We start from the raw sequence: 72,089 nt of genomic DNA, 5'->3' as shown, positions 1-72,089 counted from the left end.
CTTTGTCTTCTTCCGCTGATGTTGCAATTTTCCATCCTTATCCTTAACTATGCGCTCTGATCTTGATCTGCTTATCTGGATACGGCTTCTTGGTGAAGGAACAACAGTTACTCTGTTTTGTCTTTTCCTTCAAAATGGTAGTTTTCCATTTCTTCTATTTCCTGCATGGAAAAAGACAATAATTAACTAATTTACAATAATCAATAACCCCCTAGTTTTTGCTATAATTCTTTGATATATTACCATCTTAGAATATAAAGGAGTTATGATTAAAGAAAAAGATAACGAAATAAATGGAAAATTTGTACCTTTTCGATAGCTCAACAAATGCCAAGACACATTACCACAAGAATCCCGCAAAAATAGCTGCAAACCCTGATTTATTTGCCAAACTATTGTAGTGTTGTACAATGACGCTCAAAGCATCCACAAGAGTCCAACCTTTACAAATGACTAAGAAATTACATAATATATGCATCAAACCACCTATGCTAGCCATCAGGGGTCGAATCCATGAGAAGAGGGGTGGTTTCAACCATATGTAAAGTAAGAACAGGAATATAGGCAGTGGAACAGCTTGCCTCTAAAACCAAGGAAACTAATTCATTAACCCCTAAACCACCTCAAAATGATATATCTACCATGTAGAGTCATTTTACAGTTACATTTACATAGCATAGCATATTTACATTCATGAATTCATCCATAATGAGAGTAAAAGTCAATTTGTGACAAGACTAGGTGAAAACTGGATTTTTGAGCAAAACTGGCAAAATTCATCCTATGCGCAGTGCCATTGTTCCTATGCGCAGCGCCACTTCAAACCCAATTTTGGAGGCCTTCCCTTTGACCAAATTGAGCCCAATATGGCTTGTTGGAAAGGTCTGCCCGTCTGGTTTCTGGAACATCTTGAATTTTTGAATTTGGAGGTTATTTTACCCCTAAAAAGTGAAATTTCCCAAGACTGCTTCATGTGTGTCTAAAAAGTGGGAGAGAGGTCATTTTTCTATGGTGTTTTGACCTTTAGGTGACCAAGATTTTCTCCCAATTTGCTGAAAATTTCAGGGATTAATGTTCTCATCATGCTGAATATGAATATGTAAGCCACTTCTCCAAAAAGTGTCCCAGTCAAAAGCGCAGTGCCATTGCAATTTCCTGTGTTGAAAATTTCAAAATTTCAAAATGACAAAATTTCACCAAAACTTGCCCAGATTTGGCACAAGGCTCCTTCATTAGTTGCTTTGATGGGCTAGTGAGGCCTCAACCAAGATCTTTAGCTTGTCATGCTCCTTTTTTCTTCTCAAAGCTTTCCTCAACCTTGCCTTTAGCTTCCTCATCCTTATATTGCATATTTTGTTCTAGGTCATATAGTGATAGGCCATGTGGCGAAGCATCTTCTTTTCTTTATTGGCCTTCTCAAGCAGATTTTCAAGGTGAGTGTTGACCCTTTCAAGCCAAGTTTCCCAGTCATTTTCAATTTCCTACTCAATGGAGGTCATCTTGGCCTTCGCCTTCTTTGCCTCTTGCCAGTTCTCCTTGATCATTTGCAACTCCATGAGGACTTGCTTGTCGGTCAATTGCTTGTTTTCTTGCTCAAGATAATTAATGATCCACTTTGCCCTCTCTAAATTGACTGATAAGGCTTGAATGTCAACCTATTGCTCCCTGATGATCATGTCTTTAGTTATCTTTGTACTTTGAGTTTCCACATCAATGACATCAATTCCCTATGTCTCCTCATGATCAACTAGGTCAAAGTCTCTCTCTTGCCCATCACTAGGATCCTCCTCATGCAATTTTCCCTTGCCCTTATCTTTTCCCTTACTGTGCTGCCCAACCTGTACTTGTTTAGCTGAAGATGAAGGAAAAACCCCTTCCAATCCTTGTGGAAATAGCATTTGCCTGTGGCTTGTAGATGAAGGCGAGACCCCTTCCACTCCTTGTGGAGATAATACTCGCCTAGCAGCAGCCAAAGTTTTCCTAGTGCCTCTTTCATAGGTCGCAAACACTAGCACTCCAACAGTTTCAGTTTCTTTGACTTGTTCATGTTCTGAAGGTCCACCTTCCTCCTGATGCACTGATGAAAAGAATTGTGGGCCCTTGAACATCTCATGGGAAATGAAAGTCTCCCATGGCAAGTTGATACGGTTCAACTGATGTAGGACAATGATTTTAATCAAAGAATAATTAAAGATGTTGTTTAACTGTTGGGGATATGGCTTCTTCTTGACATAAAGTGCCATCTTCTCAATATTCTACAACATGAAGTAAGGAATATCCATCATCCTCACTCTAGTAAAATGCATCAACAATATAATGTGATAGGCATACAACCGAGAAAACCTACCTTCAAAAGTAAAGTATTTGATGATAACAATGTAAATATTGAAACATGAACTGATACTGTTACCCATTCCATAGAGATAGCAAAAAATTGACCCAATTTTGAAAAGGGGCGATGCAGAACACACATATTCTTTTTAGAACATAGGTTTTGGCACTTTAAATAACCGATACGATTACCCATTTCGTAGGGGTAGTAAAAACGTGACCCGGTTTTGAAAAGTGGTGACGTAAGATACAACTCTTATTTTTTGGAGCATATTTTTGGCACTTTAAATTTTCTTATGTATCAAATATAAATATTTGTTTTTAAATGTTAGTGATTTTTATGCTAATTTTGAAACGTTTTGATGCAATGTGTTATACATCATACCTTTTTTTTAGAGGACATATTTTTCACACTTTAAAATTTATTATGTCCATTTTTTTTTTTAAATTATGATTACTTAACGAATTTTCAAATTGTTTTATTTTTGTTTTTTTAAATGTTGATTACTTCAAAAAACAAATATAAAAATATATATAAAAAAAGACAAAAAAAAAATGTTAATAAAAAAAATTATCTTATAAACCATAAAAGAATTTGGAAAAAAAACATAACTATATATATATATATATATATATATATATATATATATATATATATATATATATATATATATATTAAGTCAAAATAGAAAAATTAAAAAAAGAAAAAAACATTAACAAAAACAAGAAAATAAATAAATAAAAACAAACTAGATTAAAATAATAATAATAATAAATAAATAAATAATAGAAAATTAACCAAAAAAAAACTAGTAAAATTAATATTAAAAACATTTAAAAAAACCAAAAAAACAAAAATACATTGTATTAAAAAAAAAAAAACAAAACAAAAAAAAAAACAAAAAATAGAACATAAAAATAAAAAAACAAAAAACAAAACAGAAACCCAAAAAATTTAAAAATATATGTCTTTTAAAATAAAAATAAAAAACCAAAAAAAAAACAAAACAAAACAAAAAAAATTGAAAAACATTTAAAATTTTTAAAGAAACATGTCTTTTCCTATTTAAAAAATAAAAAACAAAATTTATTAAACTTAATGAAAAACCAAAAAAAAAAAAATGTTTAAATTTTTTTCTAAACAAATTGTTTGTTTTATATATATATATATATATGAAAAAAAAAAAGAAAAAGAGAGGACCATTTTGTTTTTTTTTTTATTTAAAAAAAATTAATTATTAGTTTTATTTTTTTAAAACAAGTTTTTTTATTTAGGACAATTTTTTTTAACATTTTTTATTTAAAAAAATTAAAATTAAATAAAAAAATTAAATTATTAAAAAAAAAAAAATCCCCCTCCTAGCAGCCCGTGGTGGCGCGGCCCCGGGCGGAGGGCCTACATGGAGGCCTCCGCCTGAGGCCATGCCACCACGGCCGGCTAGGAGGACGGAGAGGCAATTTCGACAATCGCCCCTCTTGTCACCCGTGGTGGCGCGGCCCTGGGCGGAGGCCTACGAGAATCGCCCCTCCGCCCTCCCGGCTGCCCGAAGCCATGCCACCACATGGGGCCGAGAGGGAGAAATTTTTTTTTTAAATAAAAAACGTTAAAAAAAAATGTTTTAAATAAAAAGAACTTGTTTACCAAAAAATAATAATAATAATTATTAAAAAAAAAGAAGAAAGAAACAAAGAAAGAAAGAAAGAAGAAGAAGACGACAAAAAAACAAAAAACAAAACAAAATGGTTCAAAAAAATAATAAATTTTTTTAATATATATATATATATATATATATATCTATATATATATATATATATATATTTAAATAAAAAAAAACAATTTGTTTAAAAAAAAATTAAAATCTTTTTTTTTTTTTTTGTATTTTAAATAAAAAAGGTAAGTTTAATAAAATTTGTTTTTTATTTTTTAAATAGAAAAATACATGTTTCTTTATAAACTTTAAATGTTTTTTAATTTTTCAGTTTTTTTTTTAATCTCAAAAGACATATATTTTTAAAATCTTTATATTTTTTTTTTGTTCTTTTCACTTTTATTTCAGTGTTTTTTTTTTTTTATAATATTAATTTTATTAGTTTTTTATTTATTTTTTTGTTAATTTTTTTTTTTTTAATTTAGTTTGTTTTTAATTTTTTTTAATATATTCTTTTATTTTTGTTTTTTTTCCTAATTCTTTTATAGTTTATGAGATAATTTTTTTTTAACATTTATTTTTTGTCTTTTTTTTTTTCTTTTAATATTAATTTTACTAGTTTTTTATTTTTATTTTTGTTAATTTTATTTTTTTTAATTTAGTTTGTTTTTAATTTTTTTTAATATATTCTTTTATTTTTGTGTTTTTTCCTAATTCTTTTATAGTTTATGAGATAATTTTTTTTTAACATTTTTTTTTTGTCTTTTTTTAAATATATATATATATATATATATATATATTTTTAAGTAATTAACATTTTAATCTTAATTTTAGTAATTTTTAGTTTTTTTTGTTAATTTTCTATTGTTTTATTAAATTTAGTTTATGTTTTTCTTTTTTCTTTTTTTTTGAGTTTTTTTATAATGTTTTTTAAATTTTTCTATTTTTACCTACTGAATTTTATAGTTTTTTTTAATTGTTTTTTTCTTTTCCATATTTTTTTTTTCTTTTATTTTCTTTTACGAATTTTTTTTATGGTTTACACGATTTTTTTTCTTTTCCATTTTTTTTAAATATGTTTTTTTTACTATTTATTTGTTTATAATTTTTAAGTTTTTTTTTGTTTTTTTTTGTCTTTTTTTTTTTTTTTTTACATTTTTATGATTTTTTTTTAGTATATACTTTAATTTATGTTTTGTTAATTTTTTTAACTTTCTTTTGTTTTGTGTTTTTTCATTGTTTTAATTTTTTATTTTTTATTTTATTTTGTGGTTTCATTATTTTTTTGAAATTTTAATTTTATTCAAGGTCATGATAAAATATTTTACGATATTATTTCGAAATGTTGAAATATTACCCTTGAAAAAAAAAGTGTTATCCCAACGTCAACACTCTTTGTTTTGAGGGTGTTTTTTGAACAATTTTTGCACAAAAAATTGGTTTTAATCGCCATTTTTAAAACATGTTCAAAATTTACCCAAAAAAAAAAAAGTGTTATTCCAACATCAAAACTTTTCGTTTTTAGCACTGTTTTTTATGTTTTTAAGGCGTTTTTTGGCCAGAGTTCCCGTTTTGAGTTTACAGCTCTCGTTTCAAAGTTTACATTATTTGATGGTTTTCATGAGTGGAGAAAACTTGTCCTCCAAGAATTTGAAGGGAAACACTCTCTTCAATTTGCCATGGTATTTAGCCTTGATGTAAGGCTCATAGTACTCCTTGTCAATGTATTGTACTTTGTTCCATTTTTCACCTATATTTGGAATGCCTATAGCCTCTGAAATAATAGCAGGTGACAAAATGAATGTAACTCCAGCAAGGCTTACTTCATTGTTGTCCAGGTGTGTTACAAATAACCTTTCTAATTCATGATGGAATTTGACCATCTCCACCATTTCACAAAAACCAAAACATGACTAATGTTTGAAACATGAGATGGCAAGTGGACAAGCAAGCAATTCCATCAAACTAATGGGCTCTTCCCTTATTATCTTTCCCCCTTTATGAGGCTTCTTCTGCTGCAAATTTCTTTCCCTAGAACTGTCACTAAGGGTATCCTCCTCCATTTCGTACTCACTGTCCCTCTCCATTTATTGTACTATTGTTAGTCTTTATGATCAATTAGGAGTGATGGATTTAATGAATGAGGGTATGATGAGTATGAAGAGATTTTAGATAGGAAAGTCAATGAGGATGCACAAGAATAAGATAAGGGTGTGGGAAATGAGTAGGTTAATGAATGATGTAGGGTTTGGGAGTATGATTGGGTTTAGGGCATATGAATATAGAGTTTGGGAGTATGATAAGGTTTAGGGAGTATGATAGGGTTTAGGGTATCTTTGTATGGGGAATAGGTTTTAGGGAACAACAATTAGATGAGGGAAAACAACAATAAAATAGTGGGCCTTTGAGTTTATGAGATATTATAGGTGACAACTAGGGTTTACTCTCTTAAGAAACAAAATCATCAAAAACTGATTGCAAAAATTCTTCTAAGCAAGAATGGCAATGATACTTACTTGAAATGGAGGAAATTTGGAGGTTTGAGGTGATTTAATGCACTTTGGAACAATTCGGCACTTTTGAGAGCTTAGCTACCAAGTGCACAATGCCCTCTCTCAGGTGCACAATGCCTTTTCTATGCGCAGAGCCTGTTATGTTTAATACTATGTGACTTCCCCAGGTGCGCAGCGCCCTTTGTATGCGTAGTGCCAGCTACCAGGTGCGCAACGCCTTCAATTTTCTCCAAAAACGCTATAAATCCCCTCCTTTGCTCAATGTCAACTTAAAATCGCATTTTTGGCTCTCTTTAGCACTTGACACTTTCAACAATGAGATGAAATTAGATATGGATGAACTTTAAATATATTTTCAACCTTTGATTTTTCATTTTTTAAAACCCACTTTATAATGTCTTTTTGCTTTTATGAAATACTCTGTTTTTCTGATATTTGACTTTTTTGCTTTTGACAGGTGGACTGATGCTTGATTGTTTGTCTATTTGCAGTGGCATGTACTTGGAAAATGTCACCAAGTGACCAGGAGCAACATAGAAATATTTATTACATATAGGATCAATAAAATTACATGAAAATTACAAATAAATACAAATGCTATGCTTTTTACCTCAAACTAGTTTTGAGGTGAAAAACTTATTCAATTTACAAATTATGATTTTAAAACTTTTATGATGGTTATTGTCATCCTCGTGTGTCTGTTGACCCTTATTGGTCAATGGTTACTGAAAATTTGACATGGTGAAACCCTAGTACCTAATGAAACTGAAACCCTAAGACCTAAGACCTATTTAATGAAATAGACTGAAATGAACCTGAACCTAACCATTGACTCGACTACATAGGAAAAGCGGTTCGCAGATAAGTATCATGAGGGAAAAAACTGGAATGTGATTACCATCAATTGATCCAATGACCTAATGGGATGCAACTCATTGAGAATGCGACTCCTAATATGAATGAAAAAGAGTGAATTTTGATCACTGATGGCAGTGTGAAGGCACTGACACTAACATGAGGGTCCATGGATTCTTCCAAAGGCCCAAAGGGGTTCGAATTTATAAGGGGTGGTGGAATAGAAATGGTTGGAGATTGTGTGGTGGTTTCTTTTGGTTCTTGTGGCTATGAAACATTTGATACGAGCTACTTGTTAGTGGATTTTTTCCTTTTTACTTACTCCCATGTATTTTCTTGATCTTAAAATTTTCACTTTATTTTTTTTTTACATCTATTTGAAAAATGACCATACTTGTGACATACCTTGCATTTGAATGGGATCTACTCATATTCCAGCTACTGTATGTGTGTTCATTTGTCGACTTTGATCTTTATTGCTTCTAGCAATCCTTTTCTTAGATCCACTTCTACGCATATTCTGGCATAGGCATGCATATTGTCTTTTAGTTCGCATCTGTCTATGTAGTTTCCTACTGCATTTCCTATGGCCTTAACGGATTCATCTCCCCAACAACGTAAAGGGAGATGGGGAAGTCTGACACAAATTCAAACTACACTAGGCACGTCCATTTCAGTATCGAAGTTCGGGGTCCAGTGATTTAAATATAGTCTTCTAGAGTCCATGAAATATGGACCATTTATGAATATCATATCTCTGTCTTCCTTAGTTTTGAAATGGAAGGCATAGTATCCCCTTCCGCAAAACCTTTAGCTATTTTCCCATTGATGGTTGAACTCTAGTTTCTTTCAACCCATCTTTGAACACATTTAGGAGACGGCCAAAGCCCTGTAAACTATCCCACTAGGCCGCGTTCTGCGAGAGATAAGGTTGCTTTACGGCGGAGAGCGGGAGGAAGAGAGATTTATGGAATATCCTCAATTTTCTTCTTGAATTTGTTTATTGTTGGCATGTTCCTTGGAGCTCCAGTCGTTGCAATAAGGGAGGCGAAAGCTTCTTCATTTTCTTCATTTCCTTTGTGACTATTTGATAGATGATCACCCTCCTCTAAGGGATCCATGGTCGATGAGAGCCCAACAGTAGGAGGCTGCTGAGAGAAGGCTGCAGAGTAGGAGGGAACCCGCTAGGTCAAGCAGTCACACGTGAAGCTCCTCCAGGAAAAAATATGGTCACCACCTTTATTACTTGAATAACTATATCTTTCTTATCCTTAATTTAATTTATATGAATATTGTTATAAGATATATGTTGATTTTTCGAAGAATAATGGATTTAAAAAATCACAATAATTGGAATATCACAGGCCGATGTTTCTAAAAATAAAAATAAAAAAATGTCTTACAAAATATTGATACGCCTATAACATAAACATGCATTGGTGTGTTATTTTATCTAAAAGCACCATTACTTCAATATATTTTCATGGTTGGTGAATTTTATGAAAAAAAACATCAGGGCATTATATTCTTCAAGCACTAGTGTTGTTTGCATTTAATGCCCTAGTGCACTATAATTCTTAAAGCACTAGTGTTTTCATAGAATCAATGACCTGGTGCTACATAATATTATTTCCATCCCTAGTGCATGACTCAAATTTACAACTCCAGTCCTGTTATATGAATAATACACTTGTGATTTTATTCAAATCTTACACATTGGAGCTATGAGTTTATATTAAAGCACTGGGTCTACAATATTTTTTGCATGCCCTGATGTCATTCTTGAAATGAACGCACTCGGGTGTTTTGTTAATGTATGCACACCAGGGTGGTATACATTTGAGGCACTAATATTCTTTACATTCAACACCTCAAGGATTTTTGTTAGGTATACAATCTAGTGATTTTATTTATTTATCGCACTGATTTTATTGTGTCCATGAAGCGCACCGATAAGAAAACATTTTCTAAAACCTTTGGCCGCCCAAATTTTTTCAGCTATCATGAAGTTTCGTTATCATATGTGCTAAAAAATCTGTTACCACAAACAAATGTTGTAGAAGAGGTTGTTTGGACAACTTTTGTTAATATTATAACACTAAAACCTTGTAGTGTAAACTCTACTAAAAGGTATTTTCCTTGTTGTGAGAGGTTCATTTCATTCATCATCATCATTTGGATTTTTATCTCTTCGGAGAAATACCTCAGACCTACTATTTTCGACAAATTAAAGATTATTCTAATGCATTTTGATATTTGGATAATTTCTATTTGTCTTGGAGATTCCTTCTTTTGCAAATGTGATGGATGGATATACTTATTCGATCATGTAAGTGTTATTTCATGCGAAATTTTGATGCTTAATTGTTATCATGAGAAAATGGTATGCTTCAAAAGTCACTCAGAGTCGGTGATCAGCGCATGCAAAGGTTACATTTTAAGTTGAAAGCATCATGAAGACCAAAAATAAAAATAAAAATATTTCTCGAGGTTCAAGTTAAAAAATTGAACTACGTGGGTGCACCACTACTAGAAATTAACAATCGCGTGGCCTTTTCTTCAATAGTCGCGCAATCGTGAAAACGTTGAGTCAGCACCTTGGGTTTCAAACTTTCTTGAAAAATACTCCAATTGTTGACATGATGGGTTGAATTTTTTTATCCTTGAGCCCTAAGAAGCCTTAAAACCAAGGAGATGGTATCTCTCATCTCATTTATGAGGCAAACAATCACATTGATGAGCTAGAGGAGGGAAGGAGTGCCAAAAAATTCTATAATTACAAGTTCACAGAGAACCAAAAACAAGAATAAGTAGTGCACTGTGTTCTTCAAAAATTGCTCCCAAGGAATCTAGCATACCATTGTGAGGATAATTTCATCATTTGAGAGTGCCTTCTATGCTTCTTTGAGAGAGAAAAAGCTTGCAAAAGAGATTGAGAAAGGGAAATCCTTATTGAGAATTTTTACCCACCATTGCTCAAAAGAATCTCTTCAAGTGTCTTTGATACTTTTATTGTAACTCTTCTACCACCAACAATCAATAAGGATGATCATTTTCCTATACATTTGTTGATTTGTTGAGCTTCATTAAGTTTGTTTAGTGTAGTTTTGATTTAGTTTTGTTCATGCATTGCTTCCATTACTTTCAATGTTTTGTTTATCCATGTTTCTCCACTAACAATATCCAATTTCTTGTATTTTTCTTATAGGTAACAACCAACTCCAAGGAAGGTGTTTTTGGTACTCATAGACAACAAACAAACTAATACAAAATGACAACTCCACTTGTTGCCCTTCTTTGATCTAAGTAGTTATTTTGTTGGACCTTTATCTCTCCATTTTCACTTAATTTTGATCCATTAATTTCGTTTAAATTTTGTAGGCCCCCTAGGACCTGTTCTCATCCTGAGAAGACTCTCTGTCTAAATTTTCATGTTGTTGTCGCGAATTTTATCACAGAAAGATGTGTGAGTAACGTGTATCTGTATTACATAACCCATGCGGTCCATAGAAATCTCAAAATTTCATTGTAATTTCTCTTTCATGGGTTTTGGGAAGTTTTTTGTGAACTACCTTCACTTTCGTATTTTTTTGCAGTTAGATAGCCTACTTAATTGCTTTGCTAACAACTATTAGTAACGAAATTGCTTAATTTTTACTTGGAAAAATTTTCAACCCACATAGCTTAACTAGGGGAAAGTATATATATATATATATATATATATATATATATATATATATATATATATATATATATATATATATATATTAAAGTGTATATATGTTAATATAAACAATATTGGTTAATCATATTTTATAAATTTTGGTGATGCCATTTAACAATACGATATTTTAATATTGCATTTTATTAGTTGTTTTATTTTTGTGATGAACAATTTGTCTTTATTATTTTTTAGTTTAATTAAGTTATATTTAAGCTAAGCTTCAAGTACTAGCTACTATGTAACTCTTGTTAATCTTTTATTTTCATAGTTTTAATTTCTTTCTATTTTATTTATTATCCGTTGACTTGTATTTAGTTTCTTTTACTACCTATAATTTTGATAATTTCTTTGAATTTTGAAATAATCTTTACCTTTTTTCTCTAGTTTTTATTTATATTTCTATTTATATTTTTTATTTTTTTTTATTCTTTAGTATTATTTCCTTGTTTTATGTTTCTTTGTATATTATTCTCTTTTTTAATTTTAACTTTAATTTTTTTTTAGTTTCTGTTTAAAGTTCATTTTAAATATAATGGCAGATTTATTTGAATGGTAAGAATCAAGGTTTATTGGTTTTTATCCATCTATGTCTTGAGGATGAACCATAGTAAATAGTTCTTTATATAATTTGTACGGAAAATATTTTATATAAATCATGAATCACAAAAATCTGCATTTTGAAATTATCAACGTTTTAATAGACCCTTAATTTAAAAAAGAAAAATATAATTAAAAAAAATTTATTCGTTTTATTAATTATTTGTTAATTATATCAGACTTTGAAATTCCTCCAAAACTCACCCTTGATATTTGTGATGCTGCATTTATGGCCTAGGGAAACCTCTCCTTCAAGACCTGGTCCAAATACTTAAAAAACAGTGTTTTACTCCCTATACGCAACATTGCCCTAAGCTAAACATGTGTACGCGGGTCTGTGTATACCCAACCTCCGTATATGTCTTAAAACACTTGAAAAAATTAAATCTCCTTAATCTCTGGCAGAGATCATGGGTTTTGCCTGTTGATTACCTATTAGTGCCCGTGGCCCAACTGTTCCCAACGAATTCCCAACTAAAAAACTACTTTGGGAGAAGTATAAAAAGGCTTCAATGGGAAGGCCTAAGGGAGGAGAGAATAGAGAGAATTACTCTGCTGAGATTATCCCTGATCAGGTCTGAAGCTCCCTGTGCTTCTAGCATTTCCCTCACTACAGGAAACCCTTGTTTCCTTGAGTTATGATGTCATTTCACTAGTTGAGATATATTTGTGCGAGTCATGGAAGGAACCTCTTGAAGACTTGGGATTGGACGGATCTAGAGGATGGTTCTGCTTGGAGCCAGAAAGAGGAAGATTCAGGTGATATCATTCATTGCTTTTTTTTAGTTATCTACAATAAAAAAACATTTGTCTTGTTCCTGAAATCAATCTTCTTCATACTTATGATGTTTTTGTTATGGTTTGCATATGAATAGTTATTTCAATATATAACTAACCACCTTTCAATAAGTTATGAAGTTGATTTCTATATGATACTTTGTCTATATATTGCAATGCTCCTTTGAATTGGTTTTTTTGTAGGTTCAAGGATCAAGAGGAACTCTAAGAGGGTTTGGGCCCTGGCTGCATCTACCTGAATGAAGGACCCCCAGGTGCACCTCTCTTCACATAGTTTTCTTATTTAAATATCATGGCTATCTGGAATGCTTGTTTTTTACTGTAGATAACCCCCGCTCTGCTAGGGTATTGACCCAAGACCCTAGGGGACTTTGTTCCTCAACAGAATTGGCGACTCCACTGGGGACAACAGTGTTTTTGTTCCTAGTTTGGGTTAATTTAAGCCAATTAGGGCTCAGCCATTGATTTTCTTGTTGTAACTGAGTTGTTTGTTCCTGTAGGAACTCAGGCTTTAAGTCTAAGAAGTTTATTTAGACCTTTTTTTACTTTTTCTTGTGAACTGTTATATACCTAGTTTTGTCAAGTTGTAGTAGCGTATGTACGCAAGTTTCCCCATATGAACCCGGGTATACGTAGGTTTCTTTGGGTTGAATCGCATGTACATGCAACTGTGTATTGACACAGTCGCGTATACCCTAATTTTCCAAGATTTTGTCAAGTCTTTCTGTTTTAGAAGATTTGTTTGCTAGTGTGAGTGTTTCTTGAGTAGTCAAGTTTGATTGTCAATCTTTGGTTTTGCAGCAAGTTTCTGGTTTCGAATTCTCTCCTGTTGTGGAAATTTTTGGCCTTGTTTTGTTTTGTTGCAAGTTTCGTCATTTGTGTTTGAGCACATGAGATTTCTTTCTGAGAATCTTGGTTGTTCTAGTCTTCCAGAGCAGAAAAATTGGTTTCAATCTTTATGACAAACTTTATCTTTGTGATCTTCTTGCTTTGTGTCAAAACTACATCTTGTGGCCATTTGCTTTTGTCACTTTTTGAAAGTCGTTGAGTGACGATTTTGAAAGTTGTCTTTCTTGGTCTTCTGATCATTGCCACCAAGCCCTTTTTGCTGCGTTTTGGTCGTTTAGGGCATCTTAAAACACCTATTTTGTTGAGTTTTCACCCATTTTGAGTTGATAACTTGCAAAGTGTTTTTGTTGCCTATTTTTCAATCTTAAAGTTTTCAATAGTATTTGGAGCACTTTTGAAAAGTTGTTTTTTGCTTTTGTGAAAAAGAAAACTCCTTAAAAAACTTGGTTTGCTTTCTTTTCCCTTGTTTTGATTTGGTTTCTTTTTTTGAGTGAAAGTGCATTTTGTTTGTCTTGAGATTTGTTTTTAGTGTTTGGACGAAAATTAACTTTTAGGAACTTATATTCTTTCTAAACATCAAAGTGGCTAATTAGAAGTGATAAACAAGTTGCTTTCATTATTTGCTTTAGAGTAATCTTAAGTTTTTGCATTAGGATAGTTTGTGCATCCTTAAGGGCATCCAATAGCTTTTGTTAGTTTTTGTGAGTGTGAAGCTTGTTGAAAGAAAAGAAAAGAAAATTTTATTGCTTTTTTAGAAGTTCCTTAGAACCTGGTATAAATTTCTTAATTTAAGAATGAAACAAGTGCATTTGTATATAGTTTGGTTTTTATTAATTTCTTTTGCATCAAAAAACACCACAAGTTTCATTTCCATTTATCCCTTGACTTAAGAACAACCCATTTAAAAACAAGCGCTAATTAAAATATACTAGAACCTTTTTATATTTTCAATTTAGACACACCAACAAGTTTTAGGATATTTTAGGGCCTTGGATTAGGTGTGGAGATAAAACTCTCCAATTCCACTTTAAAATGTCAAACATAGAAGTCTAAATAACGAGTGCAAATCCAATAGCATTAGGGACACTAGGAAAGCTATGGATCTGGGAGTTAAGCATGAGGGTTTTTGAAGATGAGGAAGAGAGATACCCCCTCTCCTACTTGTTGAATCTTACCTCAAGACTGTTCTGCCTGGCTTCTGACATGAGTTGGTAACCTTAGTTACTAATCCTAGGGATCTACATAGGTGGCTGCAGAGGGGAATCCTTCAGCACCTGAGCTCAACGTTGTATCAATCTCAGCAGTACTTCGGGAGGGCACCCTTGCGAAGCTTGGAGGCTTGCACCGGCACAAGCTGTTGTTTGGAGGTCAACGTAACTTCCTCTGATGCCTTCGCTGGTAGGCCAGGGCCGTCATTATCCCAAACTATCTTCGGAAGGCCCCTACATCACTTTCTTGCATTTTGGTGTCTGGTCCTCATCACCCGGAGCGGAAATACTTGAAAGTTGTTTGATTGGTTGATATCTTTCAAGGACATTTTTAGTGTGTGCTCTGTGCTCTTAGTTGGCCTAGATTTCATTTTTTCTTGAGTCTTTAATTAGATCTTAATAAAAAGTCAAAGTGGCTGACTAATCGCCTGGACGGTCTCGAAGACTTTGTTGTATTTCACCACTAAGTTTAGAGCCTTCTCCTAGGAGGCGTAGAGGTAATACTACCAGTGGGTTTCATCCCATGGTAGCCGATGCATTGGGGATTAATCCTCCACCCGGGGCAATTATTGTTCAGGATAGACCTGATACTTCTGCAGAACTAGAGTGGAACACCCTAGTTCTTTCTCAAGTTCTCTTTCAATCAGAAAATAACATTGAGGTAGAAGAACTCCCAGAGTCGTTAACAGCTCTGAATTCTCCTCTACCTTATGATTATCCAGACATATTACAGTACATTGGCACTCTGACACATAAACAGTCAAGTCCAGGTCATATTACGCACTTACCTTCGATGCCTACTAGTGGAAGCATGGCCTCTACCCCAAGTGCTACAACCATGCAGACTCCAACGTCAATACAAGGGAGAGGAACTATTTCCATCCCCTCTGCATCTTTATTTGGGTCTTTTGCTAGCACAACATTAGTTGCGTCTACCTCCATTCCATCCATGAGTGGAAATTCCCAAGCCAATGCATCTAGTTCTGGATTTTTCCCATTTGGCACCCATTCACAGGGTATTTCGTCAGTTCCATTTAGTGCCTCCACATCCATGATGGGTGGGTCAGCTTCATTTCAGAGTTTTCATTTTGGAAGTGGTCATATACCACATTCCAACCTGACGATAGGATCTATGCCTTTTTCTTCTACAAGTCAAGGCAGTAATCCCTTTCAAGGTTGGAATAACCCTACGGTTAGTGGCATAGGAACTAGGAATCCATTTTTCAACCAACAAAGGAATAGGTCGTACTCCATAGTTAGTTCATTTCGAAGTATTCCTCCCTTAGCTTTTGTTTCGAATCCTTATCAGGGGTTATCGACTGCTTATAATGCTTTAGGAGGGAACTTCACTGGTTATGGAGGTTTTTTTGCTGGAGTTAGTCAAACTCCGAGTTTTGCTAGACCACAAGGGTCACCTTTTGGTTCAGCGGGCTCTGCTAGTTACTTCAGGTAGCCTGGTGCCTTTCAAAATCTAGGCCAATCTTTTCAAAACTTTGGGAACTCCACCCAATGTGGGTGGAATCCCCAAGGTCCTCCTAGGCTTCCTTTTCTGGCAATGTTGAATTTTCCAGATCTCACAAAATTGACAAATGATCCAATCAGATACAATTCGGCCTAGCCTCCAGTGCCAACCAAACTCCCATCGGACATCCCAAAACTCAAAAGGAAGGGCGGTGAAGACCCAAGTGACCATGTAACCTGTTGGGTCCCTATAATACTAGTGATTACCCCATTACTATTGTAGTTGTACCCCTTATTAATATTGTTTTGCCCCTATTATTCCCATATTGTTATTACCGTGCCCTATAGAATCCCTCTATTGTTATTTTTGTGGCTTTATATTATTATTGTTAGGTCGGCTGGGTTATATTGTGACTCCTTAGACTCCTATATATAGAAAGGAGGTTTTTTCATTTGAATCATCCAAGAATTGTTCATTTATGTAATGTAAAGGAGGTTACCCCCTTGAAGAGGCTGAATTCTAAGGCATTGATCTATCTTTTCTATCTTTTCTTGAGTTGGTTTCATAACATTTGGTATCAGAGCTTTGGATTCTAGGGTTTCGCTGCTGCAAACGGGTCATCGTGGCATTTTCGCTATAACTTTTTTTCTGTGATGTTTCAGAAGCTAAAAAAAAAAAAACCCATTTGGGATGAAATTGTGCTGAATCGCGGGTCCAAATTTTAGAGTTTTTCGCACTATATTTGCAGAGATATTATCTGAGGAAGTTAGTCTTCTTTCAAACTCCTGAATTTCATACCAAACAGGTGACCTGTGGAAAATCGTCATAACTTTCCCTCTGATCATCTGATTGAAATTTAGTAAGAAGGTACAAAAATACAACGGACTGTAGTTTTTTGTATATATTTTTCAGAACCAAAGGTCAAAACAGTGACTTGTGGCATGTCATACAAGTTCACTCTACTGAACTAGTCTTTAATCAGGTCATTGTGGAAGATTTTGCATAACTCTTCCTTGGAGAATCCAATTTGGATCAGATTGGAGGCATTGGAAAGAGGACATAGAGGAATACCGCAGGTCGCAATTGCAGAATTGGATCATCTAAAAGTACAGAGATACATCAGAGGCCATATCGAGCTCCTACAAAGTGAAAAAAGGTGTGTAGATTCTTTTAAATTTTTTCTTAAGATTGGTTTGAAAATTTATTTTAAAGGAATTCAAAGGGCATAGTAGAACATTATTATCGGTAATGGATGCCCCGAGAAAAGAAAATGCAAACACCTAGTAAGGAAACTGCAATCCCTAGCATGACTCATGAAGAAGAGGAAGAAATGCTACATGATATATCAAAATTACAAGAACAAGTGCAACAAATGTCACACTCACAAAAGCTAACAGAAGCTAAGATAAATGGCATGGAATCTAAGATAAAGGGCTTGGAAACTAAGATGAATGGCATGGAAGCTAAGATGGATGATTGGAAGACAGATTTGAAGACAGACATGGAAGACTTGAAGATAAATATGAATAAGTTGCTACAAGAAATGGTCACTAAGGGTGAACGGGTAGTAAAGGAAACTCATGATGAGAACAAAAGAAATGTTAATCATGATTCCATAGACCCTAATGTTGGATCGAAGACCCACCATATTCCAAAAATCTATATGAGGAAGTTTGATGACAAGGATCCCACAACATGGATATTACAAATGGAGCAATTTTTCGATCTCAATAATGTGCAAAACACACAAAAGGTACGTATTGCAACTTTATATTTGGAACCAAATTAGTTTGTATGGTATCAATGGCTTTGCTCTTGTAAACAAATTATCACTTGGGCAATTTTTATAGAAGAGTTGAAAGCACATTATGAGGATACAAAAAGCAACACTTTTTTTAGCCAATTGATAAGTCTCAAACAAAAGTGTTCAATAATGGAGCACATTGAGGGGTTCCAAAAATTGAACATAAGGGTAAAAAAAATTCCAGAGGAGCATAGGATTGATGTGATCTTAGGGACTTTAAAGGATAATATCCAACATGATGTTCGCCTTTGGGAACCTAATTCATTAGAGAAGGCATTCAGGTTAGCCAGAAAAATGGAAAGCAAAATTATGGCAACCAGGAGGCATACCACTCACAACTATAAAAATGGAAGTATTGTTGCCCCTAGTCTTCCACAACCTATAAGTTTGACACCAAAACAATTGGAAGAAAAAAGAGAAAAAGGGCTTTGTTACAGTTGTGATAGAAAATACACTAAAGGTCATAAGTGTGATGAGAAGAAATTATTCTACATAGATTGTGAAGAGGAAGAAGAAAAGAGAAAGAAAGGTCAAAAGAAGAGGATATACTCCAGGAACAAAGCCTAGATAAAGAAGAAATGAGTCCAACCATATCTGGTAATGCACTGGTGGGAATTGCCACTCCTCGAACCATCAATATAGAAGGACAAATCAAGAAGAAAAAGGTAATAGTGTTGATTGATTCAAGAAGTACCCACAATTTTATTCATTGTAAGGTAGCAAAAGAATTGAATTGCTTCTTATATCCAGCACCAGAGTGTCAAGTGATGGTTGCAAATGGAGGAACAACAAATTGCTCTGGAAAGTTCCATAATATCAAGCTATCCATGGGAGAATATGTATTGACTAGCCCAATGATTTCCATTCCAATGGGAGGTGTTGATGTTGTACTAGGAGTCCAATGGATATAATCCTTGGGTACAATAGCTTTTAATTTTCAAGAACTTTTCATGAAATTTTTTGTGGAAGGAAAGGAAGTGGAATTAAGGGGTATTGAAGGGAAATCTGGAAAGATAATCAGGTCTAACGGTATCACAAAGCTTCTAAAAAAGGAACAAAGAGGTGTAATTGCACAATTATGTTCGCTAGATGTTCCCATATTGGAATCATCTATTTCTCCATATCTCCAAAAAGTCTTGGACAATCATTCCAAGGTATTTGAGACTCTTAAAGGTCTCCCACCTATTTGTGATCATGATCATGCTATTCATCTGATTCCAGGAAGTGTTCCTCCAAACATATGGCCGTACAGATATCCCTAAGCCCAAAAGAGTGAAATTGAACGTATGGTTGCAGAAATGCTAGAGGCTGGTATAATTCAACCGAGTCAAAGTTCTTTCTCTACTCCAGTAGTATTGGTGCACAAGAAGGATGGATCATGGCGCATGTGTCCGGATTATAGGGAGCTCAACAAGCTCACTATTAAAGATAAGTTTCCCATTCCTGTCATTGATGAATTATTGGATGAATTGCATCGATCAATTTACTTCACCAAGTTGGATCTTCGTTCAGGATATCATCAAATCAAAATGAAGACTGAAAACATTCTGAAAACAACATTTAGAACTCATGAGGGTCATTATGAATTTTTGGTCATGCCTTTTGGCCTTACCAATGCACCTTCAACACTTCAAGGTTTGATGAATTCAATTTTCAAACCATTCCTTAGAAAATTTGTGTTAGTATTTTTTGATGATATACTAATCTACAGTAAGTCTTGGAAGGATCATGTTGAACATGTTAACTGGGTGCTACAACTATTGGAGGAGAAACAATTATATGCAAAAATATGCAAATGTTTCTTTGGAGTACAACATGTGGAATATCTAGGTCATATTGTATCTCATGAAGGAGTTAAGGTAGAACCTAGCAAAATTAAAGCCATTAAGGAATGGAAATTTCCCACATCCATAAAGAATCTGCGAGGATTTCTCCGGTTGAGAGGGTATTATCGCAAGTTTGTTAAGAATTATGGGAGAATAGCAGCACCTCTAACAACATTATTGAAGAAAGATGCATTTTCAAGGACTCCATAAGCAACAAAGGCATTCAAACATCTTAAAGAGGCAATGTGCCAAGCACCGGTCTTAGCTACACCGGAATTCACAAAATCCTTTATTGTGGAATGTGATGCTTCAGGAAATGGAATTGGTGTTGTTTTAATGCAAGATGAAAGACCCATTGCTTTTGAAAGTCGTCCAATCAAGGTAAAGTTTTTACACAAAGCTATTTATGAGAAGGAAATGTTGGCAATACTCCATGCACTTAAGAAATGGCGACCCTACCTAATGGGAAGACACTTCAAGGTAAAAAAGGATCACGATAGCCTTAAATACTTTTTAGAACAAAGATTATCCTTTGAAGAGCAACAAAAGTGGGTTACAAAGATGTTGGGTTATGACTTTGAAATCATCTACAAAAAAGGGAAGCAAAATGTGGTGGCAGATGCACTCTCAAGAAAGGATGAGGATGTGGAAGCATTGTTGTGCGCCATTTCTATTATCCAACCAGATTGGATAAACGAAACAAGGGAGGAATGAAAGAATGATGAAGAAGTGTGGGCACTTATTCGAAATTTACAACAAGCTTCCAGTATGTCTGATACATTTAGCTGGAAAAATGATTCGTTATGGTACAAAGATCGCTTATACCTCTATAACAATTCCCAGCTAAAACAAAAGATTCTTATGGAATTGCACACTTCTCCCTTAGGAGGACACTTAGGATTTTTAAAAACTTACCATAGGGTTAAGAAGGAATTTTTTTGGGATGGCCTTAAATCAGATATTCAAAAGTTTGTGGCAGAATGTTTGGTTTGCCAACAAAATAAAGTTGAAACAATTAAGACACCAGGTCTATTACAACCTTTATCCATTCCAATCCAATGTTGGGAGGAGGTTTCAATGGATTTTATCACAGGTTTACCCAAGTCCGAGGAAAATAGTGTCACCATGGTGGTAGTTGACAGACTTACCAAGTATGCACACTTTTGTGCATTATCACATCCATTTAAAGCCAGTACAGTTTCTACTGCATTTAGGGAAACAATTAAAAAGCTACATGGAAACCCAAAGATTATTGTAAGTGAAAGAGATCCCATTTTCACTGGAAATTTTTGGACAAAATTATTTTCTTGTCTTGGTACTCAGTTAGCTCATAGCTCATCTTATCATCCTCAGTCTGATGGGCAAACTGAGATAGTAAACAAATGTTTGGAAGGATATCTTTGTTTCTTTGTATCTGATAAACAGACACAATGGGTCAAATGGTTGCCTCTAGCTGAATGGTGGTATAACACTTCCTTCCATATAGCAACAAAAATGACCCCATTTATGGCACTTTATGGGTATCAGCCACCATCCATCACACCATATTTAAGAGAAAATTCTAATGTTCAAGAAGTGGAACATCACATTGAACATCAACAACAAGTCCTCCAACTCTTAAAGGATAACCTCGTGTTGGCACAAAATAGAATGAAACAACAGACAGATCAACATCGCAGCGAAAGAAGTTTTGATGTAGGTGATTGGGTATTCCTACGGCTACAACCATATAAGCAAATGTCCCTCAAGCAAGCTAATAAGGATAATAAATTATCACCAAAGTATTATGTTCCATACAAGGTGTTGCAAAAGATTGGTACTATGGCATACAAATTGGAGCTTCCTGCAGCTTCTCGATTGCACCCAGTTTTCCATGTTTCATGTTTAAAGAAGGTTATAGGCGACAAGCTCCCAGTTCAAACAATATTGCCAGAACTTGACGAGGAAGGAAAAATTATATTGGAACCGGAAGCAGTCACAGAAACAAGAACTCGGCAACTACATAATCGATTAATTTTGGAGTATCTTATCAAGGGGAAGAACTTATCTGCTGAAGATTCCACATGGGAGGATGAGAATTTTATGCAGAAGCATCCAGAACTTCTCAAGGATTGAGGACAACACTTTTTTGAAGGAGAGGGGCATGTTGGGTCCCTATAATACTATTGATTACCCCATTACTATTGCAGTTGTACCCCTTATTAATATTGTTTTGCCCCTATTATTCCCATATTGTTATTACTGTGCCCCATAGAATCCCTCTATTGTTATTTTTGTGGCTTTATATTATTATTGTTAGGTCAGCTGGGTTATATTGTGACTCCTTAGACTCCTATATATATCAAGGAGGTTTTGTCATTTGAATCATCCAAGAATTGTTCATTTATGTAATGTAAAGGAGGTTGCCCCCTCAAAGAGGCTGAATTCTAAGGCATTGATCTATATTTTCTATCTTTTCTTGAGCTGGTTTCATAACATAACCACATTCCACTTGTGGTGCTCATCAAACTCCCTCATTGATGGCTCGATTAGATTGAGACTTTTTCAATGCACCTTAACTGGCAATGCGGCTAAGTGGTATATAAAGTTTCCAGGGGGTAGGTTTACATCTTTCACTAATTTGGCTAACATTTTCCTAAACCATTTCCAGTTGCTCATCTGTTATGATGCAGGAACTGAACTTCTGGCCAATTTCCATCAAGATATGGCAACTCACATTTATGATCATATTCAGGAATGGAAATGAAGAAAGAGGCTCATTAAAGCCGAAATACCTCCTGAATACTGTCTCAAATGGTTTTTGAAATCCTTACTACCTGATATCTCTAAGGACACCTCTCTGTCCAGAGTCTATTATGAAAAGCAAGCTATTTTTTGGGCCCAGTAGTTTGAATTGATTTACTCTCAGTCTGGGATTCTTTAGAAAATATTTCTTGATGCTCCTGGGACTAAGGTTGATGTAGCCAAGTCGAAGCCAGGTCCCCATGTGGATGGTATTGTTGGATCCATAGACACCAATGCGGTGAACCTATTGAATCAATTGTAGCAGTTGTCTTTACAAACTGCTCCTAACAATCAAGTCACATCATCTAACCCTTTACCTTCTCAACCCTCTTCCATTAACGTCATCCAATCTTCTAACCCCAAAGGAAATAAAAATTCCAATGGGAAGAAGAAAGGAAGAGGTAAGAAAAAGAGTCAAGATGGGAAGGTTGACGCAAATAAACCTAGCAATAATGTTGGTGGGGGTGGAAATGAGTCTAGAAAGAAAGTTAAGTTTCCATGCAAGCTATGTAGTGGAGTCCATTTGACTCATCTCTACCCAAAAATTCAAGATGCTCAGCAATTGTTAGGGCAGCAAGGGACTTCCATCTGTCCAGCTGTTTTAACCAACCCTTTTCCCCAAGGGCAGCAGTTGCTTGCTGGTGCGAATTCAAATCTTGGAACCTCTGTAGGGGCCAACCAGGAAGGGTATAAATCATAAAATGTTTTCATTATGGGTTCTAACGTTAACATGGCCACTCAGTCACATGATTATGGTGAAACTGAAACATCCAAGGACAATTCTGCTCCTGGAACTATCGACCCACTTCATATTGAGCAACCCTCTATCAAGACTACACCACGGATACCGAAAGGTTCCGCTAAATGCGCGACTATCAAAACTAAGGCTAGGGCCACCCAAAATTACTCCATTGTTGAGGATCTAGCTCAGAGTACATGCACTATGTCCACTTTATAGGTTCTCCAGTCATCGCCAGCTCAACGAAGTGCTTTGTTTTCACCGATAGGGGCAGTTGATCCAAATAATTCATTAGTGCTCACTTTTGACATGCTTAATGTCAAAACGCGACTCCCTCATCATATGGCTTTTCAAATCAAATCTACTTACCGGAAAATTAACATTTTTCGAACCATTATTGATGAAGGAGCTTCCACGTGCATCATGTCAATGTCATGTTGGAAGACCATTGGATCACCTTCGGCTATTCCTTCACCTACCCTCCTGACAACATTTGACGGGCATTCTCATCAGTTATCCTAGCCTTTCATATAAGTTTCGGAGGAAATCTCATTAATATCGAAGTAGAAGTCATTGATTCTAACCTAGATTACAATATCCTCTTAGGAAGGAACTAGATCTACGAAATGGATGTCGTTGTTTCGACTCTATTTCATGTCATTTGCTTTCCTCATGAGGGGAAAATTGTTAAGGTTGATCAATTGGACTATTCTCCAGTTTATCCTCGAGCAACTTCGGACTCTACTATTCCCTTAGTGGATAACCCTCATCCACCTATTGAGAATCTGGGAGTTGGGATGTATTTTTCGTTGATGGGTACATTTTATTTTCCCTATCATATTGCTAGAACCAATGTCATTTCATACTCCAAGGAGTCTTCACGGGAAGAGTTCTTCCGAACTCATTATTTTTTAGACCCTTGGACCTTGCCTTCGCCTACGACCACATTAGATGAAGGACAAGTCAGTGGAATGGCATTTCCTATGTCTGCAGCAGAGCTTAGATATTAGGTTATCATCAACTCTGCAGAAAACCATCCTACTCCTTTCTCTAAGGAGGAGTTAGATGGTGATGTGGCCCCAGCTTGGACCCTCGATTCCACCTCCGCTATGGACTTCTTAGATACGGTTTTACCATCAGAAGAAGCAATCTTAGAAGTAATGATGGGTGTAGATCGACCTTGGGAAGACTTACACCATCGTTCATATTTTCTTCCTCCATTACAGGAAGTAGAATCTAGGTTCAACGAGTTGTTCACTAGTGATGTTTGTATAGTATCAAATCCTTTGGCTCCATCACACTTTTGTGCTGAAGGTAATATGTCAGTGATTTCAAAAATGATACCTATCAACATCTCTAGGAACCCTAACGTGATCGAGAATCTCTTCATCGGAGTTGAATGTTCCCCTGAAGAAATTCAAATTTACACCGACCTTTTTAAGGAGTTTTGAGATGTATTCGCTTGGTCTTATGAAGAAATGCCTAGCATTGATCCATCCATAGTTCAACATGAGATCAAGGCGTATGAAAATGCTAAGCCGATTCGTCAGAAGCTTTGGCCAGTCAATCTTAGGAAAGCAACAACTATGAAAGCTGAAGTAGAGAAGTTGTTCAAGGCGGGTTTTATATACCTTGTTCCTCTTACGGATTGGGTTTCTAATCCAGTCCCTGTTGATAAAAAGCAAGGAACAATCTGAGTGTGCATTGATTTTAGAGACCTAAACAAAGCTTGTCCCAAAGATAATTATCCCACACTATTTATTGATTAAATAATTGATGAATGTTCTGGTAATGAGATTTTCTCCTTCATGGATGGATTTTCCAATTATAATCAGATCTCTATACGTCCTGAAGATCAGCATAAGATAACTTTTATATGTCCCTGAGGTACCTTTGCATACAAAAAGATGCCTTTTGGTCTTAAAAATGCTGGAGCTACCTTCCAGCGGGCCATGTCGAATGCTTTCCATGACATCAAGCATATCATAGAAGCATACTTGGACGATTTAGCTACTCGTTCTCGAAAGGGAATAGATCATCCTAGTCACCTTCGATTGGTTTTTGAAAGATGTCGATTTTACAAGATCTGGTTGAATCCCAATAAGTGTGTTTTCACTATTACATCTGGTCAGTTATTAGGGTTCATTGTGTCAACTGAAGGGATTCGAGTTGATCCCTTCAAGGTAGAGGCAATAATTTAGCTGCATCCCCCGTTGATCCAGGTGGATATTGGTGGCCACCTGCCAAGTCCACCTGGACCCCCACCATTGTCTTTCTCAGCATTTTCAGTTTCCTTAATTGTAGCACAACTTACTATTTTTAGCAGTTTTTCGGGTCCTGAACTTCCGGAGCCGTTTTGAGGCCCTAAACGACGTTTTTTGGGAAATCTACCGCCAGCGATTTGTCTGATAAAAATCGCCTTTTCCGTCGTAGTCCTCGGAGAGATCTTTCCAACGGGCTATCATGCACGTCAAACGGAGATAGTATGACCAATTCGCGACCCCGGGAAGTTGATGTACCAACTTACCCAAAAACGGGGCCCACAATTTGGCGTTTCATCTTCTAGGGTTAGGTTTTGGAATGTGAAGGGTTTTCTATTGTTTCTCAACAATAAATAGGCCTCCGAGCCTCATTGTAAGACAGTTCAGAGGCATGTAGCCATCACATCTCTTCTCAGAGATAAGCTACCATTGCCCTAGCTAGTTTATTTCCATTTCTGTTGTAAGCATATTTGAGTATTTTCCATTAATGAAATGAAGTATTATTTCCGCTGCATCTTTGTGTATATGGTTATCTCTGTAATTTGTTGCGTTCCTGTTTAAATCCGGATCAGTGGTATCAGAGCGGTCTGCTTTTTCTCTGTTTTTCTTTGCATGTCCCCAACAAGGTCGGGATATAAGGAGTTAGGGCTTGAACTGGTTGAACCTTTGCAAGACCAGCCTCGCAAATCCAGACGGCCTCCCATGGCGGATGAGAAGAAAGACGAGGGGGCAGGAGATCCCATCAAAATCTTGCTCGAAGAAGCCCTCGAGCGACAACAGAACGCGATGATGGACAGTTTTGCCCAGATCCTTCAGCGGCTACCGAGAAGCAACGCATCAGCTTCCAGCAGCTACTCTGGAAACGCCACACCCTTTAAGGTACAAGTTAATTTTGAAATCCCCATATTCGAAGGTCAGATAGACGCAGATGCCGTAGATAAATGGTTAAATCTGCTAGAGGGTTATTTTTCTGTTCATGAATTTTCGAGTCGGGAAAAGATTGTTTTTGCTCTCCTCAAAGCAGCCCCCCACGTCAAGGACTGGTGGGAAACCTACTGCGAGCAGAAGGATGAAAGTACTGGCTCACTATTTTCAGCCACACCCACCTGGGATTCGTTCTGGGATGCTATCAAGGAGCAGTACTACCCTGTTGGGAGCTATGAGGATGAATACATAAATTGGACCACGCTGCGGCAGGGAAGGGACCAAGACGTGCCGGAGTTCACCAATCTTTTCCATACCCTTCGCACAAAGTTGGGTATCAAGGATTCGGAGCAACATTTGATACTCAAATACCGTGGCTGCCTGCACAAGTACATCCAGGAAGAAATACAATTCTTAAACATCCCCTCACTCGGCGCAGCATACCGGTATGCCGTCAAGGTCGAGCAGAAGTTTAAACAAAAGAAGCGAGACTTTGGATCTGCGAATCCAAAGCAGGGGAAAGGTGCCCCTAAACCACAGAACAAAGGACAAATCCAAGGCGGGACAGCCCAAGACAACCAGTCGAAGCTGCAAGCAAAGAACAGCGCCACGAAGCCGAGAAAGGACACTGGAAAATGGTGCGAGTTCCATAAGAGCTCCACTCACAGCACAAGTGAGTGTCGGGCCAAGCAGTCACTGGTGGCTGAGCTAAAGGTTTCAGAATCAGATGCATGTTCCGACACGGAGTCAGAACCCAATAAGGGGTATGAAAAAGGGAAGCAGATCATTGATGCGGACCCCAGCGCCACTGTTGCTACCACAAAGATCCAGAAAAATGAACCCGAAGATCCAGAGGAGAAGGAGCGTCTCTTCCACTCCCAGATGTGGGTAAAGGGCTCCCCGATACAGTTCATTGTTGATAGCGGGAGTCAAAAGAACCTCATTTCGGCAGAGGTCGTGAAGCGGTTGGGCTTACCGACCACATCACATCCACAACCATACACCATTGGGTGGCTTCACCAAGGACGAGATCTTCGCGTGAGCCAGCAGTGTCGCCTTCCATACAACATCAAGCCCTTCACGGATGAGGTATTGTGTGACATTGCTCCCCTTGAAGTTTGTGATGTATTACTAGGACAACCATACTTGTGGAAGCGACATGCTGTGTATGAATCGAGGCCCCGTGCAGTTATTATTACATTGGGAAATAAGTTGTTCAGGATACCAGAGGTAGCACCACCTGCCGCCCTCTCTTTGATTACTGCAAAACAATGCAGTAAGATCATTTCCAAAACCAAGAAATTTGTTTTCCTGATGATACGCCCTCAAGGAAAGAAGAAGACAGTGGTCGCGGCCTCCAAATGGGGCCCCTCTGCATGACAACTACAGATGGACAAGATTGTGGAGGAGTACGAGGACATCTTCACCTCCCCGGCAGGGGTTCCTCTGCACTGTCAAGTCAAGTACTCCATCGATCTGACCCCAGGTGCACCGCTACCCAATGGACGAATTTATCGGCGCTCTGTTCTGGAGAACGATGAAATCAAGAGGCAGATTCAGGAGCTCCTGCAGAAAGGTCACATCCGTCCGAGTTCATCGCCCTGTGGGAGCCCGATCGTGTTGGTACAGAAGAAGGATGGGACGTGGAGACTCTGTATTGACTATCGGGCGCTGAACAAGATCACTGTCCGTAATAGGTACCCGATCCCACAGATTGATGACCTCCTAGACCAACTAAAGGGGGCGAAATATTTCAGCAAGATCGATCTGAAGTCAGGATATCACCAGGTACCAATCGAACCCTCAGATGTGTGGAAGATTGCCTTCAAATCCAAGGAGGGCCTCTTCGAATGGTTGGTCATGCCTTTCGGATTGACGAATGCTCCTGCAACCTTTATGAGGCTAATGGATGACATCTTGCGGCCATTCACCAACTCCTTTGTAGTAGTATACTTGGATGACATTCTGATCTTCAGCCAGAGTTGGGAAGAGCACCTCCACCACATCCGACAGGTTCTCCAAACACTGCGGCAACACAAGCTATGTGCCAATTTGGAGAAATGCACTTTTGGCATGACCGAGGTTCAGTATCTGGGATACATCATTGATGAACAGGGGGTGCATGTCGATCCAGCCAAGGTCCAAGTCATTCGGGATTGGCCCTCTCCAACCACTCTAACAGAGCTACGCAGCTTTCTAGGTCTTGCCAACTTCTACCGCAGGTTTGTGTTGGGGTTTTCTCATATTTCTTGGCCCTTGAGTCAAGTCACCAAGGGCGGGGCGAAAGAAAAATTCTTTTGGTCTGAATCTCAACAGAAGGCATTCAGGGAGTTGAAGGATCGCCTCTGCACGGCACCAGTGCTCGCGTTACCAGATTTACAACAACCATTTGAGGTCGAGACAGATGCCTCTGACTATGCTATTGGGGCAGTCCTTACTCAACATGGACATCCAGTGGCATATCACAGTGAAACACTTTCAGACACAGTCCGGAAGTACCCCACTTATGATAAAGAGATGTATTCCATTGTACAGGCCTGCCGACAATGGAAGCATTACATTTTGGGGAAGGAAATGGTCATCCACACAGACCACCGACCTCTGCAGTTCATACAGACCCAAGGGAAATTGCAAAATGATCGCCATCAGAAGTGGTCTACATACCTGCAACAGTTTCACTTGAATATCAAGTACAAAAAGGGCAGCACCAATAATGTTGCAGATTGCCTCAGTCGACCACCGATCATGGCGCTAACCACCGTGCTCAACTCCTGCGGGCACGAGACTTCTGATTGGCCACTTCTCTACAAAAGCGACCCAGAATTCGGCCACACATACCAGACACTCTTGGAGGGTCGGCAGGTTGCAGATTTTCACCTCCAGGATGCCCTATTATGCCACCTCGGTCACCTTTGTGTTCCTTCAAGCGAGCGTGCCAAGATGATTTGGGAAGCACACTATAGTCGGGCTGCTGGGCATTTCGGGGTCGAGAAAACAGTGGCAGTACTACAAAATTATTTCTATTGGCCGAATCTTCGACAGGATGTTGGGAAGTACATCCGATCATGTACTGCCTGTGCCATTGCCAAACCGACCATTAAGAAGCAAGGCCTCTACACCCCGTTGCCTACCCCTAGTCGACCTTGGGAATCCATCTCCATGGATTACATGTCAGGCCTTCCTTCCACTAAGCATGGAAATGACTGTGTTTTTGTGGTCGTCGACAGGTTCTCAAAGATGGCCATTATGATGGCCTGCAAGAAGAATATCACAGCAGAAGCCACTGCTAAACTCTTCTTTGAACGAGTGTGGGTGCACTTTGGGATCCCACAGTCTATCATCTCAGATCGGGACAGTCGGTTTCTCAGCACATTTTGGTCCAGTCTCTGGTCAATGATGGACACCAAACTCACGAAGTCCACAGCCTTCCATCCTCAAACTGATGGCCAGACAGAGGTTGTCAATAGGATGATTGTGCACATTCTGCGCATGTATAACTCAAAGCATCCACGCACATGGGACGAGAGCCTCCCCTATGTTCAGCATAGCTACAACCGAGCTCTTCACAGCTCCACTGGCCATAGCCCTTTTCAGGTGGGTTTGGGATTCCAGCCACTATGCCCCATTGATGTGGCCATGCCACTTGCAGCTACTCACATGAATTCAGCTCATGTCCAGTCCGAAACAGATAAGGCCACCAGCTTCATTGAGCGCATCCAACATATTCGCCAGCAGGTCCATGAAATTCTTGAGAAATCAAATGCCAAGTACAAGCAGCGACATGATCAACATCGGGTGCCACACAAGTTTCAGGTGGGCGACAAAGTCTGGTTGCATTTGCAAAAGGAACGCCTTACTGGAGCCTATCGGAAATTGAGACCACTCCGATATGGTCCTTACACCATTACTAAGGCTATGGGAGACAATGCATTTGAGCTCAACATTCCCCCATTCCTTGGCCTGCACCCAGTGTTCAATGTGGACCGCCTTCGGCCATACTTTCCACCATTGCTAGACACATCCGACATTGCAGAACAGCTCAAACCCACAGAATTAAATCCAGATTGCATGGAACAAGCTGCAACTGATCGGATCATGGACACACAGATCAAGAACACTCGCCAACAGAATATCCAACTGTATCGAGTTGTCAAAGCAGGCCAACTCCTTCAGCAGGGCAAGTGGCTCACCAGGGAACAAGTTCAGTAGAAGTTTCCTCATCTCATGGAGGATCTCAACGCAATGGGGACCATTGCTTCCTAAGGGGGGAGGAATGATCCAGGTGGATATTGGTGGCCACCTGCCAAGTCCACCTGGACCCCCACCATTGTCTTTCTCAGCATTTTCAGTTTCCTTAATTGTAGCACAACTTACTATTTTTAGCAGTTTTTCGGGTCCTGAACTTCCGGAGCCGTTTTGAGGCCCTAAACGACGTTTTTTGGGAAATCTACCGCCAGCGACTTGTCTAATAAAAATCGCCTTTTCCGTCGTAGTCCTCGGAGAGATCTTTCCAACGGGCTATCATGCACGTCAAACGGAGATAGTATGACCAATTCGCGACCCCGGGAAGTTGATGTACCAACTTACCCAAAAACGGGGCCCACAATTTGGCGTTTCATCTTCTAGGGTTAGGTTTTGGAATGTGAAGGGTTTTCTATTGTTTCTCAACAATAAATAGGCCTCCGAGCCTCATTGTAAGACAGTTCAGAGGCATGTAGCCATCACATCTCTTCTCAGAGATAAGCTACCATCGCCCTATCTAGTTTATTTCCATTTCTGTTGTAAGCATATTTGAGTATTTTCCATTAATGAAATGAAGTATTATTTCCGCTGCATCTTTGTGTATATGGTTATCTCTGTAATTTGTTGCGTTCCTGTTTAAATCCGGATCACCCATCCTCTATTCGACAACTTCAAAGTCTTCAGGGGAAGGCTAATTTCTTAAGAAGGTTTATAGAAAATTATGCCGAGATCACTAAAGGGTTTATGTGTTTGCTATGGAAAGGAGTTCCATTTGTATGGGACGACTTTGCACAACGGTCACTTGATGCCTTAAAGAATTCATTAGTCTCTGCCCCACCTTTGAGTCCACCAGATTATGATAGGGATTTCCTTTTATATCTCACTACTGCAAAATCATCCATAGGTATGGTTCTCATTCAGGATAATGATGCTCTCATGGAGCATGTGATTTATTACTTGAGCCAAGGCTTGGTAGGTCTTGAACTTCACTATTCTCCTGTTGATAAGTTGGCCTTGGCAGATGTCCATGTTGTCCAGCGACTCTGCCATTATATCTTGCTATGAAAAACTTTTGTCTTAGCGGCAGTTAATCCATTCCAATTTTTCCTCAGTAGGCGATTGATTGGGGGCAAATACAATTGATGGATCATCATCTTACAAGAATTTGATCTCGCGTTCTTGCCCGCCAAGGCTAAGAAATCTTTGGTTTTCGTGGAGTTAATTTCTAAGCTGCCTTGTGGAGAGGATATTGTTTATGAGGAAAGTTTTCCCTACGAAAATTTGTTCCTCATCTCTTCACAAGACCCCTGGTATGGAGATATCATTGTCTATCTCTAGACTTCGAAGTTTCCATCTAATTTCTCTAAGGATGAACATAAAAAATTACATCACCTGGCTAAGACCTATGTCATCATTGGTGATACGCTATATTGCTGAGGGGTTGATTCAATCCTTAGGCATTGTTTAACCTTAGAGGAAGCAGAGTCTGTAATTAATGATTGCCACAGTGGAGCTTGTGGTGGTCATCTTTCAGGTCTTGCTACAACCAAGCGGATCTTACGTGCCAACTACTTTTGGCCTTCGCTCTTCAAAGATTGTGTTGAAGCGGTCAAACGTTGCCATCCTTGTCAATTCTATACTCGCAAGATGCACGCACATCCAACTCCCATTTTCCCTATTGTCACTGTCAGTCCTTTTACTAAGTGGGGTATTGATTTTACTACTTGTAATCTGCCTTCAGCAGTGAATCACAAGTACATTATAGTGGCTGTAGACTACTTCACGAAGTGGGATGAGGCCATGCCCACTTATAAAAACAATAGTGAAATAGTAGCATTGTTCCTTTTCAATCAGATTATCTCAAGGTTTGATATCCCGAGAGAGATTGTCACTGACCATGGCAGTCATTTCCAGAACCAACTAATGTCTGAATTGGCTCTTAAATTGGGTTTTTGGTAGGAGCATTCATCTATGTATTATCCTCAGGCCAATGGACAGGTCGAGGTGTGAACGAAACCCTTAAGACAATCCTGCAAAGGACGATCGACAAAAACCAGTCAAATTGGCATCTTATGTTGTATCCGACTCTTTGGGCATGCCGAACCTCGGTCAAGATTGCCACAAGTTTTACACCCTTTTAGTTAGTTTATGGATTGGAATCTATATTTCCCATTGAATGTGAAATTCCATCCATTAAACTGGCTGTTGAGCTCCTTCCTGAGACTTAGAGTCTTGAAGAGCACCTCCTTCATTTAGAACATCTCGATGAGCAGCATCCAGATGCACCATAATCAATGAGGCTCATAAGAAAAGGGTTAAAACTTAGTATGATAAAGTTGTCCATCCTCGAGTCTTTTCTCAAGGCGACCTTGTTTGGTCTATGACCAAGATAAAGATGCCTTGGGGGCAGGCAAGTTCAAGCCTATGCAGTATGGTCCCTTTATAATTAAACGAGTCTTAGAAAAAGGGGCTTATGAGTTAGTCGATTTCGAAGGGAACAAGTTGGCAAAGCACCGAAATGGGCTCTACCTTAAGAAGTACTTTTCTTATGTAGCAGCTAGGCAGTGGCTTCTTTGTATATTTTGTATTTTTGTACATACCTCATCAAGATTTTTTGATACCAACAATTTTTGATCTGTTGTGGCAGGTGTTGATGGATGACTTGGTCTATATTGGATTCGCCAATGGTGCTACTTCGCACACTTAGAACCTCGTTTCCGCAGCTTGGGTGATCTACTATCCAACTGGTCAGTTGATGGTGTCAAGGGGAGTATGCATTTGTCCTGCATCAAATAATATGGCTAAGTATACTGCCATCATTAATCTACTATCTGAAGCTAATTTTTATAGAATTGATTCGTTAGTAGTATATCTTGATTCACAGCTGATAGTGTCTCAATTAAATAGCATTTTTTGGGTTAGAGATCCATGTTTATATCGTCAATATTTAAGAGTGAGGTTGTTGCAATTATCATTTACTTATATTACTTATTTGCATATTCCAGGATCTCATAATTAGTTAGTAGATTCTATTGCTAATCAAGCTTTAGATTGGCACATCATTCATTCATCACCATAAAAATAATCAAGCATCAGAAAGTCAAACTGTATATATATATATATATATATATATATATATATATATATATATATATATATATATATATAGATATCATAAGGCATCTCGAATGTACATAAGTGTGTCCAACATAATATACAAAAATTGGGACTCAAATGCCCATAATCATGTCCAATACATCTAATGACCCGACTCAGGATGAGCGGCTAAGTAGGTGACCACTACTTTCGCCACATGCCTAAGACTCTGAACCCACTCCCATGGCATTCCAACCACGTGATGCTACATGTCTATAGGGAGATCCTCTGCAGCCTCCATCGGTACTCGGTCAGTTAGTCTCACCAAGTGTCGTTGAACTATGTGTAGGAGTCGCTATGTATCGGCAACTGCCTCTTCGACACCTCGACCGCGATGTCCATTTCATGGGAATCCATATGGTCATACTAGCCCAATATCTGGAATATGATCATTACATTAGTCATTTGAATCCCATCAAAAATATTTTTCAAGTTCATTTTTATATTTGAAGAAACATAAAAATCCTAATCTCATAAAATCAAAAGATATTTGTTACCTATGTTTCCCCATGTCGCGCCTGGTGGAAATGCTAGATCAAGATCTCCCCAGAAGTCCAAGCCGACATAGGGGTAATCATCCACTGCAATGATTTTCTACTCCCACCAGGAGAAGAAATCATCGTCAAAAGTTGTCCATGGTACGTCCCCACCTCCTAGTTGTTTCATCAGATCAACCCACCTGCCCATCCGTGGGTCTCGCAAGCTACTGATCGAAACTAGTACTCTAGGGCATAGCACTGGGACCTTCTCAAAAAGGAAAGAGCACAAAATTGTTCAATACCCAAAGTTTTTGGTCTGGCCCTTCTTAATAGATGTTAGCTGGCTCTTCAAGTTGGTGAGAAGAGGAGTACACCAATCAAATACAGTAGTGAGACAGTCTACAGCCAAGCTCATGGCAAGTTGTGAGGCCTGGTGTAAGGAGGTTGATCCATTCACTCTGGCTATAGTGAATAAGATGATCTTCAATGACAAACTCTCTACATGCTTGATTGGAATTTGGCTTCCAATCTTCCTTGGATGGCCCGGGTAGTATATATGCACATAGTCCTCGATAGAGAGGCTACCTCATGATCGGACCATAGAATGTACTACCTCTCCCCTCTAGGAAAGGCCCGTGATAAAATAGATATCCTCAATCTCTATCCTTAGTGGCATTTGATCAATCATGAATAAGTCATCCTCAACACTCCAGTAGTGAATGAGCATTTCAAGCAAGCGAGTATTTGCCTTCATATCTGGCATTTTGAAGAATTTTAGCAAACTGCATCCTCTTAAGGCATCCAAGACCTGTTGATCATTCATGACCTCATCATCAACAGTGGCATGCTCCCTTTCCCTCCAGGTGATTGGAATTGTGAGAAAAAACAAGTTTGGACCATTAATTTTTTTTTTTGAAATCTAAAAGACATATACGCAGGTCTGTTTTATGCACAGTTGCGTTTAGGGCCTGCGTATACAGAGGTTCCATATATTCAACCCGCGTATACACCATGACAAATTTTTTGACATAAATTCAACAGTGAAATGTTAATTAAATTTATTAAAACCAATCACAAATGAATGCAAGATAAGTTTGGGGCTTACCTAGTGATGTTGGGAAGATTTGAACTGTCGGATTCGGCAAAAGGCAAGCTTGCTTCTTTTACACCACTCCTTGTGCTCTCAACTCAAACATTAACAATGGTGAGTCAAAAAACTATTTTATAAGCTTTGAAAATGTCAAATTTTTTCAAAGCTTGATTTTTTTTTGTCTCATGTATCTTTTAACTTCGGAGCTTGGAATGTTGAGAATGGTTGTTTTTTCAGGACATTTTGGACACTTTTTCGATAGTTTCGAGTCTGTTCCAATACTACTGACCTATCATGGTAGGTATCATTTTCTTACTGGCATATAGGTTAGGGAATCCATTCTTCCATTTCATTTTCCATAACTAGCCTCCATCTAATGATATACTTGCCATAGGGTCGATCCCATAGTGTCATCGTTAGCAAACCAACTTCACTCACCGATTTTTAAACTTTGACACGATGGAAGAGCCACCCTTTTCATGGGCATTGTAGTTAGCACCTCACTGACATTGGTTTCCCATTCTACTTCATTGAGTAGGCTCGGGAGTCCTTTTTAGTCTCGCCATGACTTATGCACTGAAGACTCATTCCTCTTTGCTTCTTCGCTTCATTCTAGACTTATACCCTAGAGGATCCTTCGTGTTGAGTTGCACTACTACGTTGCATATTGACTATTTGCACCTTTTGGCCTTCAGCCGGCTTCACTTGGACTCGTGTTTAAGCCAAATTTTGACCATGACGTCTGAAAAATCAAACTTGTATCCCTTTGACTTCTACAACTTGACACACCTTGACTTGTGGAAGGAACACACATTTGAGTGTCTTTGACCAGTTTTCACCTCCCTGCATTGAGCATAGGATTGTTCCAATCCCAGGAACTAGATCATCTTCTTCACCGACACTCGTTCTTTCCACTATATTATAGCATTCTTTTATTCCTTTTCAAGCTTAATGAAAAAAGAGAAAAAAAATTTATATATTCCAAAAAAGTGTGGGAATGGTACAAAATTTCCACTTATTATTGGTAGCTAGAGTCAGTCGTGTCACCCTTGAACAAAGCACTCAAACAAAGTCTCCTACATTTGGGTGGGATCTAGTTTGGCTTAAGTATGTCTTAACCTTGTTATTGAGTTAGTCCTCCTCCGATTGGTTATCTCTTCCAATCATATTGAGAGTTCATTCATGCCTCCTATGTGATGAGCTTATACAAAGTTATCATATGCTGCACAAAGTCATCATTTCAGTCATGCTTTTGTTCAAGGGAAGTAAGCTTGAGCCAGCCTCTCTGCGGTGTCTCTTGACTCATTTTTCAGTTGGCCATCCCTAGTTGTTAGTGTCTTGTCTATCATCACATCAGTTATATTGGTCCTTTACTCGTGTTGGTTTGAGAAGGTCTCCATTAACTTCTTGTTGGTGGGTCATGTCCTTATCGACGACAACATCTTACTCTGAGGACAGGCCTAGAGCCGCACACTAGCCCTATTTTCATTATTGATAGGTCACCTTGTGCTCAACATCAATCAGTATCATGGGTCTTTGACTGAGTCGTTTCCCTTGTGTTCGACGTCAGCTTACATTATCACACATTGGGATTCGTGCAGTACCTTGGTTTTCATTTGACCCTATTGATGGATACCTCGCCTTTGTGTCAGCTTTCATTATTGGTTGGTTCAGAGGATTTTGTTGATACGCTAGCTACATCTTGTGTACGCTGGAAACGTGCTTTGGTTGGGTTACTACATCTTTTTCATCTGATTCCTTCCACATTATTGGCCTACGGGTTACACTCACGCTAGAATGATGAAGGATTCCTTAATGCCTTCCTTCTAGCAGATCTTTCCCCGTCAACTACGACTCATTGTTCTAGGGAAAAGGTCTAGAGTCCATTTGGGAGTACCTTGGGGTTTGTAGTCATCAATGGCAGATCCTTCACTATTGAAAGTGGGAAACCATCATTGTCTCCTGATCGATAGATTCTTACAGGTGTTTGACTTCAACTCATCTATTTTCACTTGTTTGTTTTCACTGGGTACCTTGACTCTCATTATCATTATCGGTGAGTAGTCTCGCGTTTGTTAACGATATACATCAATGACCAGTAATCAAATGATTTCTCACATGGTTGACTTCAGATCATTTATTCCCATTGTGTATAAATGTACCACAATGGTCAGTGAAGACCTCGAGTTGCATCAACATTCATTTGTTCACTTGATATTTGCTCCTGTTGCTGCTAGTTGATACCACTCCACCTTATATGTTGCAGTGATTCATGGCAACATTCTATATGCTGGCACCTAAGTTTGCAGTGTAGTACCATCTTATTCGATCATGTTCATTTGTTACTTTTGGGATCAGTCTTTGATATTAGTGATCAGCTTCATCTTTCAGCATCATTGACATTCTTATATGTGATATTCAAACATGTACTTGTTCGATCATGATCAGATGATCCATTATGTATTTTCAGTCTCCTATACTTGTATACTTAGTGGATCTGCTTGTACTTGATATGAGGACATGATTTACCTTATCTGAGCATGGATATGCCCACCTCAGACAGTGTTTCTTTCTGATCTCCTTTTGTGGCTTGACAGGCTGAAATCTGGTGAAGTCCTTCTCAGTTTTTGACAAGTTTCCTTTCCATGTACTTAATACATTTCAGCCATCATGTACCCCTTCTGACCTCATATATTAGGGGGCATCTATTATAGCTCCAAATCTCACCCTTGATATTTGTGATGCTGCATTTATGACCTAGGGCAACCCCTCCTTCCAGATCTAGTCCAAATACTTAAAAAAAGAGTGTTTTACTCCCTATACGTGACATTGCCCTCAGCTAAATGCGTGTGTACGCGGGTCCGTGTATACCCAACCCGCGTATATGTCTTAAAACACTTAAAAAAATTAAATCTCCTTAATTTCAGGTGGAGATCATGGGTTTTACTTCTTGGTTACCTATTAGTGCCCGTGGCCCAACTGTTCCCAACGAATTCCCAACTAAAAAACTAGTTTAGGAGAAGTATAAAAAGGCTTCAATGGGAAGGCCAAAGGGAGGAGAGAATAGAGAGAATTACTCTGTTGAGATTATCCCTGATCAGGTCTGAAGATCCTTGTGCTTCTAGCACTTCCCCCACTACAGGAAACCCTTTTTTCCTTGAGTTATGATGTCATTTCACTAGTTGAGATATCTTTGTGTGAGTCATGGAAGGAGCCTTTTGAAGACTTGGGATTGGAAGGATCCAGAGGACGGTTCCGCTTGGAGCTAGCAAGAGGAAGATTCAAGTGATATCATTCCTTGCATTGTTTTAGCTATCTGCAATAAAGAAACATTTGTCTTGTTCCCGAAATCAATCTTCTTCATACTTATGATGTTATTGTTATGGTTTGCATATGAATAGTTATTTCAATGTATAACTAACCACCTTTCAATAAGTTATGAAGTTGATTTCTATATGATACTTTTTCTATATATTTCTATGCTCCTTTGAATTGTTTATTTTGCAGGTTCAAGGATCAAGAGGAACTCCAAGAGGGTTTGGACCGTGGCTGGATCTACTTGAACGAAAGACCCATAGGTGCACCTCTCTTCGCGTAGTTTTCTTATTTAAGTATCATGGCTATCTGGAATGCTTGATTTTTACTGTAGATAACCCCCGCTCTACTAGGGTATTGACCCAAGACTCTAGGGGACTTTGTCCCTCAACAACAAGAATTTTTCATTTTTAAAAAGTAAAAAAATATATATAATTGATAAATATCTATTTTTTATTTCTATTGGTAGACTATGAAATGCATGCCTATAAAATGCAAATTTCACTGTACCAAAATATAATTTCTAGCCAATTCCATTCTAAGAGAAATTTATGTTATTATTGGTTCTCGAAATTCCATTTCCAATCTTCTTTATCCTTCACTATATAGCCTTTAACATGAAATTCAATATGATTATTTTTCTTTATAACGTTATTTTTGGTTCGTTATAAATACATGTAAGTTTTATACAACTCTTTTGGTTTGTTTTTTATGTTTGAAAAATATGTTTGGAGGTTGTACAAATCTTGGAGGTGTCTATAGAAGTAGGCTTGAAGTTGGAAGCAATTATGGGCATTGAGAATTCAAGTTTTGATCAGGAATGATTCAAAATGATTAAGAAATAATGTAGATTGATCTAAAAGGGATTAGTGGACAAAAATTTAAAGTCATCCCAATCAAAAGCAGCATCATCACGTAGAGCTCGGAAAAACTATTCCAACACAACTAGAGTGAGAAATATCCGACTTTGTATGAAGAAGTTATACAAAGTTAAAGTTTTTAGGGCAAACTCCAAAGAGTCAAATTTAGCTATTCAAAGTCAAAGGGTCAACACATAGTTCCGAAGGTCAAATTCAATGCATGGTTCCAGATCTTGGTTCCACAACTCAAGGTTCTGGGCCGCCAAATGACATCACCATATGGCGCCAAGTGGTAGACAATGATTGGAGCAAATAGACCAATATGACGTTGACAAGTGGCGTTGACTGGGAAACAATTAGCCCTAATAAAGGGAAACACGTGCCCTGTGTCGGTTAGTGAAAAGTTAGTTAAACAGACTATACGAGATTCAATCCGGTGACTTTTGCTCAGCAAATCCCAACTCTTACCAATATAATACCTTCAAAATAACGCTAGAGAGACTCTTCGAGAAGGAGAAAATTACAATTCACAGTGTTCATAGTCCTGAATTAACACATTTAATTCAATGTGCACTTGCAGAGTTTGAAAGAGAAAAAATTAAGAAGTCTAAAACAAATTGCTTTCGGGTTAATGCTTGGTTTGAAAAGGAATGCAAAAAGGCAAGGAGAATGTGGGAAGATTCAAACAAGGATAACATAAAGCTCAAAGCTTACAAGTAGTTATTAAGCAAGAAAAAGGCCAATTTCATGGTTTCAAGGAGGGAAGAACTAATCTTCCTTGGCAAAAATAATCCCAAATTATTTTGGAAGGAGCTCCAACCGAAAAAAGATACAAATTGGAAATAACAATACAGCTTCTAAATGGTTTGACTACGTAAAAAACTCTATGAGCAGGTTCCCAAAGTTGACCCTCCCCCCTTAGTCAACACTGATATTGATATCTTCACGATACAAGAGATAGAGATGGGTATCAAGAAGTTGGGTGTTGGGAAAGAAAAAGACTTAGCTGAACTCCAAGCAGAATATCTAAAGTGGGGCTCAAAGATTCTTGCACCTCACATTACCAAAATCTTCAACAACATCATACAAGAAGGGCCCCCCACAGATTGGACAATTAGTCTGGCAATACCTCTTTTCAAGAGCGGTGACGTCAATAATCCCTCCAATTATAGGACCATCATGATAAACCCTTTGTTTGAAAAGTTATTTGGAAACATGCTGGAAAACAAATTTAGAAAGTGGGCAGAAGAAAGAGATAAGCATGCTAAAGGGCAAGCAGGTTTTAGACCTAAAAATTCCACAGTTGATCATTGTATAACTTTAAGGCACATCATTGAAAAATTTTGGGAGAAAAATAAGTACTCTTTTGTTGATTTCAAAAAAGCGTTTGACACGATTCCTAGGGATAAGCTTTGGCATAGAATGGAAGAACTTGGGGTTCCGAAACATTTGAGAGAAACTTTGCATAGACTGTATGAAGAGGTGAAAGTCAAAATTAGAACTTCAAAAAACATTTCTGAAAGTTTTAGAAGTGATATCGGGGTCAAGCAAGGTTACTCATTATCTCCTACCCGTTTTGGTTTATATGTCAACAAGCTTGAGTAGTGGTTGAATTCGCAAGGGGGTGATGGTATCTATTTGGGCAAGTTTGTTATAAGGCTTCTTTTGTATGCAGATGACCTTATTCTGATTGTTAAATCGGAACTTGGTTTCCAAGAGCACTTACTATCCCTTGAGAATTTGTGTAGAAGTTGTTATCACCAAAAAACAAAGGTTAACATTTTCTTAGTCATGGTCTAAGATAAGTGTCAAGTCACTCTATGTTTCAATGCGAAGTTGGTAGGTTAGGAGTCTCAAAGGCTTAATTTTTCATGTCCAAATAAAGTCTAACGTGCTTTTTATATGTTTCATGAGTCGAACAGTCTTGTCAGAAACTCATAGCTTAAGGCCAATTTGAAAATTCTTGGAATTAGCCCCGAAACCACGTTTTTGTGGCGCAGACAGTGTAAATTGTCTGTTTTGTGCTACGAAAACGCTTCTCTTTTCGTAGCGCTTTTCCCTGCGCACTACGAAAGCACGGATTCGTAACAACAGTCTTGTCAAACATCAATCCGTTAAAATTCTGTTAAAATTTTCATTATTAGGTGTCAGCTAGGAGTCAGTCCTTAAGCATGCCACTACTCCAAACTCATCATTTCGAATTTAGGGTTCATTATGAAAGATAATTTCAAAATTCGAAAGTGGCTAGCTAGTCTTATCGTTTTAGTTTGCATGTAAACCCTTGAAACATAATTGTTTTTGAACAATAAACTTTGGTAATTGTTCACCAAGGTTTTCTTCATTCAGCATTTAGGTGAGGCTGACCACCATTGGCAAGCGAGGCTGATCAATTGAGTTTCAAAGGAGGCTGGTTTTGTCATAGAAATTCAGGAGAAAAGATGACAGAGGAGAAGAAACGACACAGGTCTGGTCATTTCTTGAGAACAGAGCCTGAAAGCACTGAGGTCCTAATTAGAGACAAAGCAATTATGGAAGCCTTCAAGAAAGTAGGATGCTGGAAGTTTTGTAAGAAATTGTAGGGAGGGCATACCCAGGTGACAAAGGAGTTTGCACTCCATTTCAGTGGCTTAAGTACAAAGTTTGGAATGCTTAATTTGCAAGTTTCTCTAGAGGTCATAGCATTGGTGACAGAAATTCCTAGGGGGCAAGAGACATGGTTCAAAAACTTCATATTCGACATGGAACCATGTAAGGTGTTCCTGAAGCCACAGTTTTCAAAAACCGACTTAATCAAGGCAGTTCCCAAAGACTACATCAAGGACAACTATACCAACCTACTCTTCAACATTCAACGTTATTTCACCTGTGAAGGTAGATATCAAAAGGACTATTCATATCATTTTAAACTCATTTTACATTTTACTAGTATGATTTCTCTAGATTTTCCTTACTTCTTATTTCGAAGTATAGCTAAGATGGCAGATAAAGTATAGTTAAAATCCCAAGGATGTGATACCTCCCTATTTCATCATGGTCTTATTAAATTGATAGTTCTAAATGAGCTCAAAAGGGTAAACAAAGATTGGTATTTGTTTTTGTTTGTATGTTATTTTGGAACAGGAAAACAAGGTGCAGATGCTAGCCCTACCATTAAAGGAACTCCATCTGTAGAAACCAGCAAGTCTGTAATGTCTAGGGCAAAAAGGTATATTAAGTTAAAACCTAGGAAGCAGGTGAAAGAACAAGCAAGCAAAACCCCAGTAGTCAAAACCCCAGCAGTCATTCTTGAAACTCCTAAATCTGCCAAGGAAAAGATATCTGAGGTTAAAGGAAAGACACAAGAGCAGTCAACCAGCAAACCAGTTCAAAAGAGGTTGACTAGAAGCCAAGTTTCAAAGGAGAAAGGAAAAACAGTGATCTCGGGAGAAGGTTCAAGCTTGAAGGGTGATTTAAATGATATCTTAAAGGCCATTGACATTACAAAATCCCCTTTAGTGCAGGCAGATGTGACAAAATTTGATCAAAGGAAGTCGAAGAAAGTGAAACCCTCCAAGAAACTGGAATTTGAAGATGATGTTATAGCTTTTGTGTTTAAACCTAGAAAGCCTTTAACCAGGCAATCCAAGAAGATGCAGGAGTCCAATGTTGAATTGAAGAGAATAGAAGAAACCTTTGTTGTTCAAGAGGAATTGATAGACCTACCATCTCGAAGACTTGGAGGAGACAAAAACACAGTTCTTTCCACTCAAACAGAAAAAGCCAATTATGAAGTTATGGAAGAAAGGTTAAAATCTGCCAACAATGAAATTTCTAAACTAAGAGTGAGAGCAAGAGAGCATGCTACTGAAAAGACAAATTTCAAAAGGATGAAGGATCTCTGGGAGGCTGAAAAGGTGTCCAAACCAGAAATAGTTAGTAGTGAAAATCAATACTTCACCTGGACTGTTCCTGCAATCAAAGAAGCTAGATTTGTAAGGAAAGTTAATGCTCAGCTCAGAGCTACAAACAAGGGGTTGAAGAGGCAAATTGAAGATCTGGAAATACAACTAACCAAATCTGGACAAGGGTCTACAACAATTATGAAACAAGGTGTTGAAAAGAGGCAGTGAAGGAGATATAGTATAAACAGTTTTGGCACACAAAAAGAATTTTGGCATATAAAGGAAGGACAGCTATGAAGAAGAACATCTATAAGAATAAGTGATTTTGATTATTTGTGGTTGATCATATCATTCCTCTTGGAATTTTGAAAAAACTCCCCAAATTACAGATTTTTGAAGGTTGTGATGAAAAAAGAACATACACATCAGTTTCGTAGCGCGCTACAAAACTACTGAAGATGATTATTTAGCACTTGTGGATGCTTTCCAGAGGTAAGGTTGGATTAGTTCCAAATTTTGAGGTTGCTGGTAGACAGGTGATCATGTATGAACTCTCAGATGGCAGTGGTGTAGATAGAAAAACTTCAAGGAGTATTTCATAGGTAATATGAAGGTTGTGCTACGAAAACAAAGTATTTTCGTAGCACAGTCATGTTTCATCCTTTACACCATATGCTCGAATTTCCTTTTGCACAGGTGGAAAATGATACCTTAACAGATTATTAATGTATGCCACATATACACCAGCAAACAACTGTTTGAAGATAAGCACCAAGAATTTAAGGGCCTTAAAAACAGGAACTTTGTCTCCTATTTTTCAGGGCAATTAGGGCATAACTAAACAGGTTTTGTAATAGCACTATGGACATCATCAAATTCGAAGACATGGTTGGAAGTTGATTTAAGAATGTATTGAAGACCCAGATAAGGTGGTTGAAAGCATGTTCTAGGATTTTTACTCCTATTTGTATTAGGACTCTTAAAGACAGCTAGTTGCCAAGTTGTAATTAAATAGTTTTTTTTGTGCATAAATAGGTGTCTAAGTTAGGAATTCGAATTCCTCTAAAGGTAGATGATAGTATCCAATGATGTAAAACTCTATATTAAGCCTGAGAATCAAATTCATAAAGGTTGGAAATTTCATTAGTAAATGAAATATTGTGTTATTGTAAGAAAATGTGGTTTTCATACTTAATATAGAGATCAGTTTGACTACTCAAGATTCACAAGGAGTTTATGTGTTTGATGTTCTTATGGTTTTGTTCAATTACTTATTTGTAGTGGTATGAGCTTGTGGTACTTAGAATTCTTTGGAAAATGCTCTAACTTCCTTTACATGCTTGTAAACCGTGTTGATTCACTGTGTTACTGTTTTATTTATAAACCTAAACTCTAAGTGCCTTGACTTCCATGTTTTGCTGATCATGTTGTTATGTTGAAGACTATTTTGACTCCATAGCCCAATAGATATTTTCTAGTCATAGTTTCAACCAATTAACCAGTTATCATTTTGTTCCTAGATTTAGCCATCTAATCATTAATCAAAAACCTTAAACCTAGTGACGAGCCCTCTCAAGTTGAGGAGGCTAAGCCTCAACCAAAAGATTGGCTTAAAAGAGTTACTCAGAGTCTACTTAATTAGTAGCCTATCAAGGTCAAATTTTGTGATAACTGACGTGTGGGGATGCAATTCAATATCAGCAAAACGAAAGTGGTGGTCTTTTCTAAGAAAAGAAAACATAACCAACATAAGTTCTACTTTGAAGGCAACATTCTAGAAGAAGTTGCAGATTACAAATACCTCGGAATTGACTTCAACAAAAATCTAAGTTGGAATGGTTGTAGAAAGAAAAGAACTTTGGGGGGTTCGAAAGAATTTTATGTTTTTCAAAATAGGTGTAGAGAGGCAGAGTTATGGGAATGGAAAACCACTCAAACTCTTTTTGGGCTTCTAGTGATTTCGGTGATTCTCTATGGTTGTGAACTATGGGCCAGCAGTATATCCAACATGCAATGGAGACAAATTGAGAAAATTCAGAAGCGTTTGATTACAAACAAATTTAAGATTAAAAGTGCAGTTCCTTATGATATATTGTTAAGTGAAATAGGGACTACTCCTATTGAAGCAATTGTTATGGTGCAAGTCATAAGGTATTAAAAAAAAATGAGCAAATGGAAGACGGTAGATGTCCTAAGGTTGTCTTTAATGATAGATTGTGCAATAGAAAAAAAACAAGGATGCAAAAAAATAACAAATTGTTTAGTGAATGGGGTATTTGCTTGAATGCCTATCCCACAAAAGTTCCACAAGCATACTTGGGATAAGGAGCTAAGAAGAAAAAAAAAATGTATATTGAAGTGTTTAATCCCACTCATAGTCATCAACCAAAAGCATACGTGGAGGCCAATATCTCTTGGAGAGCCAAAATTCATATTGCTCTGTTAAGGACTAATTCTCATCAACTCTGTTGTGAAACAACGCACAAGAAAAGGACAAAGGAAGTGTGGGAGGAAAGAGTATGCATTTTTTGTTCTTCCGAAAAAGTGGAAACAGAAAAACATTTCATTTTAGAATGTGAGGCCTTCAAAGACAACAGGGAAAGTTATGCAAATACATTGGCAGCTAGCTCTTGGGATAATATATTTAGCGAGGAGTTTGTCGAGAAGCTGGGAGCATTTATTTTGAAGCTTCACAGAAAAAGGGCCAAATACATCAAGCAAATGAAGAAGCAATCTGTCCCATATGCTATCTTTAGCCTCGTGGACGTTAAATTAATTTCTTTCTTTCTACACAAATTTCTTCTTACATAGAATCCTACATTTATTTAAAAGGCTATGGTTTGTTATTAAACAACAATAATGACAATCAAACCATTATTGGTCACCCCCACCATAAATACCATAACCTCCACTATACTTATCATCACTTCCAACATACCCCACACTCCTCCATTCTTCAAATTCTCATGGTGGCACATTAATTAAGCCTGCAGGTTTTTTTTATGGTGAATTTATTCCATAGGCCACTGTAGCAGATTCGTCAGCCTAATGAATATGTTTTTCTCATACACGTGTCAAATATGGTGAGTTTATGCTTCTGAGCCTAGTGGACCGGCTATCCATTATCGTATTCTCTTCGACGACCAAGCATGTATTTCCCTTAAGCGCATGGCTCTGGAAGGCTAACTTGAAGCAAACCTCGTCATCAAACATGTTATGCTCCTATACCAATAGGTGTAATATTTCATGATTAACTGGTTAAAAGCCCTACTATGTTCATCCTTTCCCTGCTGCAAAGGTTTTCCATATTTTGAAAAAATAAAAAAATGAAAAAATGAAAAGAGGGTATACCCTAAAAGAAAAATCAAAGGGTGAAAAGATAAGTGATCAAAAAGAAAAAATGAAAGAAATGAACCTCAAATAAAGAGGACCAGGAAAGTGTGCAAGTCCAAATGCCACTACTATTTTCATGCTATCAATAAAGCATCATTTACAGCTTGTTGAAACCTTTTTCCGCAGTTAATGACTGGCCAAAAAGATTAATCTTGGTTGGTTCATGTTTCAATTTCCTGTTTTAAAGATAGAGAATAAAATCTGTCCAAACTATTCAATCTTGGAAGATAAATAGTTAGGTAGAGAAGCAAAGGAGCTCAACTGTTAAACCTGAGCCCTTGGATGTGATAAGGGTAGATCTAGAGAGGATTCCCATGAAAAGAAAAGAAAATTTGTGAGGGTTTGCCAGCTCAAGTGCACCCATGGAAGAAGAACAAAAAATGTTAGGTATAATAGGCTGGATAGGGAGTTTTGATGAACTTGTGATAAGTTTTATCTCTCAGAATGATTAAAATCCTACTTCTATCACAGGTACTATGGCAGAAGCATGAATAACTTCCCTTCATCCTCTCTCCAAATCATTTGCTAATTCCTCCCAGAGATGTTGAGATCTGCTCAATACACCTAAACCACTCCACCTCATTTCATGAAAAAAGCCTAAGTAAAACCACATTCTTACTTTAGGCAAAGAAGTCACATTTCTTGTGTAAAACCATTTTAATTCCCCTAAGCCTAAGTGTTTTAAAAACTCTATGACTTAGCACACTTTTTCAACATATCTCTCATATTAACCCTTAACATTACTTAGTAATTCCCTATATTCCTCCCCCTACCCGTATTAATATAACTATACAATAAAGCCCCATGTATTAATATTCCCCGCCCCGGTTTAAATATAAACCATATCACTGTTTAAAGTTTGGAATTTATAAGTTCACCTGGAACTTATTAAATAACCCTCCCCACACACAATTTTAAAATTTAATTAGCATCCAGTTAATTAACAGTCTACTCACCCCGCACCCAATCAAGCTACTCCCGATGTCATTAACCTAACTTTAATTGGATGGGCCCCCGCGTCGTAATCCTGAGCCATCTCTGACATGCCGTCGACCGTTAGATCTAGGCCCGCTCATCCAATGGCCCACGATCATATCGCAAGCCACTCCACTGTTGTACTTTAACTCCGAGGGAGTCGGCGGTATCGTGCCCATACCGGGGACGCGTGTCAACCTCCCGCCGTGCTCGCTGCCTCCTCGCCCAAAACCATTTTAACTCATAAGTGATGCAGGCCAATACCGCTGACCCCCCCCCCCCTCCTGCTAACGTCATCGCCATGTCACTTCCGAGTCAGCATCCCGTACCCCCGCATCACGACAAAACGTCACATCCCGATGATGTCATCCAACCAAAAAGTGCCAAAAATCCCCGCAAAAGCCAAATTTTTTAAAAAAGTCGAAAAATGTCATTTTCACCCATTTTCATTCATTTTTCTCTGCAAAACTGTTTTATTCAAACTACATCCAAGCAACTGCTCGAGCATACAATTCACCACCCAGCCAAACAAAGTCCATCATCCTCCTCCACAGCTCGTCGGTCAACCTTCAATTGTACTGTTCGCCCCTAAAAATAGATATTTACCCCAATTTGCGTCCTGAACCTGTAATTTTGTTTTTCCTCTGTGAATTTTACCCAACAAGGCCAAATTCAAGTAAAATTAGTCCATAATACTCAGAAAAAGACACCCATAACTGCTCTTTTGCCCATTTTTTCCACAGAAACTTGACCTCCAGTTTGAAAACATAGCAAACAAACATGGAAGCCCCTATGGCCCTCAATATCACGCCCCTAAATGCACCTCATAAAGACCAGGATTGGTTACCCTTGGCTGATAGAGATTTTCAAATTAAAGAGTTATCTGGTGATATGAACCATCTCTAGGCATTTTGCCGAATTAGGAATAGTCACCTGAGCAACTCTCATATCTATGGAATATGGGAATCCAATCTCCCAGGTATTACCTTCCTTCAGTCAATGTGTTCCCAGATATTATTCACCAATGTTGTGCCAACTATGACCCTATCAGTAAAGCAGTTATGACCCCATTCCAAACTGTTCTCTTTCACATAATTGTTGAATCTATCAATGAGATGTTACACTTCCATCCCACTCAGCCGCTTGCTCCTCTTTCCATGGGATTTTTGCTTGAACAAGGCTCTCAATTTCCCAGTGCAAAATAACCCAGATCGCTAAATTATTCATGAAGCCAAATTGCCAGCCCCAAGGCCCACCTCCCTATGTACATGCCTGGTTTACTGAAACAGGCAAGCTTATTCTTGACATGATATCCTTTATCTTAGGTTTCAAAACCAATGAATTTGTTGATGATACCATCTTAGTTATGTTGTCAATATTTACTCTGGGATAGCCCCTTGTTGTCAAATATGATTATGCCTCTTTCATTGCCAATAAGCAATTCATAAATCTGGACAGAGAAGGATTCTTCAAGTACACTTCATTCATATACCACCTTCTGCTATATTATCAGCCAGACAGTTTTTTATTTCCCATCAGGAAATTGGGATCCAAAGGAGAGAGGAGGCCTGTGATCTTTTGGACCTCAGTCTTCCACAATGTTTGTGAATCCCCTTATACCTATTTTCAATTCATTGACTTGTTTATACATCCAGCCTCTACTTTATTGATAGGAGCTCCTCCTCCTAGGCTCTCTAGGGATATAAAGAAGATTTTACAGCTCTCCAAAAGCTACAAAATAGGTGACTGGTACCTCTACCAAAATCATACTAAAATCAGAATATATGGCTGTGAACTGTGCCCTTATAAGCTGCCCAAATATGTGCCCATGAGACTATTTTCACTGGAGTATTTCTGGCAACTTATCAATGCAGATTTAACCCACTTCTGCAATGTAAAGAAAAAGGCTCAGCTAAGAATAAGAAACCAGTGAGGCCCTTTTATCACTAACAAGAAGGAGGCATGGGAAGATGTTGATAAGATATTGGGGGAAGAACTTAAATTGAAGAAAAGTTTCTGATGGGTGCTATATGACCCAAATAGCTTTATAAGTGATAGAAAAGTAAGAAATGTGCTATTGGAATATAAACATTATAGGATCCCTGAAATATAGCAATTTGTTAATCAGGATGAGTGGGTAGAGGGTACATTAATAGAAGAGATTACTAAACAAGAAAAAATGGAAAAAGATATGAAAGATCTTGAAAAGACCCTTGACCTGGACTCTTTTGGACAAGAATCTTTCAAGCTACCTCAGCAAACCGGAGTGGGTACATCCTCTGCTGGAACTTCACAGTAGCTTGTACAAGAGATCAACACACCAGTTACAGGGTCTTCTAAGGGCAAATAAGTGGCAGGCACAGAGCAGCAAGCAATGACTGATCAGCAGGGGAAAATTCCTCTGGTCCAGACCAAAGTAGCAGAGATTCCTGCATTACAGACTCCTCTAATGAGGAAAAAGGCAAGAAAAGAGACAGAGAAGAGGCCACACCCATCAGTGGACCTGCAGAACAGCCAGGTGCAAAAAGGCAAAGACTAAATCCTTTGTCTGAAGAGGAAATCATTGAAGAAACAATAGAAAGTCTAAGAGGTGAGAGGGTAACCAGCCAATAGACCTCCCCAGTGATAGAGACATCAACTAGCTCGCATAGGCAAGAGCTAGAAACGCAGCATAGTGTGTAAGTTTCATCCACTAGGCCACCAAGTAAGCAGACCTCTGACATCAAAAGAACATTCACAGAGATAAAGGCTAGAAATGATCCACTGAAGCTGAAGATTTACAATCAATATCTTAAGATGGCCCCCAAAAAATAACAATGATTGATGTCTCCCTATGAAATTAAGGAGGGAAAAATGATCACGAGTTATTTCAAACCCAAGGTGTAACAACCCTAATCAGCAGCTGATTACATCAGGACAAATCTAGAGGTCCTAGCCAAGGACATTCACCCAATAGACTAGATTGAGCTGCATAAACATATTGGAGAGATGGTATACTCCACGTTAGCTGATAAAGCTAGGTTAGCTCATAAATTGCAAAACTCCTTGAATAATACCTCAACTCAGTTGGATTTAGAGAAAGCTTCTTCTCTAGCAAAGGACAACAGGATAAAATCTTTGGAGGATATCATCATTGAACTGGGACATGATCCCAAAGATGCCAAAGGCATAAAGGCGCTGATGAAGAAGAAAGAAGAGGACATTTCTGCCCTTAGAGAAAAACTTCAAATGCCTCCTTCTATGCATCCACAGACTGCAGATGCTGTACAACATAAATCTGAAGAGGACATGATGGACCTGCTCATGAGACTGAATAAGGGATTGAGTGAGACAGAGTAGGCATTGGAGAAAGCACTACAATAAAAGCAGGGAGAGTCGACCTCCCAACCACCTGAAGTAGTCCCAACAGTCACTACTGCCCCCTCCACACTTATAACAGCAGTGCCTCCTACTGTCCCGACATCAACAACAAAGATCACCACAGGTACCTCAGCTACAGCAATAGCACCAGGATGTAGTACTACTATGACTACAGAACAATTAATAAAGGCCATGGAGGAATTGAAACTCCAAGTGTCAGAACTGAAGCAAGTAAAAGAAAAATTGGCAAAATTTGAACAGAGTTATGATAAATCCAAGATGAATGTGTCAGAGAAAACAAGGGAGATCAAAACTATAAGAAATTATATGTTACGGAGCAATGGAACACATAAAATATTGCAGAAACATAAACACAGAAAACGCACAAAACAAGAGAGACATAGATATACGTGGTTCACCCAGTTTGGGCTACGTCCACCCCGAACAGCCAGTCCTTCCTTTCTATTATCCAGCAAAATGAAGAGACACAACCTATAGCAAATCCGCTGTAATATCCTCTGTTTTCTCTCACAGTCTCACCTCTCTGTTTCTTGCTCACAGAATACACATATATCTCAGCCTCCAATACAATGCCCTCATACAAAGAGAGGGGTTGCCTTCTAGGGCAAAAAACCCTAAACTAAACATAAGTTCTACCGTCAGATCATCTGCCTAATGAACGGCCCAGATTGACTAGAAATTATTATACTTTTACAAGTCAATTTTACATTTGTTTTTAGCTTCGGGGGCGCTGCCCCCGAGCCCCCGCCGGGGGACCGCTGGCCCCTGGACCCCCGCGGGGGGGACAAGTCCCCCTCGCACCCCCCGCGTGGAGGGGTGTACAAACTTCCTGGGGTATACATCCGGCTGAAACAAAGACCTCTGAACAATAATGCTCCACACACAACAAAAACATTGGAGAACAAGGTGAGAGCATTAGAAAAGGACCTCTCTCTGCATAAACCTATAGCAGAAATCAGGGGAATTTTGTGGGCCAACATCACTCAATCCCTTAGTGATGTGTGGAGGTCTATCCAAACCATTTATGAGCAGATTGACTTGATAAGAGTGGCCCAAGTGGAGATTCAGAAAACAATAGCCTTATTAGGATAGATGTCTGAGCAAGCTAACTCGCTAATACATTTTTTGAACACCAAGACCAGTGAAGAACTGGAAGCACTGGAAATTAGGGATAGAACAGGCACCATTCTAAACATCAAGAGAGTTCTAACCATGAGAACTCTAATGTGAAATTTGGACAGAAGATGACAGGACATGCAAGTAGATATTGATTCTTTCATAGAAAAATTTACAGTCCTGAATCAAAAAGGTTTACCAAGTCCTTTGGGAAATAATGATCATCTGATGAAACATAAGGACTATGTATATAAATTAAATACATATGCTGTTAATCAAGTTAATACATCATCAAGCACTTTAGGAGAGAAGGCACTTCCATCTGGCCAGGCCCTTTATGACAGCCTGGAAAATTGGTTCTGCATAGAGCATGAGGTGAAGCATCTATTCACCATCCCACCTAATTTCTTCAGGTACACAGAAACTGACAAAACTTTAAGAAATATTCAAAGACATAATTACCAGGACCGGAGTGGTGGCAAAGTATGTTAGAGATCCTATAAACTTATCCTTGGTCAATTCAAAATTTTGGACCATCTACTATAAATGTGGAGAATAGAAATGAACCATGGTCATGCGAGTCAAAGCGCTTCACATTAGAGTTAAAGAAAGTCCGGCCAAGGCAGAGTAACCCGTACAGAGTATCAGCAAAAAATAGGTGGGAACCGACTTGCAACACCTACCTCTAGTACATCTGATAAAGGCGGAACAACGAGCGCATCATCAAATTTATTACATCAATTTATTGTTCCCCTGTTTTCGAGACTGTTTGTCTCTATCTTTGTAAAACGCATTAATGATCCCTAGATATTATTTAAGATATTTTGATCTTTTTGTATAAATAGCCCCCAAATGAAGTATTTGGGGTTGGTTGATTGGGAAGCATTCTCAGACTTTGTTGTAATTCTGAAGTTTTTGGAATAAAAGGACGTTGGAACCATTTTTTTTGGCTTATTGAATGATGAATTGCTGCTAAGGACCATGCTACAGAATTCTTGAATCATCTTATGGATCAATAAGTCCCTTCTAACTTGTGTTTTACAGTTTCTATGTTTTATCATCTATGTTTCATGATCTGAATAATAGAGAGAAAGAATAACTCAGAATTTGCTTGATTGCACTCTGTGTTCAGTCTTTGTTATTATCAATGTTTTCTTCAGAATTAGAATAAACAGTGAATTCTTAATTGCTCTTGTTTCCCCTGATTCTTTCATCTTGAATATTTGCTAAGGAATTCTTAACTGCTCCTTAACAGTACTCAGCCATTTTCCCTCTGTCAACATGATGAAGGATTCTTAATTGCCCTTCACCCATTGGCCCCATTCCATCTGATTTCAGCCTACAAATTGTTCCATGTTTGAGTACCTTGCTCTGTGACACCTTTCTCTGTTCAGAAACCTAATCCAGGAAGCTATCCTCCTTTGACTCCATCATGCCCAATGGACTGAAACTCTTCATTTTTACCTCACTGTTCTGTTGAATCTCCATTCCTCCAACCAAACACAAAACAAAACCCTTGTACTTCATAGCTAGCCTAATATACCTCAAAACAAAGCTAAATTATAAAGAGAGAGCCCTCTCTAGATGCAGATTGGTTAGAATCTATAAATGAAAGATTGGTCTGTGGTTACCTCAATCGTATTCCCTTTCTTACAACTTTGGGGAACAACCTGAGTGATAATAGAACGGTTCATCTGCACAGGTGGCACCAATATTTCCAAGGGTTTAAGAAAAGGTGCGAAGGTGCTGCGCCGCCAACAAAACGTCGTGACCGGCATCATGTTGCTCTCAGATGGCTAGAACACTTATAGTATCAGTTCTCGTGGATTGGTTTTGTTTCCTAGCCATGAAAGGAGGCTGGACACCAAACAAAGAATGCGACATGGCCATGTATAAATCCCATTCCATGCCTTCGGGTTTGGAGTTGACAATGACGCAGTGACCATGCAACAAATTTCTGAAGACTCATGAGGCGCATTTTCGTTCATTCAAACTGCAAATTTCATGCAAGACGCCTTCGCTTAATGCATCGACGACCTGCTGAGTGTCGTTGTGCAGGATGTCAGTGTAATCATTTTGGATTTTGCAATAATGAAGTTGAAAACCTTCCATGTTGGAATGTACAACACCTACGTTGGCGAGGATGGAAGCCAAGGGACTATAAATGTCGATGATCTTTATGCCAAAGAAGAGAGAAATATACTTGTAGAACTCAAGTTTCCAGCGGTAAATTCTACATCAAACCCTATCAATTTAATCTTCATCTGTTGTTTGTACAAAGATCCCATCTCCCAGCAAAATTTCAGTTCAAAAGAAAATTCTCTCACTTTTGTTTCCGGGGAGCTGCGACGGATCTCTGGTAGCTTGAAATTTGGAAGTGGAAAATCTCAGAACTGCTCAAAGCCATAGCTGTTGGAAATAATAATCCCAACCACCGCCTTAAACACACTGAAAACCATCATGTTTTCCCACTCAACCACTACACGGTTGCGATTTTTTTTGCAGGCAGAAGGACAGAATTCAGTACAGAAGTTCAGAGCAGACCATTCCGCAACATAACATAGGAGTTAAGGCATTTAATGAAGTTTATTAATTAGATATGTGCAAACATTCATTCCGCAATTTTCGCCCACACTCCACAACACCTACAAGTTCAGAAAATCATTTACTATGTAAATTCACCCATGTTGCATATTAAATCTTTTCTCTATCATGTAATTAATGTCAAACTTGTATGTTGTGATAAATCTGGATGAAAATTTCATTTGTAATGTTGGCCATGTTGGGCATGTTGGGCAAGTTAAAGAGCGAGAGTTTTTGAGGTAGTGAGGAGAAAATCGTGGAGGAAATTTGGGTGGGTGCGTGAAAACTAGTTTTACGGAGTTTTACAGAAGTTTACTTCCCAACCCAGTAATGCTTAAATCGCAGTAAGTTTGTTGTGTTTTTCACTTGGAGCTACAGCCTCCATTTATCACGCGAATCTAATTTCTTTATGTTTTGATATATAATATAAATTGTGGTCAGTTGTGTTATGGTTTTAATCTTACACAAGTAAATTTCTGCAACCTCTTTTATTTTACTCTATTTTGTCGTGAGTGAACTCTGTGTTTTAATTAAGTCCTTGTGTGGTTGCGATATCCTCACCGCAACTTAATATTTGCCTTTCCGCAACTGAAGTTGACTTTGCCTACTTTTCCGAAACCGATTTCTGAGCTCCTTTTCCCTCGTAAAAAAAAATTATAACATGGTATCGGAGTGGGTTAAACATTGCTAGTGTAAAAACAAGTGTTTTTATAAGCAATTAAAAATTGTTTTGAGGGCAGATTGTTTTTTAGTGTATTTACCAGTAAGGAGAATTTTTTTTTTCCACTCACAAATGGAAACATCAAGCACAAGCTTGACTAATCTCAGATACCTCAGTTTAGCGAAAAAATTATGATAATTGGGCTATTACAATGAAGACCCTGTTTTCTTCTCAAGAAATTTGGGATTTGGTGGAGAATGGTTTTCAAGAACCAGTAGATGTAGCAGCATACAATGCCGTGTCTCAAGCAGAAATAGATTTGTTAAGGGACAATATGAAAAAGGATTCAAAATCCTTGTTCTATATTTTCCAGGAAGTTGATGAAAGTATTTTACCAAGGGTTGCAGCAGCAAGGAAGTCCAAGCAAGCATGGGACACCCTCCAAATAGCCTACCAAGGCATGGAAAAAGTCAAGACAGCAAAGCTACAAATTTTGAGAAGAGATTTTGAAACACTTTGTATGAAAGATTCAGAGAATGTAGACTCATTTTTTACACATGTAATTGGGTTGGTTACTCAAATCAAGTCTCATGGTGAGACACTTGAATAAAGGAGAATAGTTGAGAAATTTTTTAGAAGTTTGTCAGCAAGGTTTGATGCCATTGTTGTGGCCATAGAAGAGACAAAGGATCTCTCACAGTTCTCAGTGGATGAGCTTTATGAATCACTGATTTTGAACATAGACTGAATAGAGCAACAAGCTCATCATTGCAGCATGCCTTCAAGACACAAGTATCATTTGGTCAAGGTAGAGGTAGAGGAAGATCATATGCTAGAGGAAGAGGAAGAAGCCCACACAGAGGTGGAAGAAGTAACCCTTAAAGCTCAAGTGGAAGGGGAAACAATAAAAATCCAAGTCAATGCCCAAGACAAAATTAAGCACAAGGTCAGACGTATGATAAATCTCAAGTTCAATGTCATTACTGTAAGGATCCCAAACCCCCTCTCCCCAACATCCATCTAATCTGTATACCTAGTAAATGATTCCCCAAGTATGGTCATTATGAAAATGAATGTAGAAAAAAGAAATATGACATTAGTAACAAACCAAGTGTAAATTTCACAAAAGAAAATCAGAAACATGATAGCATTTTTTTAGCTTGTAATGTAGCACAAGAAAAGCAAAGTGATAGATGGTATCTAGATTCAGGGTGTAGCAACCACATGTTAGGGAACATAGAAATGTTTTCCAATCTAGATGAAAGTGTGAAATCTAAAGTGACATTAGGGACTAATAGCAAATTTTATGTCATGGGAAAAGGAATAGTTAATATCCTAACAAAGAAAGGGAAGAAGAAGTACATCTCAGATGTTTACTTTGTCCCCAGTCTGAAGCATAACCTCATAAGCATTGGACCACTCACACAAAAGGGCTACAATGCATTTTTCAAAAATGATGTGTGTACAATTTTGGATAGGCCTTCAAGCAGATAGCTGATTGCAAAGGTTAGATGACAAACAATAGAATGTTTCCCCTAAAGATAAGATCAGATTTGAAAGAAGGTGCACAAGCACAACTATCAATGAATTCACAAGATGATGGAAGAAAATAGGATGTTGTCACACAAGTGAACTATCAAGCAGAGGTCACAAATGAAAACTGATTATGGCATTTGAGATTTGGCCATCTCAACTTTGGAGGTTTGAATTTGGTGCATAGGAAAGGCATGATGAAGGGCTTGCCACTCATAGAAAAACAAAACAGCCTATGTGAAGGATGTTGTCTAGTCAATTTAATGTCTTAAATTGCTCTACATAAATTATCAATCCGGGTATTGTAAACTGATGAAGTGTGGTGCACCATATGTGCTTAGTTAACCTTTCTCTTACTTTGTTGTTTTATAGTTTATGTTGTTTTCGGGGTTTTGTTCTTGTTGCTTTTCTAAAGTGTTTAATGCAAATGGAAGTCCTATTCTAAGGTCTTAAGAATACTTTTAAAGGACAAGTATGGATAAAGATTTCAAGACAAGGCCTTTGTCCCTAATGGTAATTTCCAAAACATAGCACTTCAAAAGAACTTAAACCATGTTATTGATGGAGTTAGTATTTAAACAAAAGTGTAAATTATATACAACTAGTTCAATAAAAATAAAATGCAATAATCAATTAATGAAAGAATGCCTATGAGACCCAGTATCCTTGCTGCTTCAGCAAACGGACAAGATGATTCTATCACGTCATTAGTTCATTAAAAGGCTATGTGCATCACTAATCTACAATCAACTTGAAAGCAATTTATGTACAGCTAATATACATGGTGAAATAAAATGCAAAAATAAAATGACAACTATACAAGGCAGGGGCCCTCTACCACCTATGAAATCAAATGCTTAAAGGAAAATAAAGACATCAAATAAAGGAATAATGACATCAGCCCAGTATCTCTGCTGCTGATTTAAAATGAAAATGAAATGTGAAATCTAAGTGTCACTACATAAAGGAGACAAATCACACTACTTTAACCTTTTCTTAGCCTTTTTGCCTTTCAGCTAGATTTATCATGTGAGAACAGTTATGAACAAGTCAGCAGTGTGAGTCTTAAAGCAAACTAAACCAAGCTGTACTAAGTGATATTTTGGCTCCAATAAAGTTATTTGATTATGGAAAAAGAACCATCAATAGATGAACAACTTGATATCTAAGAGTAGAAAGTAAAGTGAAAGTTAAAGAAATGATACTAATGAAAATCAAACTGCAGAAAAATAAAAGTCAGCAAGATAGACAAGATGATCACACATGCCACTAGTCATGAAATCAAAGCAAAATTGAACACACTTGCATGAATTAAAATTGCATGAATGAAAAATCTAATCTACCTGTTGATGCCCCGAAAATCGTTGCAACAACATTGGGGAAACCACCCGGTCCGGACCTTACTGCAGCTCCTTTTCCATTTGGAATAGTGGTTCCGACTGGGGATAATGGGACCAGTTTCCCAAGAATTATAAGTAAACGGGATGGATGAATGACTTATGACATAAGATGGTAATAAACGGACAGCTAAACTATAAGCGAAATGTAATAACTATAATTTAATCTCGGGACTTATCACTTGGTAAAGCGTAGTGTTTGATGATCTGTGCTTTAAGGCAGGCATATAGATGACTCTAACACTTTAAGCATAGATGTTTAAACCATTTAAAATTGCTCTGCATAATTAGTTATGCAGAGCGATTAGAGCGAATTACTACACTTAATCATTCATATCATTGATACATGCATGGGTGAAAGAGATAACAAATCATCAAAACATTCAATAGTGAAACGAAATGAAGATTCGTTGTTATATCGCATACATACATTCAACAATAGCAAAGATAATAACACAGTAATTCATATAATAAGAGAGAACACAGATACAGATAATAGTACCATGTAAGTTGCTCGATCAATCCAGTATATTAATCACTATGTCGCAGTCCTTCCTTCAAATCAGAAAAGCATTCCAAACAACAGACAGTCGTGCGCAATTGTGTAAAACAGCCTTCTAATCAAAATTAAGAACCGTTGGTCGAGTTTCACAAAAAGAATATAGACTGAAGCACAATAGTGCAAACTTCAGCCTTTAAGTCTATTACAAAATTTTACGACCCTTTCCAAAACAATGAAAGGGTCTATAAATACTATAGTAATCTAAATATCTAAACAACTGAAAAGCTATTAAATTGGCATCAATAAATGTCTTTTCCATCTTTCTTGGCGATCTAGCGGTTGGCGGCAATGCTTCATTCGGTGGGTTCTTTGCCTTTACTCCTTAGCTGACATATCGCCAGCATTGGCTCTACTTCTGGTGGAGTGTTGAGACGCGAAGTTAGCTGGGCGTCATATGTAGCATCTTGAATGTCGGGGATCAGGCATCCGAGGGCATCTGTTAAACACTTGAGAGCAGACCTTTGAGTATGTGGCTTGACTAGAAAGAGCCAATATGCTTCAGAGGTTAAAGTATTTACTCCGGTAATTAACTTCCTCTGTTCCTCCAAGCCATGATAACTTGCTTGTTCAAGCATATCCGCTGTTGTTATGCTTCCAAGTGTGCACTTGGAGATCATGTTTGCCAAATAAAGTGTATCATTGACTAGGTCGATTATATTGCTGGCAATTATTTTACACCTGGAAGCCGCCCTTTCTGCTTTCATTACCTGAGTATTCCATTCCGTGAAGAGTATGTCCTTGTACGTTTCATGGATTCGGGACAAATTCGCCGCTTTCCCTTCTTCAGTGTCTTGCCACTCAACATATTCGGATATGGCATCTTCGGCCTGATCTAGCTCATTTCTGGCCTTCTCTATTTGCTCACACACTGTTGTAGATATTTCGCATAATGGCTCAGCCTTAGCAAGTTGTTGACATAGAAGTCTGATCTGAGACAGTAATGCACCATTTATTTGAGTTGCCTCTGCTCTGAAATTTTTCACATTCTGTGTGCTCTTGATACATTCGAGCTGTGTTGATAGTTGAGCTATTCGCTCATCTTTCGATTTCATCATCAGCTCATTTGATGCTTTCAACTGTGACAATGCCTCCGACAATTCTTTTGCCTTCTGCGTTTCACTTTGGTTTATCCTTTGTCTTTCAATTTGCAGTTGCTGGGTTAACAAATTGTTTTCCTGTTGTTGAGCCAACAACTGCTCTTCCACCTGTGCTGCTTTGTTTTTCGCTTCAATTACCTCTGCCTATAATGCATATATTTCATGGTCTTTAGTCTTCAACAGAAGACTTACCTCCGATGCTTTGTCGATAGTTGCTGCAGAATAAGCTCCCGCGAATTGAGACAGTTTTGTTAGATCATCGGAGGGATCCAAATCCTCCTTCCAGACCATATTGCCCGTGACTGTTTGCTCAGGCAAGATAGAAGGTTGATCAAGCCTTCGTCTTTTATTAGAGCGCTTAATAACGGCTCTATGTTTTGGGCTGTAAAAAATATCCAGGGGAGGAATTTCTTCCACCTGGAGAACAATTTGATCGGAAGGGTCCTTATTGATTATCTCAACATCCTGTGAAATGGGTGGGCCTATGGTTCATCCAAGAACCTGAGAAGAAGTGGTATCGGGTGCATTGCTTGTTTTAGAGGCGTCTGTGTCTTTGGAGCCTTCTTTACCACTGATAATGGAATCGAATTGGTTCCATTGTTTAATCAATTCAGGATCGATGGAGGTTTGCTTATGTTGTTCTGTATGGGTTTTGCTCCGTTCTTTTTCTTGTTCTAACTTCTGCTGTTCTTCAAGTGCTTTTCGCTGCTGCTCCTCTTGCGTTTTCCGCTGCTGCTCCTCCAATTCCTTTTTCTGCCTATCTGCTAGTTCTTTCTTTAGCTTCTCTTCTTCCTTCTTCTTATGCTGCTCTTCTTCCTTCTGTGCCTTTTGCTGCCTTTCTATCTGCTCCTTTCTCTGCCTCTCTGCTTGCTCTTTTCTTTGCTTCTCAGCCTGCGGCTTCTTCTGTCTTTCCTCCTGTTGTTTATCCTATTCTTTAGTTGTAACAGGAGGTGAATGTATCTGTTGCCGACCAGGCTCGCTTGAGGAAGACGCTGGGGTTGTGGATAATAAATCTAGGGGCAGAGTTTGCAACCTCTGCTCCCTAAGTTTATTAAACTCTGTCAACGCCTCATCATTGTATTTCATTATTGCAAGCTGTTTGGCTTGGCTTATTGTCTCGGCACCTACGAACAGGTCATCAAACATATCCTCTTGATGATCAACTTTAGTTAATTTTACTTGTTCTAGGGCAATGTAGGCAGTTTGCTTTGGATCATAGAGTCTGCTTGGGATAATTGCCAGGGATAAAGTTTGGAGTTTTGTCGCTTCTTTTTCTGCATGCTTGTAATTAAGCAGAGTAAAAACCCCAATTCTTAAAGGAAAAGAGGGCCAACCTTTCTTCTTCTCTTCTTTGAGAGTTTGTGTGACACTCTCGGCCATAATCTGGTAGCAGATTTCCCGGGCTAACAGCTTGTCTGGGATATATAAAGGGAGGACATGTGGCCTAGCCTTACTCCCAAAAACTCTGATATAGGTGAAATACTCTTCCCCGAACCAACTTTCTACGGCTGGTAAGTCAAAAGAAGCTTCATAGGAAATTCTGGAAATGGGTTTGTCATAAATAGAATAGTAAATGGGTACCATGAAACCATTACAAATTTGGTACAAATGGTCCTTGTAAGAGGACTTCCACAATTTCTGATGGTATAAATGAATGGGTGTTGGATCTTGGGTGGTCCATCTCCAACCGAGGACAGGAAACTCAGAATTAAGACACAGGGTATCCATAATGTAAGCAGAATAATAAAATGGCGGGATTTTCCTTTCGGTGACTATAGTTTTGGCTCTAAATTCACGAACAGCTACGACCACCTTATCAGAAAGAATAGTGGCCCAATCCATGATTATACTATTGATAGCCGCTTCCATTAGGGGAACCATGTCAATATTGATATTAACAGAGTCATGTAATCCCCACAATCTACACATCATAATCCCCGCATAGCAATAGGGAGAAGCCAAAGAAACGTTGGAGTACTTACCCGAACTTTCATGCTTGTGCTTGGCTGGGTTCTGCCTCCAATCTCGGAGGGGTTCGGATGGTGATTCATTTTCTTTTGCGAATTTCTCCACGAAGGCTCTGTTGTAGACTAGCTCCGGTTCAGGCAGATGATACATTCACCTCAGGTCATCAGGCTTGAATGACCCGAAAATCCTTCCGTCCCTTGTATGAAAAGTTCTATCAGTGATGGGGATTTCTTTAATTGCCCATCGGACCACATCTCTATAAGGGAGAACCTGCTCTCTGGCCGCTATTCTGTGTAAAAAGGAGTCGGCTAAGTCTTTGAGAGTTGCATCAGACTTCCTTAGTACATCTACACTAGCCGTTCTCACTGTCACTTTTGGTTTCTCGGCCTCCAACAGATTATATGTGCCCTGCCATGTGGTCCTAGCAAGACCAGTGCACGTAGTGTCCGAGATTAGGCCTTTCTTCGAAATTGAAGCAGCTTGACCTGCAACAGGTGTTGTAGTAGAACCAGAACTCCTCTTATTTTTCTTCCCCATCATGTTCAGGCTTTTCTCAACAAACGAACTCTACACAAGTGCAAGAGAAATCGTAACACGAGAAATAATGAAGACAAAGCATAAAGGGAAAGATATATATCACTTGAAGCGTGGCGATATTAATTTTCAAAAAGTGGCTGCGGATCCAATCACTGGTAAGAGATCGCATATGCATTAATGGTGTTTTTAAGGCCTGCTACCCATTAAATGACCTTGACGCTGTTATTCAGTTGAATGACCTCCTAACGCGTGCAACAGATATGATAATGCCTTAGACGCAAGTATTCGTTAATCGAAGGGGCAAAGTTATTAAATACGCATGCATTACCTTATCCCTGCATTTAACGGCATTTTGAAATCTGCGCTTTATCAACCGGATTTAAATATAACTTTAAAGCTTAAAGCAATCATTTTTTTGAAAATGCCGATTACCGATGAACAATATCGCATCGCATCGGGGAAAGAGTTGCATTATCGTTTGAAAGTAGTCCTGGAGAACGCCGATTGCGACATCGCATCGGGAAAGACCTGAGCGCCTTATGAGAGTGCATGGGATACCGCCGACGGCCGATAGAAATATCGCATCGGGTCGGGGTTTGTAACTTAAAGCGTTTTCCCACAAGAGGCAGTGCTGATAGCCGATTGCCGATATAGCGTCGCATCGGGGTATAAGATATGTGCTCTTTTTTGTGTATGCATTGAATACCGCCGATCGCCGATAGCGATATCGCATCGGCAAAGACCGAAGTGCCGTTTAAATGCGTCTCTCTTGTTATTGCGATATGCGATCTTGCGATCGCTTTATCGCAATAATAAAAGATTGTTTTATTTTGGGAACATTGTTATTCGAAAAAGGCTCCAATTCACAAACACTTTTGATTATCATTCCTTCTTCGAACAAATTCATTAATACCAATTAATTTTTTAAAAGGGACCCATTTCATATGTTGATTGTTTATAAATACAGATGATATGAAATGGGGGGTTGTTGTAGGGCACAACAATTGGCGATTCGTTGGTAGAACCAGTTATCTCTGAAATTAATATAAACACAAGCTTTTCCAAAAATAGAAACTCAATCAGAAGGAGAAATTTCTAATATAACTAGATATTCATGTGTTCTGAGTTAAGTGAATTCCATTTTGTTAACTTCGTCCCATTTAGTTTCAAGAAACTGAATACATAATAAGTTTCTAAAATAAGTCTTTATTGGTTTATAGTGATAAAATAGAAAACTTTCCCAAATCAGCTTTTATAATTAACTCCTTTGTCATAGGTAGAGCCTCTGTTGCCAGCAAACATTTATAGTCTCGACAGGGATACCTTTTAACCATAGTATTGTCTACTTTTCCATTCACATAAGAGTGTGATTAATAGAATGAATCCATAAAATGTTTTCATATTTTATTTTTTCATCTGTTTTTCTTTGTAATTAATAAGATAAAAAGCCACTGTCCTGGTTTGGTAGCCAGCTTATGACAATGCCATTCACTGGTAATAATTTAACTGATCAAGCTGGCTCGTGATGAGACCCCCTGTCTTGACATTTCAAGCCATTACCCTGTTTTGATAGGCAGTATTGGTAATGTCAGTTAACTTATTTCCCTATGAACATGGTAAGCAGGCTTATGATAAGACCTCTTATCTTTAATCTTTTATATTTTAGAATTACACTCTGAATAATCATAATCTTTAGTGAATGGGGTGAACAATTTTCTCCTTAAGAGCAAATGGATGACAAGTGAAGAGTTGGAGATACTGAAAATGGGTTAGCTTCTATCTTTTAACAGATAACCTTTGGAGACTAGTTTTGAAAACAGAAAATGATTCAGAACTTTTACCTCTTGAGAGGAGTCTTCAAAATTTAGATTATAATTTCAGAACACAAGGATATCTAATTTCCTAGAAACTATTTCTTTTGATTGAGGGTTCTATTATCTAAAAAAAATATTTATATTATTTTTGTGAGACAGCTTTCTCAAACACAACAAAAGGTCAATGGAGATACTCAACAGTTTTATTTCCTACCAATCCTACAAACTACGCAAATCTACAAAAGGAGAAGGGGTTACCTTCTCAATTAAAGAATTTCTTCAGGATCAGGCCATTGACGGGGAGAGAATCTCTCAACCCTGATAAGTCTTGCAATATAAAAGTTGAATGGCCTATATTTTCACAGATCTGAAATGGTCCAAGCCACATTTTCTGAAATTTGGTATGCTTACCTTTATCCTCATGGGCCTTGTCCCATTTGAGAACTAAGTCACCAACTTGAAGTTGTTTGGAATCGGATGATGCTGAGTCAAAATATGCTTTGATGAATTGTTGATGTTTGGCATGAGTGATTCTGGCCTTTTCCCTTTCTTCTTCTAATTTGAGAATTTGGTCATGTCTAAGTTGGATAAAAGAAGACGGAGTCTCTTCAATGTGCTGTACTAGGGCTAAAGATGGAAGAACCAGATTTGTAGGCAACACAGCTTCTTTTCCATATACCAGATTGAAAGGAGAGGTCCCTATAGAAGCCTTTTGTGTTATTCTATCAGCCATAATGCAAAGACCAAAGATTTATGCCAGTTTCTATGATTCTGTTCAACAGTTCGCTTAATGATTTTGATGAGATTCTTATTAGTAGATTCGGCTAAACCGTTTCCCTGGGGATAATAATTGGAAGAATATTTTAGTTTAAACCCCCTTTTAATAGCAAAATCATATATAGCGTTTCCTGAGAAATAGGAAGCATTATAAAAAACAAGAGCGTTTGGAACACCAAACCTGGTAATGATGAACTGGTCAATGAACTCGATGATTGCCTCTGCATTTTCCGCCTTCAAAGGAATAGCCTCTACCCATTTAGTAAAATAATCAGTAGAGGTAAGGATATACCTATGTTGTTTGGACGATGGTGGAGTAATTTCCCCGATGATATCTAATCCCCATTGTTCGAATGGCTGTTCAATGTTGACAGGTTGCAGAGGGAAAGCTGATTTTCGTTGTCTTCCACCAGATGTTTGGCAATTAAAGCATTTTCTTACGTACTCATGGCAATCTCTAAATAGAGTAGGCCAATAATATCCAGCATGAATAATCTTATGAGCTGTTGTGTCAGCTCCAAAATGTCCCCCAGCTGGTCCATCATGTAGCTCCTACAAAACCTTTTGAGCTTCAGGTTTCTCAAGACATCTTAACAGGATAGAATCATAATTTTGTTTAAACAACACATCATCAATGAGAGTGAAATTCTTAGATTTTAACCTAATGGCCCTTTTATTCTTGTAAGATAAATTTGGAGGAGCATAACCGTTCTTCAAATAAAATATCAAATCAGCATATTGAGATTCAGAGTCAGTGATACTTATCTGATTGATAGATTCAATCTGATCCTCATCGCTTGATTCGTGAATATTTGATGCTCCTGCCAATATCCTGCAAAAACCTTGGCCCCTAACAATCTTTGCTGGCTTTATTTCTAAGTCATACTCTTGAAGCGCTGTAACCCAATTGGCTCTTTTTTCACCCAATTCTTTCTGAATTAATAGTTGTCTTACCGCTGGGAAAGGAACTATAACTTTCGTGTGGGTTTTCAAAAGGAAGGGTCTATAATGTTTGACTGCTTTGAACACAGCAAAGGATTGTTTCTCCACATCAGAATAATTCAATTCGGCACCTTGAAGATTTGAACTGAAAAATGATATGGGTGCTTCTAAGTTATTATCATTCAGTTGTGTGAGTACTGCGGCATATGAAGTGTTGGATGCAATAGTATATAGTGTAAAATGATTAGAAAAATTTGGAGTATTCAAGGCTGGGGCATTGATTATTGACTGTTTGATAATGTCAAAAGCTTGTTTTTCTTCTGATCCCCATTTGAAGACTGAATTCTTCTTGATCATTGTCTGAAGTGGTAATACAATCTGTGAAAAATCTGGAACAAATCGTTTGACAAAATTAATATGACCCAAAAATGACTGCATTGATTTTTTATTATGTGGGAAAGGGATTTCAGAAATTTCATTAATCCGATCAGGATCAATATAAATACCATCTTTGGATACTATAAAGCCTAAGAGTTTTCCTTGGTCAAGAGCAAAGAAGGACTTTTTTGGGTTTAAAGAAATACCATATCTTTTGCATCGCTGAAAGATCTGATTTAAGTCGTGCAAATGATTATCTCTCTTCTTAGAATACATAGTAATATCATCTAGATAGACGACTACTGATCGATTAATTAACCCTCTGAAGGCCATATCCATAGCTCTCTGAAATGTCGCTCCGGCATTTATAAGACCAAAAGGCATTTTCTGATATGCATAGGTTCCCCATTTTGTTCTGAATGTAGTTTTAAGCTGGTCATCAGGATGTACCAGAACTTGATTGTACCCTAAAAAACCGTCTAGAAAAGACATCAATTCAGAACCTGCCACCGATTGGAGAATTTGCTCCATAGTAGGCAATGGGAAGTTGTCTTTTAAGCTCGCTTTGTTCAAATTCCTGAAATCAATACAAATTCGTATGTCGCCATTTTTCTTTTTGACTGGCACCATATTAGAGACCTAGTTTGAATGTCGGACTGGAAAAATAATTTTGGCTTTCAAGAGCTTATTAAGCTCCGACTTCATCTGGCTCTCCAAATTTGGGTGTATTTTTCTTAATTTTTGCTGAATTGGTTTTTTATCAGGAAGCATAGGAATGGTATGCTGGATAATAGATGTATCATATGTCTTTAAGTCATCATATTTCCAAGCAAAAACGTGTTTGTTTTTTCTTAACAATTTAATAAATGCTTCCTTTTCATTCTGAGATAGTCCTGTTCCTAAATTGATGTTTTGAGGAGACTCGTTGGTTCTTAGATTTATCAATTCAAACCTAAGGGTAGAACTCTGAAGCTTTGTATTAATTACAGGTTTAAACCTGTCTTTGATATCATAAAGATCTTATAATTTTACCACTGGTTTAGGGATCGAATTTTCTTTGGGCACTTCTTTCATTTGGGAATCATGATCATCTTCCTCAATAACTTGCTTATCATAAGAATTCTCAGAAGTTAAAAATTGCAAAATATCATCATCATGATTAAATACTCTCCAATTAGTGACATTGTCAGGAATTGAAGGTCTGAAAAGTAATTCTACAGAAAATCTATCAAGGCTGTAGTCTTCAGAAGGCAGAAGCTTTGAAGCTACATTGGCTAGTAAATCTGCGGCTGAATTTTGAGATCGAGGTATAGAAGAAATGTTGAATGCCAAAAAGTGTGAGGTAAGCTCTTGGACGAGCGATTGGTAATGTTTAAGGTGAGTCGAAAGGCAATGAATTGCATTTCTAACCTGTTTGACAATGATTTCCGAATCGCCGAATACCTTTAGATATCGCACCTCCAGGCCGATTGCTTTGTATAATCCTTGGATTAAAGCCTCATATTCGGCTGTATTATTAGTGCACTCAAACTCTAACCTACAAGACAACATTGTCTTTTCTCCTTGCGGACTAACCAATACACATCCAGCTCCTGAACCCTCAGAGGACTTAGAGCCATCAAAATACAGAGACCAAAATAAAGGAATATTAACAAAAGTATCTACATTTTTCTCAGCATCATTAAAACATCTGGACCTGTCAGTTTCTGAAAAATTTTCTATTTGAGATGTAAAATGATTGACTGAAAAAGGATATGGTTGGGCAACAAAGTTGCCAAAGAATGATTCTGCCGAATAGTTCCCCAAAATGTTGTTGTTGAATGCCACAGGTTGGTTTTCTTGCTCGAATTCAGTAACTGTGTGGGTCATATGTTTCTCACGATCGATCCTTATTTGATTTGGCTTTCCCTTATAGGGAAGCCACATGTGTGACCAATCTGTAGAAATATACCCGTGCAGTTTTTCGGACCAATCTCTGCTTAATATTAAACCATAAAATTCAGGTATGTCAGCGATTAAGATGTCAATTCTCTGGACAATTCTGGGGTCGGCTGACAACCTGATGGTTACAGAATTAATTTCTCCCACAACCTGCACTTTAGTTCTATCCAACTGTACAATATGAATGGCAGACTTCTGGGGTTCAATGTTCAGCTTAGAGCAAACTGAAGCTGGCATTATATTAGATGAGGCCCCTGAATCTATTAAACAGTTGTGTAGGTTTCTATTATAAATCTCATAAGTGAGCAGGAAGGGTGGAGTGTGAGAATTTGATTTATCTCCGATTAAGACTGAATCGGTAATTTCAACCATGCCTGCAGGAGGCTGTCCTGAGTCGTTGGCATCTCTTCCACTGGGAAGGGGGATAGAGGGAACATCATTTAATTCTTTGAGAAGTAGCTTTTGCTGATGTTTCAGTTTACTAAGTTCAAACATGGTTATATTTGCCTTGGTTTTCTTCATATCATCAACAATGTTATATTCCATTGAATCGGATACCACTAGAGTCTTGGATGTTGAAGGAGAACTAGAAGTTGAAGGCTGGTTTTGAGGAACTACCACAGGTGACTTCTTTGGGGGAACTCTTTCCTTTGTTGTAGTAGCGCCTGCGCTCCTCTTCTTTGAAGTTGCCTGGGGAAGTTCAGAAGTAATTTTACTTCTTGTAGTAACCGGAAAGGCTTCTTCTTCATTCTCAGTATCAGAGTTTGGGAGTATAAAATCCCACATTCCGTGACATTCAGCTACTTCTTCTTCATCATCGGTCTGTGAAGGTGTTTCCTCTTCCTCTTCTTCTTGGTCTGAATCGGCGTTAGATATAACATTAGGTGGCTTTGATTCGGTTTTCTTAAAAGTCCTAAATGGTCTTTTGCTTGAAGTTTCAGCCACCTGCTTTTTAATCTCAACCATTTCATTAGACAAAGTTTTAAGTACCTTTTGTAAACCTTCCATATCATATGGGTCCTTTGGGGTTTTCTTCTTGGAATCTTCTTTAAATGAGACTTTTTTAGCTTTTCTATCTTCTAGAGCAGCTTTCTTTTCAAGAGCATTGATGCGCTTTTCAACGACAAGTGCTTCTCTCATATTTTCAGCTAAGGTAGGTTTGCCAGCCCTGTCTACAAAGATGGCTATGTTGGCAGGTAGGGCAGTGATGTACCATTCGCTTCGGATTTGCTCACTTGGTTTAGAAGCGGTAGGGATTTTATTCAGTAGTTTATTAAATCTGGCATTAAACTCCTTTATTGGTTCCCTGTGCTCTATTCTCAAATTGGAGAGGTCATTTATTAAAGTTGCTAGGGACCTATCATCTCCATATTTGGTGAGAAACTGCTCCTGGCATGTATTCCAACTGGTTATCGAACCAGAAGGTAAGGAAAAATACCAAGATCCTGCTGATCCTTGTAAAGTGTAGGGGAAAAGTCTTACAACAACATCTTGCTCTGTCACTCCTTTTAGGTTAACTGCTAACATGAAGTTGTTGATGTGTTCTTCAGCTTGGATTCCATTATCTGGATTAAATTTAGGCAGCCATTTTTCGGGAGTATCTGGCAGATCGTGCAATGGTCCAGGCATGTTGACTGCACCCGGCCTAGTCCATGGATCTGCCATTATGCTAGCGACAGTGGTTCTCACTACTGTCGGGATTCCAGATGTTTGGTGAGGTAATAAAGATGAAGAGTGAATAGGTTGGGATATTGAGGCTTCTGCTCCCTGATGAACAACAATTTGTAATGGAGGAGTGGGTGGTTGACTTTGCAGATGAGGAGATGAAATGGAGGATGTGGAAGAAAAATCCCCACTATTAGATCCTTCAGTATTTTTCTTTGGATTTTTCCTTTTGGGTAAAGGAAACTCAGTGGGTTCAATACCAAGTTTTTCGCTCTGAAGTCTGGTAAGAGGATGAGTGAGGTTGAACTGCGAAGTCGCACTGCTTTCTGATATCTCAGATTTCTGTGGTGAGATCGAGAAGCTCTGAAGTTTATGGATTAGAGACTGGACTTCAGGAGATTCAAGACTTAGCTGTTCTGGGATATGATTGGATTGAGCAGTGGTGGTAGATTCCTCTTCTTCTTGTTTATGGACTGGCGAACCAGCATGTAATTGAGAAGAACGAGGAGGTTTGGAGGGAGAATTACTCTTAGAATGACTTGCCGATTTGGGTCTGCTTGCCATTCACAGTCAAGCTCTCCTTCTAGCGCCAAAAATTTTGATGCCCCGAAAATCGTTGCAACAACATTGGGGAAACCACCCGGTCCGGACCTTAGTGCAGCTCCTTTTCCGTTTGGAATAGTGGTTCCGACTGGGGATAATGGGACCAGTTTCCCAAGAATTATAAGTAAACGGGATGGATGAATGACTTATGACATAAGATGGTAATAAACGGACAGCTAAACTATAAGCGAAATGTAATAACTATAATTTAATCCCGGGACTTATCACTTGGTAAAGCATAGCGTTTGATGATCTGTGATTTAAGGTAGGCATATAGATGACTCTAACACTTTAAGCATAGATGTTTAAACCATTTAAAATTGCTCTGCATAATTAGTTATGCAGAGCGATTAGAGCGAATTACTACACTTAATCATTCATATCATTGATACATGCATGGGTGAAAGAGATAACAAATCATCAAAACATTCAATAGTGAAACGAAATGAAGATTTGCTGTTATATCGCATACATACATTCAACAATAGCAAAGATAATAACACAGTAATTCATATAATAAGAGAGAACACAGATACAGATAATAGTACCATGTAAGCTGCTCGATCAATCCAGTATATTAATCACTATGTCGCAGTCCTTCCTTCAAATCAGAAAAGCATTCCAAACAACAGACAGTCGTGCGCAATTGTGTAAAACAGCCTTCTAATCAAAATTAAGAACCGTTGGTCGAGTTTCACAAAAAGAATATAGACTGAAGCACAATAGTGCAAACTTCAGCCTTTAAGTCTATTACAAAATTTTACGACCCTTTCCAAAACAATGAAAGGGTCTATAAATACTATAGTAATCTAAATATCTAAACAATTGAAAAGATATTAAATTGGCATCAATAAATGTCTTTTCCATCTTTCTTGGCGATCTAGCGGTTGGCGGCAATGCTTCATTCGGTGGGTTCTTTGCCTTTACTCCTTAGCTGACATATCGCCAGCATTGGCTCTACTTCTGGTGGAGTGTTGAGACGCGAAGTTAGCTGGGCGTCATATGTAGCATCTTGAATGTCGGGGATCAGGCATCTGAGGGCATCTGTTAAACACTTGAGAGCAGACCTTTGAGTATGTGGCTTGACTAGAAAGAGCCAATATGCTTCAGAGGTTAAAGTATTTACTCCGGTAATTAACTTCCTTTGTTCCTCCAAGCCATGATAACTTGCTTGTTCAAGCATATCCGCTGTTGTTATGCTTCCAGGTGTGCACTTGGAGATCATGTTTGCCAAATAAAGTGTATCATTGACTAGGTCGATTATATTGCTGGCAATTATTTTACACCTGGAAGCCGCCCTTTCTGCTTTCATTACCTGAGTATTCTATTCCGTGAAGAGTATGTCCTTGTACGTTTCATGGATTCGAGACAAATTCGCCGCTTTCCCTTCTTCAGTGTCTTGCCACTCAACATATTCGG

This window comes from Pinus tabuliformis, chromosome 6, assembly GCF_031772625.1.
Source record: "Pinus tabuliformis cultivar Carrire ecotype Pingquan chromosome 6, CPIR1, whole genome shotgun sequence".
Taxonomy (NCBI): Eukaryota; Viridiplantae; Streptophyta; class Pinopsida; order Pinales; family Pinaceae; genus Pinus; species Pinus tabuliformis.
Note: the sequence above shows the minus strand (reverse complement) of the source record.